Genomic DNA, 72,089 nt, shown 5'->3' with positions numbered 1-72,089 from the left:
CAGACAGCATCAACAAATTTAAAACATGAGCAAGCAGCAAAGACTTTTGAGTGTTAGCTTAGTTCAGGCTCAGAGCCCAATTACACATCAGAGTATTTGATGCCCTTAGATGAAGTGAGCTCTAGCAGGGTGAGGATGTTAATCTGGGGATATCTGGTTATCTCCCCGTCCCCTACAGAGAGAGAGGCACAGGGACTAGTCCTCCCTTGCAGTTACAAATCTCTTGGAGAAATGTGAGCTGGATAAGCACCGTGCCTTTCAGAGGGACAGGCTAAGCAGCACAAATGGCAGAGTGATGGCTCTAAGCAAGCACCTATCAATCAGTATCTCCCATAGTGGACTTTAAAGGGACCTTAAGGGTAAAGAAGAAATGTAGAGTTGCATACAGTGTTTTAACTGTCTTCTTTATTTACAATGGCTGAAAGAGGCTGCACATAGATGACAATTTTGCCTGAGCTGTAACAGAAATGGATTTAGAATCCCCCAGAAACAGCTTATAGGTAGTGCCTTTAGACACTATGGTGCTCCAAAATTTTCAGGCTACTCTCTGTGTGGCAGTACAACTTAATCCTAACCTCAACATGCATGATGGCCTTAGTCAAACTCACAGTAGTCCAGGAAACCTGTCTGCAGCTAGGCAGTGGCTGACAATCATGCCATAGACTCACTTCCCTCCACATTGGCATCCCCATGAAAATCACCAGGCAGACACACTCTTCCCCCTTCTCTCCTAAAGTGTTTCTGCAGAACAGGTCTGTGACTGATTGGAGGCTGGCAGATACCACAGCTCCACTGCCAACATTCTTCTGATGCTAAACCTCCAAGGATGCCCATCCACGGGGAGACTTTTGCACAGGTGGAAACTGCATCAGCAGCAAAAATGCCTTGAATCTTTTATTATACTGAAATAAAAGGCTTTGGGAATTCCTGCTTGAGTGAGTGGTAACAAGAACTGTACTGAGGCAGTGAAATACTTTCCCTTTTGGTCAGTACCACCAACACATCACACCACCTCTGGCCACAAAATGGGGCTTGTGACGTCCTCCCTGCACTGCTTTGCTTGTCCTGCCACCTCCCACACAAGAAGCAGGGCAGATAATGGAAGAAAGTGCACTGTGCACATCTGGAACTCAGCATTTACATGCTGTTTACATGCAAGAGCTACTTGCATGGAAACAACTGCATGCTCGCACTGTGTCCAAGGTTTCTTCATGTGCTGAGGAGGAGAGGATGGGACAGACAGCTCTGCCTTAACATAAGGAAAGCTAAAGCAGAAGCAATACAGACAACAAAGCGATTTAGGAGTATTCATCATGATGGCGCCTAGGACACTTTCTTCATAGTTCACCTTTAAAATGAGTGCACTGTGGATCCCAAGGGTGCTTCCAAGCTTCAGTGGTGCTGACTGCAAAAGCTTACTGTGAAAATTCAAGTCTCCTGCTCTGAGCTGCAGCAACCAATGTCTGTGTTCTAGGCTCAGGGGAGCTCCCAGAGCAGCTGTGTGAGCCATCCTGAACCAGCCAGGATTGTGGTTCACTGCTATGCATTGGAGATGTGCTCTGCCTGGTTCAAAGGTAACTGCCTTCCAGTGAGACAGGAGATGAGAGCAGACAAGTAAAGCACTGCTAACAAGTGAAGGAGAGGCAGGCAGAGGCAATTGCAAGGGAAGGACTAAAGGGAGGAAACTCAAAGGCAAAACATTATCTCCCCAGGTAAAGGAGACAGCAGATGCTCAGTACATGGCTCAAGGCATAGTACCCACAGTCAGTAACCAAACCATGGGAGTTAAAGGCCTGTGCACATCATCTGTCTGGCAAGGAAGGCGAGTCCCTCCCTCATTCCCTGAGCATTTTTACACATTTTAAGGACTCCATTCAATGCCAGCTCTGAGCACATCAGTAAATTTGGGGAAGTTTCTCTGCCCTACTACAAGAGAGGAAGTACAAAAGGATCTAAAAGCTGCTACAAGTTCAGCAACTATAAGTTACAGAAGGCAGGAGCTACATGCCAGGTGCCAATGCATGTAGCCTATGGAAGAGCCATCCTATGTCTTGTTAAAAAAGGCCTTTACAGAAATCATGGAGACAAACTGCCTGTGAGGGCTAACAACCATCTGCTAGTCCACCTGGTACTGAGCCCAGAGGCAAAAACATCAAGTCAAGCTACGAGTCCTCTCCCAGCTCTTCCAATGCCTAACAACTTGTAATGCCCAGCTCCAGCTGATTTACCTCCCAGGCACAGATGACCTAGAATGACAGATGAAGAAGTGACTGAGCACCCAAACATCTCACTTGCTGTTTGTGACACCAGCTCAACTGGTCCTCTGCAAATCAACCACCACATGAGATGCGCTTCTCTAACTGCACAGAGGAAAGAGAAGCACTGGCAAAAAGGAAACCCAAAGGATGGGGGATTGCGTGTCTATCTCATTTCCAGGTCAGTATTTTGTGCTATTAACTCCCAGACCTGTGCTTCTCAGGAAAGGCCATGCAAATACTTACTTTCTGTAGCATCAGGGGAATTAATCTGTTTGACCCACTCTGCTGTCCTATAAAATGGGCTGCCATGCCAGGGGGAACTATGGTAATGATGAATCTGCTTTTAATTGGCCTTCCAAAATGTATATCCCACTTCAGACCAGATTTGCAGGGCAATGCCAATTTTGGCTTCTCTGGACTACCTAAGTGCAGCAAAGGCCGTTTCAATAAAGGTGATGGGAGCTATAATCTCTTTTAACTTGGGTATGTATTATGATATGTTTCCCTGTTTGAAAAAAAACAAACAACATGGCCTGAGAGGACCCAGCATGACAGGCAGCTTAGCCTGGCAGCCTGGGAGGAGGTAAGGTATGAAAGCAATGGATTACAGGCATTTCATCTGCAAGCCTTAGTTCTTCCTTAGGTTTCAGTAGCAGGGAAGAATGCAGCTGCTCTGACTGCAGCAAACCCTGGCTGATAGCCAGCTAGCTGTTTGCTCTGTTTTGTACATTGAGAATTTACTAAACATTTCACAAAATAAGAAAAAAGTAGAAATCTTTTTATTTTCTATCCCCCACATTCAAGGTACACCATCACAAAAAAAGCTTCTGGTCAAGCAGAAACTTGAAATGGTGGATTTTAAAGAGATATGTGGATTTCAGGTCTAGTGCAATTCTTAGATCCCTGCTTTTTCTTCTCTGATGCTTTTTGTTTTGGGTATTAGGTACCATAACAAATAGGTTGCTCTGAAAAAAGAACCTAATGGTTTCACAGCTTCAGAAAGCAGCACACAGCAGTGCATGGCTGGAGGTACCTTGAGCTAGCTTGTGTCCTTGTACTAGTAGGTAAAGATTCTGTCACAGCTTCAGAAACCCCAGCAACAAACTCATTTAAAATGGCTCAATCTGTACAACTCCAGAAGAATCGGAATTGAATTAATTAGCTTGCTTTCACTTTGGGAGCTTACCTTTCCTTTGCAGATCTGCATCAGGCTGATCGCATTTGAAATTGTGTATCTTCTCATTGTGGAGTCTTTGATGGCAGGCGTGTAAAGAAGTTCAAAGTAAATGCCTCGATCTATTGCCTTCACATGAAAGCAAGTGATCAAAAATCAAAAGGGGAGAAGCACAACAATCTAACAACTGCTGTCTATTATTGATGTACTTTATTCTCAGTTTAACTGTGTCATATATTAAAAAAAACCCATAAGGTAGAATTGTTCCAGCAAGAGCATAGCACAACTTGAAAGAGACAAGGTGAAGGTTTCACTGTACACCAGATTTGTGTACTTGGATCTTGGGATGAGGTTTAATAAAGAAATACCAGCCACTTATTAGTTGTTAATTGGCTTTCCATTATTGTGGAGTTCAGGAGACAGGTAAACACTGCTGGTCAGAAACAAGTCTGGAAATTTTGAGGACTCTCCTTCTCTAGCCCTGGAACCTGCTGTAAGGAAGACCACTGCTTCCCACAGTGCCCACACCTTGCAGATGAGGAATCTGCACGAAAGCGGCAATGAGAACCCTTTTCTTCTGTCTCTCAGTATACTCTGGTATTTATGACAATGTTAAATAACAGTGAGTCACAGGAGAGGTTCCAAACAATCATACTGATTATATTTTGAGCTGCTTTTTAAATCCTTTGCTATCTGTCAAAGTGCCTCATCAAAAGCCCAGTGATTTCACAAACACACAGAAAAAGGTTAAGCGACTTGCTATAGGACACGAGTTAGTGATACAGATAAAGCCAGAATATCTTTGTTTCATGGCCTACACTATATTTTCCTGAAATGTTACTCTATGGTTTATATTCATATTGTTTAAAAACGCTGCAATGTTAATTCTTTGAGTCCAGTAACTGAAAAGAGATGGAATTACCCAAGCTCCCATCCGTGCGTGACCTCTGCACGCAAGTGCAACTGAAGTTATGTACACATCAAATGTATTACACAAAACTGGCATGACATCTGCATACATGAAAAGGTGCCTGAATTGGCCAGAACAGGTGATAGCAATACACCAACTTCCAGTCAAGCAGACTTTTAACCTAATCCCCACCACTTCAGTTGTCTGCCAATCTGTGTGTCTGGCATCACAACAACCAAAACTGAATGCTCCAGGATACACAAAACCAGTCCAACTGACAGACTGCCTTGAAGCTGGGAATTTGGCTGCTGAGAGGTAGCTTCAAAGGAAAATGTCTCCAAATGCAGGACTTCAAGAGCCACCCAGCTCCTCACTTGGGTCAACTGCTGGAGTTTTAGGCAGCTGGGGTACACAATTGTTATTCCAAGTAGAACGTTAAAGTTCTTAGTCTATAGTAAATTCCAAAGTAGTACTTTTGTTCTGTTACAGGTTTAATTCTAGTTAATTTTTATTCTAGGTCAAACTTTCTGTAGAAGAGGAAGTAGGATTTCTAGCCAGTTCCAAATTTAAATTTTTATGCACTGACTAGATCAGCCAGGAATGCCCATGTGGAGTGAACCCTGACATATACTCAGAGGAAAAAATAAGAGCATGTTCAGATTAAGCTTTCTGACAAATCACCAACAGCAGGAAGAACTGTATCAATAAAATATTTGATCCATGCTGATAGTCATCTTGTGTCCCACAGCAGATATTTAGCAATTCCACATTTGGTTCATTTGACAAGATATTCCTTTGTCTATGGATTCAACACAGTTGTCCCCCGAATAACTGGCACGACATCCTTCTCCCAAATTTACACTGTCATTCACATTCTCCTGTCTTTTAAATCACAGAGCTGTTTATCCGTTCTGACACAGCTGTACCACTTCTGGTTTGGGAAGCATCTTAGTCAGCAATCTTACCACATCTCACTGCTTAGTATTAGTAGTGGCCTTAGGCTCTGGTTCCATTTCTTGGGAACACCACTTGTTCCTGTCCTCCACTTAAGAAGGCAGAAGAAGAAAGGACATACATCACTGTGTATTAAATGCTGTGGTGGAGACCTTGAAGCAAAGGACATCTGAAGCAACACTATACATTGTGCAAGAAAAAAAAAGAACCACTTGGATGGGACTGGTAGGAGGGCAATGGCAGGGAATTAAACTCAAATTCAGTATTTAATGTCACTCTAACAGCAAGAAAACAATTTAAATGTAAATTTACCATATTCACAGGGGGCCTTCGGAAGTAGAATGGCAGCTTTTCTGTTACATTTATGCAGACCAGATCCACGTCTAGAGTTGTGCAAGCGATCTGCAGCAAACACATAGGAATAGATTATTAGACATGACAAAAAAATGCATAACCAACTTTAAGTGCACTAATATTCTCTTTTGCTTCTTAATACAACAAATACCTTTCCAGATTGAGTTTTGTTTTAAAATGAAGAGGTACTATGCCTGGTAGGTATGCCAATAAAACAGTATGGCAGTATTGACAGTAAAACCCAAGCCCTCCCTTACTCACAGAACTATGTTTCCAATGAAATAATGGCCAACTCAAAGGCAAGTCTTTTATATGGTTCTATATGTTTATTTGTTTTTAAATGACATAGAATATGCAGCAGCAGTGCTGTTTTTTGGCAAAAGAACTCTCGGTTAATGAAGGACAACTCCTGTTTACAAAGGGAATAGCCCAGGAACTGCCCCTGACTCCATCAGTCTAATTCCAGTGTAGTAATTCTTTGTTTTCAGGATTAATTATTTTTACCAGAAGCAATTGTGAAAAGACTGAAAGAAAAACAAGAGTTTTAGGCAGTGACTAGTAGCGTTTCATGCCCAGTGCTACAGGCCAATTCACAGGGCCTCACTTTCCTGGCTGGGTGAGGAATGTGCAGCCCTTCCCAAAAGCCAAGTATCCGGAGCAGTCTGAAGATTGCAACAAAGGTTACAGTTCAAAAGCAGAGCTTTGAACTTGCACCACAACTTGAAGTCTGTAGTAAAAGACAAAGAATGAACAAAAGGTAGAGAATTTATACACTGACATGCAGAGAGTGCAGACAAAAGACAGCTCTTCCTTTACATATAACATCATGTACACAAGATACGTAGGAATTATATATGCCTACCCCGTAAAGATGACTACATAGGGACAGATTAATGTCTGTAAGTAGCACTGGGAGATGAAATGGGCTGAAGAACCTGAAAAATAGTTGTCTCCATGTCGGGGAAGTCTCTGCATTCAGAAACCTGTCAGCAACTCCTCCAAACACACCTGGACCAGATACCAGTCACTCAGCCTTCCTCGTACCACACAGGAGCTGGAGGGGGATTTGGGAAGGCCCCGGGCTGGGCTGCTCTGTCAAGGCAGGACACTGCTTTGCAAACAAGTATCCCATCAGTTTGTTCACGTGACATTTGAATGGAGATGAGAGCAGAGGCCCAGGTTCGGGAATATTTCTTAGCTGATGAGAGCACTACCTCCTAGACAGGAGACCCACAGCACACATGCAGACAATTCAAAGATCCAGCAAACTACAAGGTTTTTGATGTTAAAATGTCTGTACCAGGCCATTCAGACTAAACTTTACCTTCATGCCCTACCTTTACCAACCCTGTTAGACAGGACACAGTTGGAATATACTGCATTGAATCGGACTTGCATGCGTAAGTTTAGGCCTACTACAGTCAGTTTTACTCCTTTTCTTACTTGGAGTACAAACTACCACCTGGACAGAAGTGATTGACAGGAACCTGCAGAGAGCAAACAGCTCTGAATCACATCCTAGAAAAGATGTCAGTGAGACCATAGGAAATTCAGGAAGAAAGAAAGCTGAAAATGAAGGAAAGCAAAAATACACATCAGAAACAGGCAAGTTGTCCTATGTGATGAGAAAACAAGCCTTTCTAATCAGCTCCAGAAACACTGGAAAACTCCTTTCCATTTTGCAAATTCAGTGCAGTGGGAAAAGGAGTGACCCAAATGCCAGGCTATCTACATGATTACAGTGACAAGAACAATTCAGAAAACACCACCAAGGAAAACACAAAATTAAGAAAATACTTCCCCATAAATAGGAATTCCTGCACTGCATGGAAAGTTGGAGAGGAGATTTCTCCAAATACTCCAATGTTCATCCAAGCTTTGGCTCCTGGACAAGTCACATATATAGGCAAGTTAAGGTCACCGTGCCCGCTGAAAGGATCTGAAGTGCAAAAACTTCAGACAGAAATGGCTCTGCAGCAGCTGGGAGCACAGCGCCCACACCGCAGCCAAGGGCCCCATCTGCTGGGGAACTCCAGACACACACAAACACATCCGATGCTGCTTGAATGGCCTGAAGAAAGCTCTGGCAAACATTTTAGGAATAAAAGCCGACATTTATATTTGCACTACATCCTCAGACTTAGATAAGCAAGACTTTTTAGATACTGGTGATCTGCTAACGGCTTACAAACAGTAGACAGAACCAATATCATTAAAACACTCAATATTAAAAAGCAAAAGTTTTGAAAAGCAACAGGCACAGACTTTATTACTGGCATGAAGCAGGCATTCCTGTTGCAGCCCAAAACAATCCTCTTTGGAGATTTAAAGAAGGAGCATGTTTTACAATTATCTTGGCAAACACGGCTTCTGAGGATATAAATTATCTGGAGAATTTGGGCACATCTTTCAGTACATATCAGTGTCATACCTCAGTCACAGAAAAGCTTCCTGGCTTATGACAAAAGGGCAGAAACTGTTTTTGAGATATGCTGAAATTGGAACACATCTATAATGGTCATGTATTTCTTTTACTAAAACATGAAACATCCTGGTCTATGGAGAATAATCCAAGTGCCACCTTATTGGTGAGAAGATGATGCTCTCAAATTAAGGCTGTTACCAGCCAATTTTAAAATATAAAGCTAATTTGTCATTCAAGCCTCACTCTAGAAGGCTTTATCCTTAACAGTGAAAAAGCCATGAGCCATTAAGAGACAGAGATATATGCTGAAACTCCATGATCAAAGTCACTTGCACCAGATTCCCTGTTGACACCTCTACAAAACTGACACAGCTCTCCACAGTGAGTTAGAAAACCTCAAATCTGTAAACAAAAACCAAACATACAAATCTTCCCTGAATATGAAGGGATGAAGTCTTTCACTTCATGAATTTTGCAAGAAACATGCTTGGACTCCCTCTCCAGCTCAAGGTGCTGCCAGCATGGAAGCAATGAAGACGGTCTCAGCAACAACCCTGCTTCCCTCCTAACACACTGACCATCACCTGCAAGAGTGTCAGCTGAAATGGGTGCTGTGTGCTTTGGCCTGCCCAGAGCACATCCATCTTCCCTGTGCCAGCACAACTACCCACCTGGATGAATGCTAAATTACAGCGGGAAAGTGGACCTGCCTGCAAAGTAACTTGGCAAAAGTTCAGGTTGCTTTTCAGCCAAAAGCCTGTTCCTTCAACCAAACTGCCATGCAGCTAAGCCAGCAGCCTCACCAGCAGAGCAGATAGGGACCTGCAGAAAAGAGTAGCTGTTTATGCCATGTTAAATGCTGTCACAGATGGATTTCCAACTGCAGCAGAACTTATGATACAGTTGAAAATAAACCACCCTTAAACGAGAGAGCCCTGTGCTGGTTTTGGCTGGGACAGAGAAAATTCTCTTCAGAGTAGCTAGTATGGGTTATTTTCTGGATTTGGCGTTCTGGTGTGTATTAAGAAGAGTGTGTCCAGCAAGTAGAGGGAGGGTCTCCTCCCCCTCTGCTCTGCCCTGGTGAGGCCTCATCTGGAGTCCTGTGTCCAGTTCTGGGCTCCCCAGCTCAAGAGGGACAGGGAACTGCTGGACAGAGTCCAGTGCAGGGCCACCAAGATGATCAAGGGACTGCAGCATCTTTTTTATGAGGAAAGGCTGCAGGAACTGGGGTTGTTATGCCTAGAAAAGAGAAGACTAACGGGGAATCTCATCAACACTTGTAAGTACCTAAAGGGTAGATGTCAGGAGGATTGGGTGACACCTTTTTCCCTAGTGTCCAGTGACAGGACAAGGGCTAACAGACATAAGCTCAAACACAAAAACTTCCACTTAAACACAAGGCAAAACTTCTTTCACCTGTGAGGCTGAGGGAGCCCTGGCACAGGCCGCCCAGGGTAGGTGTAGAATCTTCTTCTCCAAAGGTTTGCAAAACCCTCCTGGACATGTTCCTGTGCCCCCTGATCAAGGGAAATCTGCTTTAGCAGAGGGGTGGAAGAGATTATTTCTAGAGATCCCTTCCAACCCCTGCCATTCTGTGATCGTATGATGATTTGTGCTGGAAGCCACTGTTGACACAGGGATGTTTTTGGCACTGCTGAGTGGTGCTTAGAGTCAAGGGCTTTTCTGCCTCTCCCACCACCCCACCAGTGAGTGGGCTGGGGGTGCACAAGAAGTTGGGAGGGCACATAGCCAGGACAGCTGACCCCAACGATATCCCAGCCTATCTGGTGTCATGCTCAGCAAATACAGCTGGGGGGAAGAAGGAGGAAGGGGGACATTTGGAATGATGGCATTTGTCTTCCCATGTAACCATGCCATGTGCTGGAGTCCTGCTATCCTGGGGATGGCTGAACACCTGCCTGTCTGTTGGAAGTGAGGAATGAATTCCTCAGTTTGCTTTCCTGGTGTGCATGGCTTTTGCTTTACTTATTAAACCCATGAGTTTTCTCACTTTTCTCTTCTGATTTTCTCCTCCATCCCACTGTGGGGAGGAGTGAGCAAACAACTGTGTGGTGTTTAGTTGCTAGCTGGTGTTAAACCATGACCAGCCTTTTCCCTCAAAAAAACCCCAACATGCTTCTTTTACATGCATCTGTTGTAGTGGTGCAAGCAATATTCATTCAAAGATTTAGAGAGGCTAGGTAATGCACGTGCAGAGACATACACGGACAACATAGTACAACCAACAGAGTTGAATCAAAGCCAACCTTCCTTTGCTGGCTACTTCCTTATATGCTGCTTCTGCCCATGTGATCACCCAGGGCCCAATTGATTAACCTGCAGCACCTGTTTCTGATAATTGGCAGTAGCTTGCCAGCTGCATTAACTTGTCCCTACCATCTCTATTCAAGCTGGCTGGTCCAAACCACATTTGTGCCTACATGCATCAGCTGTTGTCAAGTATTTGAGAATAAATGAATTAAAAATGTTAGAGACAAAGAGAACACCTATCACCCAAGAAGCCACGCTGAGATCGTTCTGCCTTAGATGGTGTTCTAAAATTAGGAATTTTTCTGGTAGGAAAGGTCTATTCAAGCTGTAGCAGCTATTGATAAAAACTGAAAAACAATGATGCTTGGTGCTACTAATAACAGCTAACAAATTAGTGCACATGAAATAAATATCTTCTTTGGACAAACACCAGAAATGAACCAAACCAGTTCATGGCCAAAGGCACTTGCCACACCTTGTTTTTCTAAAAATGATTGAGGTAACAGAGTATTGGGGAGTTTGTTCAAAATATCTGCATTTCTCAGCAGACAAAGTAACATATCATGAAGTCACAGAAGTGAAGCTTCTCTCACTCAACTTGAGCACCCAAAGCACTGAAAAAAAAAGCAGAAACATCAGTCTGGCAATGGAGCAAGAGCTGTTACATTTAATCAGGCATGTTTACTTCTGAAAATTTTATTATATCTTTTTGTAAGATGCTATGACAACTGGAACTAGCTCTGTCTTGTAAGCTCTTGCTCCCCTTTTGATTTAAAAATAAAGAAATGAAAGGAAAAATTAAAGAGAGATCAGCTATTAATTCTGATGAAATTCCAAGAGAAGACCTATGACTGAAAGCAGTAAAGCAACTCTCAGAACTACATTAGTTCCACTTCAAAATCCTCCCACTATCTTTGGAATTTCCAAGATCAGGAACAGCTAGAGCTAACAGAAGGTAAAAAATGTGTCTTGGGGAAGTTGTCAGAGTTTGAGAAGTTAAAGTTCAAGACAGAAGATTTCTATATACTGATAGTGTCTCTTTCTCTCTCCTCCTCAGGAAAAAAAAAAAACCCACCCCCAAAAAAAAGGATGTTTTCTCTCCTCACTAGAGAGACTCACACTCGACAGAGTACAAGATCCACAAAGAAAACCACAGGATGGGGCATACCATGTCCATTCATCAGGTAGAGGTTTCAGATCTCACTCATCACCTCAAGGCCTTGCAGCCTCCCACAATCCCTCCCAATCTCCTCAGCCTATCAAGTGAGCAGGCAGCTTCTGTTGCTTAATTAGCCCCATGACATGCAGGGCTGTATGAAAGGACACAAAATCAAAACAAAACATGTACTCAAACTAGCCCAAGGCATTAAGCATTACTGAATGAGCATTACTGACCAGATTGTACTCACATGGAACAGTTTCTCAGTCTTTGGAAATACTGCTATGATGTCATACAACCTTATATTTGCAGATGTTGATCTCTACAAAAGGATGAAACAATCACGACCTTGAATTCTGACAGATTCCAAAGCTACACATGATTACAATCAAAATAATGAGAAGAAAATCCCCTTTTCACTTTCAAGTACTAAAACAAACCCAATAATAAGCAGTTACCTAGCAGATCTCTGCTGTTAGCCATACTGCGAAGTCATTCATTCTCCTTTTGAGGCCTGTCCCACCCACCTAGCAAGGCACTTACACCTTTTGCTTCGATCACATAGCACTAAAACATAATCAGATGCAGAGGTTGCTCACAGTCTTCTAGATTAATCGTAGAAGTCCAAAAATCAAACAAAAGAATCAAGCCACAGAACTGTTGTCTCACATTGACAAATGATCAACAGAAGCCATATACAGTCTAGTGAATCTGTATCTCTTAACGATCACATTATTTGCTAAAATCACAAACTGAGAAATCACTACCAAGTATAAAATCCACAAAGCTCTCCCCATATTATTTCCAAAATTTGACTCATTCATTGACAAAAGAAAACAAAAACTGGAAAATTAATACACTAAATATACTTACCAAGAGATTACAGTGGGAAGGATCAGAAACGACAAGAGTCAGCCGGGTTAAGACTTTAATTCTTTTAGATGTCCCCTACAAAAAGGAAATAATACAAGAGACTTTAAAAGGTCCAGAGCAAAAATTTGTTGTGACTTTCACTCTATCTGCAATAAAAAGAACACAACACTCGCTCATATTCATGCCTAGACTCGTCTTCTAAAGTCTGTAGTTAGACTTCTCTATTTTACGTTGATACATTTGATGTTACACCCACCCATTCAAGTCCTGGTGTTGCTCTGAGGAAGAATCAATAACAAAAATAAAGAAAAAAAATGTCAAGCCATGCAGAAAAACTGAGTAGGTTTTAACACTGCTGTGGTTCCCCAGGCAGGTCACAACTGCAAGCAAAAGCAATTCCTGAATTGACAAACGTCAGTGATTTGTAATACAGATTGGTTCATTATATCCAAATCTTGCTCCATTAAAACCAGGAAGTTACTTCCGAAACTTCATTTTCAAGAACTATACTGCAATTACTCAACATCAAGAAGGTTAAAAAAGAAAACTATCAGATGAAGCATTTCCTTTCACAATTTCTAGAATAATGAGTAGAGCAAGTGCTGGGGGCTTTAACAATGGACAAATTGCTCTTTTTTAATTAATGTGCAATACACAAAATCACAGATACAAATACATCAAGGTAAAATTGTAATAATATTACATAGAAGAAATTTAACTATACTTACTTGTACAATAGGTAGAGATGGAAACAACTCTGAAGGAGATACCGGCTTGATAATATCCTTAAAAGATAACAAAGCAAAGTTATTCAAAACGCCATGGGTTAAATCCACAGTGTAAACGAAACCTGTGTTCCCATTCTAAAATGGAATTTGCTGTGCTAACAAAACTATTTCCCAGGGACAATATAGGGATTATATTAAAAGTTAACTCCAGGGCAGTTATACTAAATTATAAAATGGGACATCTGACGCAAATGCAGACATTTGGATTTGCATCTAGATGTGGATTCTACAGATAAAGCTCTTTGGGAACATGTAATAAGGCATGTAGGTTTATAAGAAAAAACACAATAAGAACAAAGAACACCACCACAAATTACCTGTTTCTTTTCTTTAAAATCGATTACATGATTCAGAGCAACTACAGAATAGCCCACTGAAAAAAATGAACACACATTAAGAATACTTTGTGCTGTAAACTAATGGAAATGAATCTAAACAGAAATCTGTTAAGTCCTCACCACTTAAATGAAAATTAATAACTATATGTATAGTCACCTCTCACATTATTTTTTTCTGAAGATTAATTAATCTGAAACGTGGCTTACTTTTTTTTAAAGTCTACCTTTTAATACATCCCAGCCCTGACAAAGCTCTGACAACACTTCTCAATGGTAGAGCTTTATGAGCATGAACACTTGGGGTTGAAGTCTCCAAAGACTTTGCCCTGTTTTGCTCCCATTGATTACTTTAGGGAAAATATCTAAGGATACTCTGGATAGCTGTTAACATTGCAGACAATGCAGAGCTATGAGAAATATAGTTACAGGAGAATGCCAAGTGAGCATTCCAAATGATGCTGACAAAATTGATGAAAAGGTCTCGTTTGGAAGGGATCTGAGAAAGACGGTATGCTTGCCAAAAACAAAGCAGCCCTCAATGCCTGGGCAGGCAGCACTTAGCTGCAGTCATTCTGCACAAAAAATATTTAGGCCGTAAGAAACTGCAGGCAGAAAAACGTGTCCACGCTGGGAAAACGTTACACTAGGGCATCCAGGCACAGCCTCCATGGCACAGAGCTTTCCCTGCTACTCAGTACTGGAAAGGCCTCAATCCTGGTCACTGGCAGAAAAGCGCCCGTGCAGCCAGGAGAGCGGAGGGGAACAGGAGGGAACGCGACCCGCAGGGATGCTGCCGGGCAGGTTTAGCCTACGGAGCGAGCATACCCAGCCAGGAGACTCGGGTCACGCTGACACCAGCAGCTGCGCGCCTCCCGCTGCCCTCCCGGCCGGGCCCACCCGCCCCGCGGCCCGAGCCCCAGCCCCGCCGCTCTGCCCGCTCCCGCCGTGCCGGAGGGGCACGGACTCACGGTGCGCTGCAGCCTCCAGCAGGCTCTGCAGCCCCTTCCTGTCCGAGCCCTGCGGCACGTTCAGATCGGCGAAACCAGCCATGCTTTGGGCGGCTCGGCGCGGAGCGGGACGGGACACACCACCCAGCACCGCCCCTCCGGCCCGCGGCAGCCTGGGACTTGTAGTCCCCTCCGTGCCCGGGTGAGCAGGAGCTGGCGTCCGGCGGGACGCGAGTCCGCCCGGCGGGCCTCGCCGGCCGCATTTACAGACCCGCCTATGGGAACGGAGCGGCTCTTTCACATTGTGGGGGGTACTCTTCGGCCGGAGGTGCTCGTGCAAAGGGCTGCTGTGACCCAGGGTAAAGCCCGTGTGGTGAATTTCTTAGGGCTCCGGCGAGGCTCAGAGGAAGATCAAACCGGGCTCTGGGGAAGATCAGGCTGGGCTGCGGAGGAGAGTAGCCCTCGCTCTGGAGTAAGCCTGAGCGTTCGGTCCGCTGCCAGCCGAGGCGGCGGCGGCACGGCGCGGAGCGCTGCCCGGTACCCAGCAGGTGGAGCAGTCGCTCTGCTCTGCCCAACCATCACCGCTTGAACTGGTGGAGCTCCATGTGAACACGGCAATAAAAAATAACCCCAAAACTAGAAAACACGAGAATCCTTTCTAGTTATTGAAATGTCTTTTCTTTCCTGTGTTAGCTAAAAAAAACCCAACAAAACAACCAAAAAATTGCAATGAAGCCTCAAGCTGCCATGCCGAGAGATATCCCCTAACGTGTCAGTTGCAGAAACATACAAACGTGTACTAGTAACCAAACACACATTCACTGCCTAGCACTGTTACAAAAAGCACACATATCTTTCTACCATTGATAAATAGAACAGAATCTGTAAAATACATACTCTAAAATAACAGCTAGAGCCTGGGCGACCTGATTGAGGTGAAACTGCTTTAGCAGAGGGTTGGACTGGAGGGTCTGTAGAGGTCCATCCCAACCCGGACCGTTCTGTGATTCTGTAATTGCCACGAGGGTTTGGGTTTGTTTTTTGGTTTTGTCTGGGGACTTAACAGCAGCTGCTGAAGACAGCAAGCCTGTGATTCCCATTGAACTTCAGATGACACTCCGGGGCCTCAGCCAGACTTATTCTTCAAGGGAATGCTTATCTGCATCTGTAAGGTACTTGCCTATTATATTAGATCAGCCACTGCTGCTTCTCTGCCAGTTATTCAAACAAGCAGTGTAGCCTGAATAGTATTGTCAAGGCTTATATTTGACATGTGTGAAAATGGAAGAGCTTGAAGTATTATTCTAGAATAATACTCTGAGCATATGATGGAACTTGATTTAATTTGTCTTAATGACTTTAAGAAGCAATCCACAAACGTGTATCAATTATTTTTGAATGGCCTTACTGCAGCAGTGTTCAGAGCCATCAAATAGGACTAAGCAGATTTTGTGTTTGTCAATATTCAAGCAAAGCAAACCTTTCCTCGAGGCACTTACAATGGAGAACATTTAAACAGATCTTTGTGTGCAATATCTGCAGAACCCTATTTGCTGTAATGGTGTAAGAATCAGAGTAGGAAGCTCTTTCAGCAGCAGATATAATGAATTATGTACTCCGACCAGAGTATAACTTTGTTTCCTACATTAATTACTCAGCTCTTACTAGTTTTGTTTAACTTAAAACATCTTTGTGGCCCTTTGTTAAGACACAAGCTCCTAATGTGCTTTATTTCACCAATGTCTTGAAGTCCTCCTGGTGCAACCAAATCTCCCTCCAGCTGTTTTTTTTTCAGATCTAAAGGCAGTCATTCCAGCAAAGTATTATGCAGTAACCCTAACAATTCTTTTAACACATTTTCAATGGGCAGCTCATGGTAGCAAGTCTTAGACTTTTTTTGCTTTAGTTCTACATTTAGCACTTTCAAGGAGCTAAGTTATTATTTGGTACTATCTCAGCAACTCAGTAACATAAATGTCACACTTGCTTTTATCATAACCTCATAACCTCAATAACCTCCCTTCTAAAGGTGCAGATTGATTTTCAGGGATGGAAGCTCTATTTTTCTGAGCTATATAGAATTTTTAGCATAAATTTCACCTTAATGGTTTGTTTTCTTTTCAGATGACAGCTTGCTGTTGTTAGTGGTTGCTGGTTCCAAAAAAGGAAGACATCATTTCACATTTAAGTTGCACAGATGGGAGTATTTATTTTGACAATGATAAGAAATGCCAGAGATGAGAACGGTTACCTCTCTGTTTTACTGCCACAGAGTGGTGATGATTTTTTTTTACCAAGATGAGAAAAAGCAGAAAAGAAAACTGCAGCTGCAACATCTTTACTAGGAGTTGGACAAGAGTGTTATTTGCTAAACAGTGCATGCTGGGAATAAAAAATGCAGTTTCAGTAATATTTTTCCATAGAATTCTAATCAGTCCCAGATAAAATATTCTAAACATTTTGACAACATCTTTCCCCAAGGCAGAGGAAACATATGCATACACTTTATTTATTTTTTCAACAGCAGTCTTATATTGATGTTATATATTCCAATATATGTCTATAGTATATTCCAACAGTCTTATATTGGTTTCAAAGAAAAGGAGATAAAAACAGAAGAAAAGATAAAATGATCACAACAGACAAATGAAAACAAGTTTATGAAGATAGATTGGCTCAGTCAAGGAAGAACAAAAAAGCATCTGATTAGAACAGAAAAAGAGTAAGAATAATTTCTTCTCTACTTATTGCATCATATACTTGTGTTGTGTTACCTTTGTGCCGTGCATCCAAAATAGAATTTTTTAGAAGGAGAATGTGGAAGTGTCTTTAAGCTTTTTTGCTAAGATAAGCACGGCTCTTGTTTTCAAGAGGTGGCTGTGTGTGGGAAAGAGTTACCATGCCAGGCTGTCAACGCTTTCTCTTCCATTGGTAAGGTTCTTGTCTGTACTCCTTGACCTGTTTCAGTCAGGGTGCTCCAAGTTAGTAAAGACCTTCTGTGCTAACAGACTCTTCAAGTATTAAGTCCTCCAGAGAGAGATGAAGGATCCAGGATTTAGTGCAAATTCTTTCAACAGAAACACTTGGATAGAATCTGGCCTCACTAAATTGACACGTTCAAATTGTATTTCCTAAGCTAGCTCTGATAATGTGTATCTTACTGACACAGGTGCAAAGAATTCATATCAATAGCCACTGTTATATTATACGCTTGGTATGAATCATAAATGGAGAAAATGTTTTCTGAGTAATATTATTTCTAGAGGAAAGGAAGAGAATGTAATTGTCTTTGGAGAGGAAAAAAAAATCAAAGAAAAAGGTTCCTCCATCTTTTTTTTAATTTGGAACATTTCTATATAACAAAAAATGAAATATCAAAGATGAGATTTACAAATAAGGTACATTATCAGGTGTGAACAAAATAATTTAACTTCAATAAGTGCATGAGGAATGTGGGATGAGGCCCTTGGCACACTATACTGTGTACCTTGGTATATAGGAATATGAAGAGGCCTCTATTTGAAGAGAGCTTGAACTACTCAGCAAGAAAAGTGATTTGATGATATTTATTAAAGCCTAATGGCAGGTGAAACGGTAATATCTGGGAGTGGGGAGGAGAACAAATGTTGGCTTGTTATTCTTGACACTCAAACTGCCATTTGTTTCATTTCTGTATGCTGCCTGGAACAGCATGTTAGCATTTGTAAGCAGGCTCACTGAAGACAAAAGCAGGATGCTTGGAAGGATCAGCTCCTGCCTTCATGTATCATTATTTTAAATACATAGAATAGGTGTAGTCTTACGGAGTGATAGGTGCTCTCTGCTTGTCCAGAGACTGAGGATGTGAAAGCCTCTAAGGCCCTCAAAGAAGTCACATCAGCAGATTCAGCCCAACCCTGGAAACTGGAATGTTGTTCTAGGTGTGTCCCAGTGAAAAGCTTTCAAGAAAAAGATTTTTGAGAAGTATCAGTTGTTTCATCTTGCCAAGGTTTCATGTTTTCTCTGCAATAGTATGTTAACCCCTTTCTACAATGGTACATATATTGACTTAAATTGGTTAGTCTCTTCAAGATAAGATTGGGAGAATAAGCACGAAGAATGGTAACATATGACCTTGGAGAAGGAAAGAAATATGGTGATTCACTTCTAATGAATTGTATGTGAATCTAAGGTACAGAACAAAAGATGAGGCTAAAATCCTCCTTTCAGGTTGGAATGGGTAAGAGTAACATGCAAATGATCCTGTGTATCATCCGCTGAGTACGCTACAGTCACGTTCCACTAATGTATTGAAAAGCTGTCAAGAAAAATGACTGATTTAATGAACTGTGTCAACACATTTGCAGGAAGCACCGGATTATAATTTGCTCTGCCTTAGCGACATTTTAAGCAACTGAAAAATTGCTTTTACAGTGAGTATTAAACTGTACAATGTTATCAGCTTTTATTATATGAATCTATTTTGAACAAAATTTACCTACTTCCTATCAGACAGTATTTAAAAAAACTGTTTTCACACAATGAGGAAACAGTCTCCTTTTTCCGCATTTTGCTTTAATACTTTAACTTGTTTTGATGTGCCCTTATCATTTCTAAAGATCATTTTTCTTCTTAATATTTGCTCAGCTGGGAAGGAAGGACAAAGGACTTGCTTTATCAGCCCTGGAGGGTTAAGTCATCTGAAGCTCAAGGCTCATTAACACATTTTGGGTTCTTAAACAGGGAAAGCTGTTATTGTGTGGATACAGTGAGGCAAATAACAAAGAGTAGGAAAATATGTGACTGAATATCAGTTTGATTATGGCCAAAGAGCTGCCCAGTTAAATTCTTACCATGTGAAACTTGCTTATTTTATTAACCTAGCCAAATCAAGATGTGGAGGTGGAGGAGAATGCAAGCAACTGAATTCCCAAACCTTGTCACTGCCTGCTGCATTTCTGACTACAGAAGACTACCTGTGCTCAGATTGTGTCAGGCACATCTGATCCTAGCCCCTCAGTCCCTTGCATGCTCATGGGGGAGCTGGCCCAACGCAGAGTCACATATGATGGAAAGCCCACTTTCAAGAACAGATAATGCTGACAGAAAGGAAGATTTCCTTAGAAACAAGAAATTCTGTGAGCCTACGGAAGCCTCACTTGGTCTGGATTTGTGTTTCAGTAGTGCCTATGAGGCTTTTTTCCAATAGCTGTGTACATGTTAGGTCTTTCTTCAAAGCAGATTTGTATGGTGTTAGCTGATATTGCATCCTCTCTTGCTGCTGGGCCACACGTAGAGATCTTCCCTCTGTCTGGTGCATACTTAAATAAAGCTTGCTGTAGTATTGCTATCTGCAAGACCTCCCTTCATTCCAATATCACTGACATTGCTCAATGGTTACTGATCCATCTGGAGTCGATGATCATCCTTTAATTTCTTCTCTTTGCCCAGTTCATCTGGCTTCTGCCTTGTTGGAAATGCAAAGAGACATTGAGGAACAGGTGTTTCCTGGTTTTAATCCTTGCTGTCTAGCATGTTACTATACGAAGAGGTGTAATCTTCTGCTGGCATCCCAAGGGTAACTGGAAATCAAACATCTAGTTTGCCCCACTTGAAGGCAAGATGACTTAAAAGAATGGAGAAATCTAGTGGCTCCCAGAAATGGACTAGTATCCAAGAGTTGAAGGAATCTGCAGGAAAAGCAGGTAATTCAAAACAATGAGATTTTGTTGTTTTTAACTTCACTGAAAGGATTACATGTAGAACAGTGAATAAATTGAAAATAATACTATATAAATATTAATAAAAGAGGAAATATGGGATGCACATTCATTTAGTAAGAAGGAAAATCTGTAACATTGAAGGTATTTCATAGAGATGATCATGTTGTTGCAGGGAGATCTTCCAAGAGCAGCTTACAAGCAGCAGTCGGAGTCCCGCCGGGCCTGGATCTCTCATCACGCAGGTTTCGGTAGCGGAGACGCTTCTGAAGCAGCCCATCTCGGTGCCAGGCTGCATGGGAACAGGCACACCGAGAGGCTGTCACCCTGCCCCGACCGGAGCGGCTCAGCCTGCAGGCGCTTGTGCTCGAGGCGCGTCCATCAGCCCGCAACTTCTCGGGTGCGACCTATATATACATACATATATTTATAGATATCGGTAGGGGAATTCCCGAACCAGCCGCGGCTTGGGGCATCCGCGGAGCAGAACCCAGAGAAGAAACCAGCGTCCGCAGCGCAACTCGGTTGTGTTGGATGGAGCCAGAGGGAGGAGAGAGCGGGGAGGCGGAGCGGCTCCCACCCCGTCCCCGCCGCCGTCGGAGGGAAGTAGCCGCGGGCAGGAGCGGGCGGTGAAAGCGGGCGGTGGGGGCGGGTGGGCGGGGAGCGGCCAGCGGCCGCTGTCGCCTCCCCCGCCCGCCAGGCTGGCCCTCTGCCCGCGGGTGGGCTGGGGGCGATGGATCCGCGCCCACCTCTCGGCCGCCCGGGAAGCGCCGTGAGCAAGCCCGGCTGCTCCGGGAGAAGTTGAAGGCCGGGCCACGCGGCGGGGCCGCTCCGCCGGCTGCGAGGGGGCGGGCGGCGGCGAGTGGCCGAGGAGGAGCCCGAGCGTCCCGGGCGGCGAGGGGAGCCGGCGAGCGGGCGGCGGGCAGAGGGGCTTCATGGGCAGCTCACGCCGACATGGTCCTCGCCATCAACGGCAGTCACCTCTACGGTAATCTCCGGCCCTCGGTCCTGGAGGACCCGCGGGCGCTGAGCGGCGGCAGGATGATCGCCGGCTCCTGGCCCCCGCGCAGCCTGGCTAAGCTCGGCTCGTCGCCCCCCCCGTCGGCGCTGCCCACGGCGAGCCCCCTCCCCGCAAACGACTCGCAGTGCGGGGAGCAAATCCTCAGCTACGGCAACGTGGAGAAAGTTGTCATCGGGGCTGTCCTCTCCCTTATCACTCTGCTGACCATAGCCGGCAACTGCCTGGTGGTCATCTCCGTCTGCTTCGTCAAGAAGCTGCGGCAGCCTTCCAACTATCTCATCGTCTCTCTGGCCCTGGCCGACCTCTCCGTGGCTCTGGCCGTCATGCCCTTCGTCAGCGTGACCGACCTCATCGGCGGCGAGTGGATCTTCGGACGCCTCTTCTGCAACGTCTTCATCGCCATGGATGTGATGTGCTGCACGGCCTCCATCATGACTCTCTGCGTGATAAGTATCGACAGGTGAGACCCCCGGCGCCACGCGTCCCGTCCCGCCCTCCCGCAGCTCTCCGCACCGGGGGCGGCGGCAGCGGCGCCGGGTGCCTGCCGCGGGCGGCTCCACTGGAGCTCTCGTTTGCGTCCTCCGGTCCCTTGCAAATGAAGTGTAGACATGCTAGAGGCAAGGAGGGAGGCGAGAGGAGCCTTGCAGCCTGCCCTCATCGAAGGAGCCCACCAGAGCGGTGCTTGCTGCCTCTCGCTCCTTCAGCCCAGGTGTCTATTATCCCCCTGGGTAACTTCCCAGCTATCATTACAGAGTGGAAGTGTCAGAACAAAACTGAAGCTAAACTCTATACACTCACTGTGGCTCTGTACAAACACTGGGGCGTTTGCAGCTGTTTTAAAATTTGCAAGATATGTCTTTAAACTGCTTCATTCTACAAGTAGATTTGAGCCGATTCTTACAGAACTACTGCCAGTGTAACTTCAGTGAGTTCAGTGGAGTTTTAACAGATCAGAGAAGATGCAGGGATTACAGCTTATTAGGGTTTTATCATTATTCTAGGATGGTCCCAGCATAGCTCCATTTCAACTAACAGAATCATTTCTGACAAACGTTTTGTTTGAAGGAAAAAATGCTTTCAAATATTAGCTTCTTAAAAAATTTCTTCTGTCCTCTTAAAAAAACAAGCTATGCTCATTGCCATTTACCTCTTTCCAAAAGATACAGTCACTGGAGCAATAAGGAGGTGTATATAGACAACAGAAGAGGATCTTAGGCATTCATTTCTGGTGTCAGGTCTGTACCTAAGATTTCCCCTTTCCCGATGTCAAAGCTCTCCTCTGCAAGAACAAGGCTAACAGAATTCCTTTATTCTGTACTGGTCCCCACTTTGCTCTTCTACAGCCTAAATTCATGCCAAGAATTTTAGTATCTTGAGAGAGACTGTTTTCATTACAACACAACACAATTAGCAGAAATTGAAGAACTTCCTAACTAGACTAAAGAGATAATTTATCAAGTCCATCAGTATACAACAGTAGCCTTAACTGTCTACTTCAGAAAGTTTTTGGAAAGAACTCTGCATTAAATTTCTTCAAGGAAGCAGTCTTAAAAACTATTTCACTGTGAGGGAGCCCTGGTACAGGCTGCCCAGAGGGGTTGTGGAGTCTCCTTCCTTGGAGGTCTTCAAGACCCACCTGGACACTTTCCTGTATGACCTGATCTAGGTGGACCTGCTTCTGCAGGGGGGTTGTATCTTTAAAGGTCCCTTCCAACCCCTACTATTCTATGATTCTATGTGAAAAGAGTTTCCCACAATAACTGGAAGTTAACTTCGTTCCAAAGAGCTTTACAGTATATCTGTATAAGCGTCTCCTGCTCCAATGCACTTTTACTTCATAGCTTCTATGATGGCTTCAGTTATCTGAATACCACAAAGCACCTTGTAGCGATTAAATCAACATCCAGACTGAGTATCAAACAGTGGTTTTCTTGGCTTACCTTGAATTTGCTGTATTTTAACCTAATTCCAGTATTGTAAGAAAATAGGAATAGATTTATCTACCTTCCAATGTTATTCTCTGATTTTCTCTCCTGTGTGTTTTTAAGATAGGTGATTTCGTTTTTCCGCTCTCTCCATGTAAAATATTTCCATTCTTTGTTCTTTGATGTCTGCCTCTGAGCTTTCCATCTCTGTTCAGCTGAAGACAGGTTACCATAATTAAGCTTTCTTACCCAAGTAAGGATGTGTGACTGCCTCACTCTGTATTACTGAAGTAATTTAGTTTTACTCTTTATCATTTCCTAGCTTAACATTTGAGGTCACTGCTGTGTGCTGAGCAGGGGCTTTGACTGAACTGACCACAGTTATGTTTTCATTTCTTGCTTTTTTCAATGCTTCCTCCTAAAATACAAGCAAAAGATATACTATGTACTTAGAACAGAATATAACCTATTATCAATGACTGATTTTCATTAACAATTGCTGGTTTAAACCAGAATTATTCTCCTCTTGTCTTTAAATGTTTATTGAACATGATCTCTTCCTAATTCATTATATCTGTGTCTGCTCTCTACTTGAAACTGAAATACTGCAAATCATGATGCTTCAGCCTCTGTCACCCAAATCCATTATGTAGTTAGGGTAGGTGATATCATAAATAGAGAAAAGCCAGCAATTCATTAGCAAAATGCTTCTAACCATTGTTGATAAAGAATTAAGAAATCTCCATGCTTTCTAATCCTGTTTAAAAATAAATAATCTTCTGTTCTTGTAATGTTGCTCAGACAGCCCAATGATTAGCTTGCATTTTAACCAATTTTTTTAATATTTACAAAAATGCAAACCAAGGAGAAATGATGAAAATTGAGTGTGAATGATGGAATGTTACCTGTATAGCATTGATTTTAGTCATATTATCTCACCGGTAGTTGTTCTTACATTGAGGTAGCTACGAAAGCCTTGAGTGCTCAGTGGGGGAGATTTGTCTCTGAAAAAATAGTACCTTTGGATAAAGTGTATGTGTGGTACAGCAGCTTGCAAAGCACAATTTATACACAATATGCATTGGAGAGTCAAGACATTTTCACAAGGACTATTTTTCTGTGAGTTTGATGGAAATACTTGTATGTTTTGTATTATCTAGGAGAAGAAGATCTCTGATGATACAGCCCTTACTATCTCAGTGCAAAGAATACAAATACAAGATGAACCAGGAAATCCAGAAGAAGGGGAGGAGTGATTGAAATTCACCATTCTTCAACTTGGCCACTACCCTCAGTGCCATTTGGGTACACTTAAGCATTGTAGCACAGTTACACAGGAGACATTTGGTTAGGGAGAAGGTTTAAGATAGGGCAAAAAGGAACATTTTTGAAGAATAATTATGAATTGCACTGCCACCAGGATCTTTAGGACAGTTTAGGAAGCTTTTGTTATGATCTAGCAGAGTCTCTTCTGAAGAGAAAGATGAGGCTGTCACAGGCAGGGCAGAGATGGCAAATAAGTTGAAAGTTTTAAAATTTTCATTATTAAACCTCTGGATTCTTTGTGAAGCAGGTATGAGAATCAGTTGAAGATACATAGCTGAAAGAATGTTACTACTTCAGCAAAAAAAGGAGCGTGTTATAAACTATTAGGCAAAGTTTGTAATGAGGTAATATCTTTTATTAGACAAATATCCATGGTAAAAAAAGGGGCTTTGAGACCTTTCCAAACAGGATAAAATGAGTAAATTGAAGGGGCTTTTTGATTTGTTTCCCTTGCACAAATATGTACTACTCAGCTCATGCCACTGAGAGCCCTGAACAACTAGCAGCTGGCAGGCCTATTGCACAGAGATATTTTGCTGCACGGCCCTTAGTGGTGGATCTGTTTTTCAGCTGCATTTATTAGTTGAACGTTTCTGAAAGATGTGGATAAGCATAGAGTCTAAAAATGAGCTGGTTTCATTCTGTTGAAAAAAAAACCTGTCTTTTTTTTTCCTAGTCAGACACATCAAGCACTGCTGCTGCCTCCTAAGTTGCTTCTAATCTAAGTTAAGGCTGCAAAGTAGATGTTAGTATGCTTATTATGGGAATCTCTAACTTAGTATGGGGTGCAAAAGAAAGAAGCTAGTCTGAAAAGGTCATATTGTTATCCACAAATAACTAAATTTGTGGAGATAATAAAATATTTTCTGTAACAAAACCAAGATTTAGACTATTAGGCTTTTCTTCACATCATATCTTCCTTGTTATTTCACAGCATGATCTACAGATCTTTATCAGGGTGGCTTGAGACAAGCATGTTAGTTTTCAACTATATCCTATTTAAGTCTCTACTTTGGAAGAAGGCTATCTGCATACAGACAAGTCTGTCAGAACTAAAACAGATGCCATGGAGAGACAAGACTATTTCTCCCTTTTCAAATTTCATGAGGATTAAACAGGCAAGACAGCTTTGGACAATCAATATTACCTTTGCTTTACTTGCTATCCACGATACAAGGGATAGCTCTGGAGAAAGGTAGCAGTTACAGAGACTTTGGCAGGATAACTATGCCTCAGTGAATAGTTACCTCCTTTTACTATTTCTTATTAGTGTGTTTGTGGTTTTTTTTCTCTTCAGGCTCCAATTTTCTGGTTCTGAAATAAAGGAATTACACCACATTTAGATCCCTTTACACTTAGGAGGAAGTGAGCATTGGAAGTGAGTTATGAGGGATGGATGCAAACCACATCTTAGTGGGTGAAGGAACATATAAACGGAATTAATTGAATTTAAACTGGTGGTGTTTGCATGCTGATTCATCATATTCTTCTGACCCGAGATAGCTACAGAAATCCTGTTTTGGAGAGTATCCACTGGATAACAGCATAAGTGGCAAATTTTAATTCAATATAAAAATAGCTCTTTGGCTTGGAAAGTGATAAAGTAACATAACTACTCAGATACAGCTGACAAATCATAACGCTTTCCCCACACCCACACAAGTAATGAAACACTTTTTGGGGAACTTTTCCAGTCGGCATCTTCGCCAACATTTCATGAGTATTCCAGACTTCCATTAAATTGATGAGGATTTAGAATTTGTATGCAAATGATACCAAAGTGGGCCTTTTCTGTTGTTCCTGAGATTTGTATACACAATGGTCAGTTCTCTCTCTCTCCTAGTAGGAACGTGTACTTATACTTTACCTTAGTATATATCAGTCCCTAAAAGCTCACCTGTTTTCGTTGTCCTTGGTGCATGCCTGGGAACTGAGAAGGCCTCAAAGTGTCTCACAGGAAGAATTTGGGATTAAATTTAAATAGATTTAAGCACTTTCAATAGAATCCAGGTGTCTAAATTCTGCCTATACCTAAAACTGAAAATGTGACCTGAAACCCCTGTCAGTGGTTTTGTAAGCATAATAGCACCTAAGAGCTCTGTGTGGCTTCCCATTTGGTATGAAACTCTTCTTCCAACTGAAATGATTCCATGATTGTGCCTTCAGACCATGGGTGGAAAAGGCTGCGGTCTGTTGTGCCAGCCCTGCTCAGTTCCTTCAGAAAATACATGTACAATATGTATATAGAGACAGATATGGAAAAAGTCATGTATGTAATACATTTTGCATCTAGAAAAAATTTAGGCACCCACCAGTGGTGCCCCCCATGAGATTTTGTTCAGTATATGTATTCACACAGAAATAACCGAGGAATCAATAAAACCTAAAAGAAATGATAGGAGAAATGTGTGATGCAATTATTGCAATTATGGTCTATATTGCAGAAGAAAGAGTTGGGTTCAATATGGCAGCTAATTTCTAACCACCACGACCACACAAGACCGACTTGAGAGCTGGGCAGAGAGGAACCTCATGAGGTTCAGCAAGGACAAGTACAGAGTCCTGCATCTGGGAAGGAAGGCCTTATCTGGAGTACTGTGTCCAGTTGTGGACTTCTCAGCTCAAGAGGGACAGGGAACTGCTAGAGTCCAGCGCAGGGCCACTGAGATGATCGGGGGACTGGAACATCTTTCATACGAGGAAAGGCTGCGGGAACTGGGGCTGTTTAGTCTGGAGAAGAGGAGACTGAGGGGGGATCTTATTAACATTTATAAATATCTAAAGGGTGGGTGTCAGGAGGTTGGGACATCCCTTTTTTCTATAGTAGCTAGTAACAGGACAAGGGGTAATGGGATGAAGCTGGAACACAAAAAGTTCCACTTAAGTATAAGAAAAAACTATTTCGCTGTGAGGGTGAGGGAGCCCTGGCACAGGCTGCCCAGAGGGGTTGTGGAGTCTCCTTCCTTGGAGGTCTTCAAGACCCACCTGGACATGTTCCTATGTGACTTGATCTAGGTGAACCTGCTTCTGCGGGGAGGTTGCACTAGGTGATCTCTAAAGGTCCCTTCCAACCCCTACCATTCTATGATTCTATGATTATTTCTGTTGTTCTGCCCTATAGTCTTTCTGACTCTGTAAATAACTTGTCTTGCTCGTGAAAGATATAGACAGCATTGATACATTGAAGTGGAAAAAACCAGATTTGTTTTCATTCCTTTCCATGAGGTTTTTCTAGTTTAGACCACTTAAATAACATTCCTCAACTTATTGTAGTTTCGTTTTGCATAGAATTTCTTGCTGAACACTTCTGCAGTCTCTATTTTCTTATAATGTTGAATTAACAGGAACAGAAGTTGATCAAGGAATGTTCTTTGACTTTTCTCGTATAATTTTATTTGAAACTTATTTATAAAAGTCCCTGTAAATTATATAATGAGAGTAATTTATGTCTTTAAAAAATCTAGTATAATTTCTAATATTGTTGAGTTTGAAATGTTTTATTGGAAACATTTTTGGCAACTTTTGGCACAAAACATCCAATTTCATCTGCAATTCATATTGTATATGTCTTTCAGTGACAAACACACCTTTTTTCTTCTCAGCATATCACACAAAGATCTGGTTCTTCCTCTGTAGACTAAGAATTCTGAAGAAAGAGATGGCCATTGTAGGTCTTACATGAACATAAAAGAGCTTGAGAAACAGCTGAGGCGGGTAAGGTGTAGTTGATAGCTGAGTATACAAAGTATAAGTGAAGCAATACTCATTGCAGTTTTTTTCCTAATGATCACTGCTATTTGTAAGATGTAGATGATTTCTTTCAGCTGGAAAGATTACAAGTTTTAGTTTTTTATCTTGTAGTGGACAGCCAACTATTTCTAAAGGTTTGATTCATAGTATGTCTATTCCTATATATACTGAAGATTAAATTTTGTGAGCGACCTCTTGCTACAAAGGTTGTTTTCCTGTCCAAAGGACTATAGTGATTAAATATGTCATTGTGAAAATTTGTGTCTGTTCTGTTTGAACTTAACAAAATTAAGGACTGCGGTACCTTTGGTTTTCTTCTTGTACCTTGCTGTTTAATCTGAAGACTTGATATAGAATGTTTAGTTTATCTGATACATATGGATGGTTCTATTCATATTATCATTTGTGCAAATCAGATAGTGATTCACTTCTAAAAGTAAACAAGTTTTTTTTGACAATATAGACAAGAATGAAATTTCTAATAGAGACAGCTATTCTAATAACACACAGAACTATGATGTGCAGGGAGATCAGGTCAGTACTGTGTATATTTTTTCTGTATTTATCCTGCCCTCTACTGTCAAACAAGAGACCTCTGGGGGGGGTGTTTAACATCATTGTGGACAGCTATTTCACTGCAAAATGGTTGTGATTGTTTAAAAAAAATGAAAACCAAAATAAAAAACCAACGAGGAAGGTTACAAAAATAAGTAAGTAGAAACCAGGGTGAAGTCTATTCTTAGAGGTACATTGTGTCTTGATGAAAAAAAAAAGCTGGCAGCGAAGTTTTTTTCCTGAGATATTTCAAGGAAATAGGTGGGTTTTTGGTACTGACAAAAAATTGAAATCAAGTTTTTTAGCTTGTGTAAGTGTAAATTAAAAATATAATTGCAAGGAAAGTTTCCTGTCCAACTTTTTGTTTACATTTTTTAATGTTCCTTTAAGGAGATTGTGGGAAGTGGAGGTAGAGCTTTATGAAAGGTAACACTTTTCTCACATTGGGAGCTATTTCTCCTGCAGGGTATAGCAGGTTGAGGAGCAAGTAGTAGCTTGCCATTTATTAACAGTGGTGGAAAAATTGCTCAGGGACCAAGGGACACTGGGCAGAATTTGCTGTATCTCACACATTCACGGAGTTGGTAAAATCTTAACTAGGAGCAAAGACTTGCCTGCAAGGGCACTGTTTTCATAGGAGAATTATGTACAAAACTTTTTATTTTTAACTCACTATCTGATGAGTTTTTTGTATTTAAACAGATAAAAGGTCTAGTTTTCATGTAAACAAAATTACAGGTTTTTTTTTTTTCTTTTCAGTTAAAAACTCTCTAGTCTTTAGGGGAAAGCTTGTATTGGAGATCTAGGCAGAAACATCATGAGGTCTCTTCCCAATAACCTGGCATGCAGCTGTGCAACCTTCATTCTCACTGAAGAATACTGATCAGTAACCTTGCTGGCTTTGGAAACATCATTTCTCATCAGCTATACAAGTACTTGCAATCAGAAATACTGCTTATTGCTGCTGCAAATTAAATTGAGCCACAGATACAGAACTTTCTTTAGGTACATGATTTGTAAGTCTTTCACTTTTAATGAGAGATGTGTTAGAGATGAGGGACAATGTATTTCAAGTGTATGGTTTGCAGATCTCCAGAGAGAGACACAAAAGGTAACTGGAGAAAAACATAGTCTGTTGTCAGTAGTGTCTATTTACTAGAGGACTGGCCACATACTAGAAAATATAGGGATTTTGACTTAAAGAATAATGGCCTAGAAGATTTGCTCTGGTAAGATGTATTTAGAAATTGGCAATAAGCATAAAAATATGTGGAAATAAAAGGCAGGAACACAGATAACAGAATTATGTACTATTATATAAACTTACTGTAGAATTTGCAACATAACTGTCATCATGAATACAACCCATGAAAATATGTTGTGATTATCATGAAATATTACAGTTACACAGTACCATTTGCCATAATAATTTTCCTGTAAGCAGTTCTCCATGTGGGTTGTTAAATTTTGTTTATTTGCTGTAGAAGTTGACATTTAACAAATAGTTGAAATACTAGATTGCTGAACAGAATCAGAGTGTGTTGTCTGGCCATAAATTACTTGGAAATATTTATACCCATGACCCAAAGCAGCTGCTGACAAGATGCAAAGCTTTTCTTTAATAGTCTAAAAAGATGTTTTGATGCTAAAAATAGTATGGCTTTGACTCTAAAGACTTAATTTTTGCATTGTTATGTACTTGCAGTTTATCTTTTACCTTAAGAGCCTGTATTCAGAGACCCACTTCTTAGCACAAGCAGTTTTAGCAATGATACCAATTGTAGTCTCTCAAGAGTGCATTGTCCTGTATTAAGAAGCTATTTTTTGCTAAATGAATTTGGTTGTTGGCAGAACACAATCTATTTTTTTTTTCAAAAATAACTGAAATTGAAATAGTGTAGCAGACTATTTGCCTGTGAATTAAACAACACAAGAAGGAGCTTAACACTTCCAAAGCTTGTTACCTAATATGAAGCTTCTGCGCTGCTGCCAAAGTGTTGAAATGAAGGGAGCATCTTATAAAATATTCCAGACACCTGCAGTTTGCAATGAGCTCCCTGGGATGTCCACTGGCTATCTGTTGTGATTTATCCCAAAATTATGCCAAAGTTCTGCTCATAAATTCAAATCCATATTTGAAATTGTCAGCCTGGCAATGAGAACTAATATTATTGGCCGCTGTAGGCAGAGCAATAAACCTTAAGTACTTTAGTATTTATCCACACCAAGTTGATGCCACCACATCTCAGAAGAACTTTAGAGTTACCAGATTGCAGCTAGAAAAGCAAAGACATATTCACTGAGAGATAAGAAGAAGGGCTTCCTTCTGCTGATTCCACTTATTTCACTGCCTTTGTGTGATAACATCTTTAAAATGAACAGAGAAGAGAGGTCTGGGATCCTTGACAATCTCCAGATCCTTCTATCTTTAAAGATTTCACAGGAGAATATGGTCTATCATCATCTGTATCTACTTCTGTTTTAGCTTAAAGTGTAACTCTAAATCTTGAGGAACATGAAAAGGCTTTGTAAAAGAATTGTGACAACACACATACAAACTGAGCTAGAAAAATGATCATTTGTGGATAACTAGTCATTGAATTTGGTCTCAAATTTTGTCATTCTGTACAGAAAGCCCAAGAGAAGAGGGCCAGAAACTCTTTTCTTCACAGAAAACCAAAAGGTTTATTCTGTAGATTGGATGTAATATGTTTTCATACTTGTGAAGTTGGTGGTAGCTATGTGTTGAAATTTCTTCTATATTTAAAAAGTAATTAGTGTTGTAGATTTAATTTTTACATGATTTTAAAAGGGAGGAAAATTATGAAATATGTTACTGAAGGAAAAGAGTATAGGATAATGGAAACTTGCTGTGGGCAGGCCCGTATTCAACAAGACAAAGAGGATATGTTATCCTGGCTGTCTAGTGATCTCTAAGCTTAATTGGAGCTGCCCTTGCAAAAGTAGACCTGCTGATATCTGAAATGGGTGTATGGACTTCTGGATTTAGATTAAAGTTTACTGAAGCAGCAAACTAGAAAAAGCCAGCTATGTGAAACTACAGCCTGGTAGATCTGAGCAAGAGCCAGGAGGTTCCAAGTTCATTAGAGTGCAGTACTGGTTAGCTAGAAAAAAACCTAGTATCCTTTTGGTCATTCCTTTCTTCATTCTCAAACCTTCTGGTAGAAATTAATAACTATTATGACAAATAAGCTGTTAAATACTACAGTTGTGAAGGGCAGAACATAGAATTTCACCCACTGCAATTTTGATTTTTCTGCTGTTATTTTTCATCACTAGATGCTTCTCCCCTTCAAACTTCTTCAGTTAAAGGGCACCTGGAGCTATGTATTTGAGGATTCTGAGTGATCACAAGGGGAACAAATATTTGTAAAGTGATATTAAGTTCCTACAAATTTTCTATTTCCAGTTTATAGAAGGGAGCTTAATCTGACCAATTTATTTATTGAAATTCCAAAATATCACTGAATGAGACATTTTCTGAGGAAAATGACAGCAGGCAGGAGGATTAGATGTGAAGGAAGAACTTGGGATCTGGTGTATAAGCATGCTGTAAATAAATATGTTAGTTAAAATGTGTTCTAAGGAAATAAATAACATATGGTTGAGAGATGCGGTAGCTACATTAGACCTCAGATTCATTTACATGAAAGATGATGAGACATGATAACCTCATTCTGTACTACCTACTGAGCAGATATTATACTGTTAAAATATCAAGAAATGACAGATATATTGCTGTCTGTGTAAGTTATAGGGAAGGAATCATCCCATTATTTTCTATTAAGTCCTTGTTCCAGAAGGTTCTCCTGGTAAGGACAGTGAATAACAGGTTTCTATCAGGTTCATAAATTGCAGAGACACAATTTGATCTTACTTCCTGCCTTCCTTCCTTCATGCCTTCCCCCCATGCTGTGCTCTCTCCAACCCACTGCCTCCCCTTCCAAAACCTTATGAAAGAAATCTTATGATTTCTTTCTAGGACCTATTAATATTAGGAAGTGAGACATGCTTTTACTAGTGTAGAGGTCAAGCGACTCAAGAGTCTGCATCTTTAAAAATGGTATTGTAGAGTATCAGAATGGGACAATATATTACCAACATATTTTATGAAATTGAGATGATTTTGCTAGAATTTTTTTCTTAAGTAACACATGAACAAGTTATTTTCTTGTGGTATCCTCTTCTGTTATTTCATAACAAGCTGGTTCCATTTATTTGCTTTTGTGAAGAGCAGCTTTCAGTGAACCATTGTGTTTAGAAGCAGTCAATTTATGATTAAAAAAACCCTCTGAATTTTTCCTTCATAAAATTCAGAATGAAGGCCAATTTTAAACTTTCCTGAAACACAGCATGACTTTTTTCATTCTTCACACAGCGCTGCTAGATGCCTGTCAGTGTGTGACTTTGAGCAGAGGCAGCTTATTCTCCTAGTGCTTTGATTATAGTTGGACTTAGTTGCTCGTACTCTGGAAATTTATCACAAACTCCCTTCTTCCTGTTTTGAGTAGTTTGCTTGTTAGTTTGTTGGGGTTTTTTTAAATTGACTTAGCCCCACAAAAATTCTTTGCTTTGTTTGCTGATATTCTCAAGTAAAGTGTCATTGATCTAAGTCACAATATATTGGTGTTTGAGGAGACACTTTTTTTTCATCTCGGAATATTTTCTGAAACAAAATTTCTTAGATGTTTGTCTGCATCAATATATCAGTTACAATCCCAAAGTTACCATTTCTCACTTTTTTTTCTGTTAGTCGGTTTTCTTCTTGCTTCCAGACCTATTTGTATTGAGAATTCCCTTGTGAAAGGATTACATTATTGAAAAGTGGATTTTTTGCTGAACTACAGGGACAATGTGTTAAAAGTATTTTTCAGGAAAGAAGCGAAATTAAAACCCACGGTGCCCAGATTCTAGGAACAATTGGTACCTCTGACTGATGTTTTAACAGGTAATATTCTAGAGAAACCCAGACTCTGTATGGACTCTATATATTGTATAAATATGCTTTGCACATCCAAAGCTTTAGAAGTAGACCTCTAGTTAAACCCACTTTAGATTTCGGTTTTCCTGTGTATCTAACACAGTTTATTTATATACTGTTGTTTTCTTAGCTTGGGCAAGAGAACGAAACTTGAGGTGAACAGTTTCCATTTTTATGTACACAGTCCACTGGAATGTAGTGAAAACTTTGTCTTATTTTTGACAAATTCAGATCTACTTTCAGGCCAATACAACTATGGACAAAGCTAAAAATGTTCAGGTAGATTAGCTCTCTGTTGAGATTCACTCATAATGACTGTTTTCCTTAGGGCTCTTGCAAAATTACTGTCATGGAAAAGCAAAGGGGAGAATTTGGACCCGGTCCTTCCAGTATTTTTCCTGTCTCTTCAGAGAGAGGAAGAGAAAGAAGGAGGAGGAGGGAAGAAGTACTCTAGAGGGGGTTGTTCCTTGTGTGCTTTGTCTGGAGATGTTTAAATTGTTTGTATTCAAGGAAGGAAGAGAGGGGACATAAATATCAGCACATTGAAATAGCTATTCCCTGAAGATACCGTGTTTAATATAGTGGTATTATCAATTCAATGTGATTTTTCATTTCATTCATCACTTATACTGTGGAACTTTTTGAAATGCTTCATTTAATTGTACTAAAGACATCAGTCATGATTTTCCATTTAAAGTTGTAGGAGGCTTTCATTTTGAAACACCATTATAACTTTCAAAATAATTCCTTTTAAGCTGATGTTTAGTGTCAACCCAAGCATGACTCAGGTAGTGAAGTTGGAGAAAATCACCTTAGCCATTTTTACCTCATAGGAGTATGATGAGTGTTTTCTTTAAAAAAAAAAAGCTCTGAAGTCAAGTTCCCTCCCATTTTACTTGAGGGTATCTGTTAGCTTATCTCAAATGACACACACAAAAAAATGATTATGCAACTAGAGCACCATCCTTGGCTTGTAATGACCTAGTAATCAGAGTTGATAGACTTATTTTGCAGTTCTGGGCAGACCATGTAGGAGGCATTTAAAATGATAGCCTGGTATGCTCAGGGAAAACCCTGACATTCTGGTTCCTTGATCATCCAGAACAGAGCTCTCTGCAGCTACCTGTGTGTTTAGGCTTTCTCCTGAAAAAAACAAGGGGCAGATGAGGCCCATGTCTTATGGCAGTGTGATCCCAGGGAACAGCCAGACTGCACAGCTAGGTGCAGGCTTGGGAGTTTGGTGTTTTTACATTGCTGATCTGGACATTCCTGTACTGTTTTGGCAACTTTGTTCTCCTGAGAACCGTCTAAAGCTCTGGTGTCCCATCCCCAAATCTGAGTCTCCACCACATTCCAGGCTGCCTCAGACTCACTCACATAGGCACCATGCTTGTGCCTATGTCTGCAGGCACTTCAGTACTCTCTCTAAAGATCCTCCTAGAGTTTGCTTTGTCTTTAGTTTGTTTGTTACTTGTGAGTTTAAGAGCTAAAACCCTTTATGAAGGCAATAAGTGGGTTCAGAGGGGAGGCAGGGAATAATGTGTTAGAAATACTGCAAACTCTGACAAAACTCCGAAAACTTAATTGGATTTGACAGTATCTCTGGCATGAAGGATGAATGGGGTAAGAGGGGGGAACCCAAAAGAGGAAAATGGGTTTGTTTCCAGTTCCTAGTCTGCAAAACGTATTCTTTTCCATTCTGCTTTTTCCTTTCACTCAGGAGTTGCCCCTGTTTAACAGAATAGGGATTTAATCTCAGCTGCTGCTTCAAGAAACTACATCTTTGCTTAAACTCTCCCCCACAGGAAAGGAAAAGCAGCAAATGAACTTTTTCTCAGCAGCAAATATCAACTGTATGGAGTGCTTCTCCATACATAGAGATATGTCATTTCTCTACCAGTGCATTGCCAGCAACCAGTGGTCCAGTCTTCATCCAATCCATTCACTTGCTCTTTCAGATTCTCAAGACTGATAGGGCAAACATAAGTAACTCCTTTTAGATCTCTCTTTTTCTCTGAGTCCCACATAACACCATTAAGCAATATTTCAAAGCAAATGTCATCACTCCTTAGTAGCTTTTAAACCTCATACATTCACGCTCAAGGTCTCTTCTGCTGCTTCTGAAGCTCACTGCCATTGCTGCCTCCCTCCAGTCATGGCAAAGCATTTACTTTTCATCCACAGATTCATTTTCCCTGTTCAGATTTAACCAGTTCTCTTCCACTATACAAAAGACCATATGAGATGAACCATCTTTCCTAGCTTTCTTCTGACTTGAGTGTTTTTACTGCATACTCAGTCTCAAATGAAAATTGCAACATGACCAGACAGAAATGAGACTTGTCTTTAATTCTTTTCGAGAACAAAACTCTTCCTATCTTAGTCTTCTCAGATAGTAGCAGAAGGCTAAAATGTCTTATTTGCCTCCTAAAAAAGGGCCAGGCGTCTTGTAATAACTTAATAAAATGAGATACTTCATCATACATATAAAGGTGAAAAAGTAGTAATGTAAGATAGACATCAATTAACATATATTTGGATACTCAGGAACAACAGTTTACATCAAGCAGATGCACTGTATATATTTCTGTGAGTCTAAAATGTTTTGTAATAATAAAGAGGCTCTCAGTGTGCAATAAATGGAAATGTGTGAATTTTAAACAAAGTAATGTTTTTTGAAGTAATTTACATTATCCAATATAGCAACAGTCAGCCACTTTTGAAGATGTTTTGATCTTCCTTTTTCCTCATTGACTAATAAAATGACTGAATAGCTAGTGTAAGTTACACCATAGGGTATGAAGCTGTAACAATGTACAAGGGCTTGACCTTTTGTGCTGGTAAAGCAGTTTGTGTGTGTGATACGATGAATGAAAATTACATGAAGAATTTTCCAGTGAAGTTAGAAATTGCTTAAAAAGCCCCAGAAGCCCTTCTCTAGGGAATATTCCTGAAATGTTAGTAATATGTGTTGTGAATTGTACTTTCTCCTATGTTTTGATTAATACTTTTTTTTTCTACTTTTGAAAAGAAAGAAAAGAAAGAAAAGTGTAGCAAGAGTTTTCTCACTTCTTCCACAAAAAGATTAGATTGTTGTTAAATAAAGGGAACCTGCAATCCATGGAGGGGTAAAAGGGCAGAAACGAGTACTGTGTCCCCTGACACAGTCCTACATTTTCTTTTAGAAAATCATAGCATTATTTTTTCTTTTCCCTCAACCTTGCACATTGGTGAACTGTGTAAAGAAAAATGCATTCTTCCTATATAGCATTTGCCCAGATTTAGAGAGCTTTTGAACTTTTAAAGATTATCTATCAGGAAGTGGGGTGAGAAGTACTTTTGAGTTCTGTCTATGATCAATCCTATTGCACTCAGTAAGCAAAACACAGTTATATACAGAACACCAGAGGTGATGAAACCTACAAAGTTGGAGTTCAGACATTTTGAAAAATATTTAAAAATAGGAAGTCTTCCATTATAGCTTGCAACTTAATTCCAAATATTTTATTGCCGAAGCCTTTTCAGTTTTCAAGCGCATAGAGATTCTAGGAGGCTGGCGAAGGATGGAGTGAGCTGAAATCCATTTCCCTTCCTGTGCCTCCTACCTTTATGTCATTGGCAAAGATAGAAAACCAGGAAAATATGTATGTGCTGTTTTCTTCAAAGACAGTTAATAGAAGTGATTATAGTATAAAATAGTTACTTGGATAGCTGCTAAGTTGTTGTCTAGGAAATACTTATGATCCAACGTTCAGGCAGTGCTGCAAGATAAATATCAGTGACTATATGCTGTCATCTTTTCTCCCAAACAGCGTATTATTTGCAATGGAAGAACAAAGGCCACCAAACTGCTTCATCAGGAAGCTAAAAACAAGGTGGGGACTGGTTACAAATATTGGTCAGTCTTGCACAGGGAAAATGAAAGGCAAAGGGTGAGGACAGGTAAGAAAAAAAATTGCCAAAGTCTGAAATGAAAGAGGAATATGGTTTCAGAAATTACAACTAAGATAATAGAAGCTGAATGGAAAGACACTGCACATTTCTTTCTGGCAATACAGTTATATGTTTCTTAGAATGAGAGCAGAATACTGTCTAAGATGGATGCCTTAAATCACCAGGCAAAAATGAAGGGGGAAAAATAGAGTTAGGAGAGGAATAGAAATAAGGCAGGGAAAAAGAAAAGGAAGTAAAAATGGAATGAATGAAATGAAGGAATGATAAATGAGCTTAAATAAATAAGAACAAAAATGAAATAGTAAAGTTCTGCAATATGAGAGAAATAACATCCATGAAAGTACAGAGAAACTGGAAGACAAGTAAGCGAGGAGAACATAATCTTCTACTATGCTAATTACATTCCTTTAAAATGAACAGATATTTAATTTTGATTGATTTAATCCTCCTCCACTGCCAGGAAAGCCTACACTTTTTGAGTTCCATCAAAATTAAAACCCTACAATGATTTTTGAGAAAAAGAAAAAGCAAGTCAGAACATTTACTATGTACAATAAAAGTATGATACTTTATCCAATATATACCCATTCTAGCAGTGGGTAATAATGTCTTCCTCTTGTAAAGAAAATGTAATTAAATACATTTAATTGAGAGGAAGAAGAGGAAAAATGGAAAATGTTAATCTTGCTGAAAGCAAACCAAATATTTAATTCTCATTCTTCCATGTATCAAAAGTAAAGTATCACTATTTCAATAATAATAATGACATTGAAATTGTATGAAACGTGAAGCATAAGTGTCTAAAAAATAGATACCAAAACATGCATTTAAGGTCTCTCACATTACTGCATTCACCATCATCTTAGAAGGATGAAATAGAGCTTTAGTAATTTCCAGTAAATGCAGTTACGATGTGGAAGCTGTCCACTGTGCAAAGACCTTTTTATAAACTGTGTATTAATTTACTACATAGAAAAGATACAACATTTAACTAGATGAAGCACAGAGCAGTGGAACAGAGACCTTTTTTCTCCACTGACTAGTGGTTTTATTCTATTTGTTTTACCGTCTCACTCTAACGTTGCATAATATTTAATGTTCAGGTTTATAAGTGATCATATATTCTGAAAGCTATCATATATGCAATGAAATCAGCAACTTTGCTGACTTCTAGGAAGGACAGAAGTATTTTACTGCCTCTGAAGTATCCTCCTCTGACAATAAACTGGCAGTTAGAATGATGTGATTATGGGGCCGGTCTATTGAAGTAAAGCAGGTGTCAATACTGGCATACAATAATTAACAAGGTTAGTTTTCATACTGTAATGACAGACATGCATTGTAATGCACATGTCAGCACTGAAGTATTTTTAAGCTCCTCTCTCTTTTCTTCTATCTCAATTATGTGATAACAATAGTGTTTCCCTAATCAGTTTATCTACTTTATTCTATTTAAAAGCAGATGTATGGGACAGAAGATCTCTTGTTTAGTGTAAATGCAATATCTTTGTAAAGAGAGTCGTTTTGATTAGTTAGTTTTACATAGCCATTAAAGAAATATTGGATTTAATCATCTTGAGTTGGTCTTTTCTCTCCAGTAGTGAATGATAGGACAAGAGGAAATAGTCTCCAGCAATATCAGGGAAAGTTTAGATTGGAGATGAGGAAAAATTTACTCACCGAAAGGGTTGTCAAACATTGGAACAGTCTGCCCAGGGAGGTATTAAAAAGACATGTAAGTGAGGTGCTGAAGGATATGTTTTAGTGATGGGCTTGGCAGTGTGAGGTTAGTGGTTGGACTCAATGATCTTAAAGGTCTTTTCCAATCAAAATGACTCTATGAAATAGCTATAACACACTTCTATGTCATTTCCAGTACGCTATTTCTATTCTATTCCATAGTAATCCAATCTGCTTCATAAAAGCAAAGTCAGACAACGGAAGATGCTGATTCTGATTGTGGAATAATTGTTTGTTAGATGAGGTCAGTGAATTCTGAGAAACAAATGCAAATTAGAAAGGAATTCTATCTGACCCTAAAGTACATGGAGACCAGAGAAAAAGAAATTGCATATGTGTGCTTCAAAAGTGGCATAAGTGATGCTGATGTCATGGTGCATTCAATTTATTCTTGGGTTGGACAGGAGGCTTCAAAACAATGTTGATGCTTTTAGCTGTTAGGTTTTGTATAACTCTGTCACTGCTCACAGTGAGGAGCAAGTCTTTATTTTTTTTTCTTTATCTTTCAGCCATATAATAGAGGTAATAAAGAAAGATTTTGGACCCAGGATTCCAAATTGGACCATCCTATTACTATTTTCTTTCTATTGTTGAAGCTGTTGTAATTGTTAAATATCAATTTGCTTTCTGGATATTTCAAAAAGTGTGAGGACTAGACCCATTTCAAAGTTTCCAATGCATCTATGAACAATTTACCATTTTTTACAGTTTAAGTATTACAGCTATGTTTAGCTTCCTCAGGGGAAAAAAAAAAAAAAACAACAAGAAAACCACAAAGAAAAGGAAATGAACATTTTTTACTGCTGAAAAAAAAGATCAAATTCACATCACACACACACACACAAACACACATAAAAGAACGGCTATGCCTGATTAACCTGAACTACCACAATGCCTGGCACTGCTGGTTTTTTTCTTCTTGGAGCAAAAAATGATATCTCCTGCATCTATAGAAATACTAATCGATTCAGCTGCAAATGGAGTTTTATTCACATAAAGCTAATGAGAAAGATCTTCCTGAAAAATTCTTCTAGGGGGATGATAGGTAGGTGGCTATGTGAACTCACTCCATGCTAGTACAGATAAAGCAAACTACTTTTCACAATTTCCTAGGTTAGAGAATTAAATAAATACAAGAAACCCCTTCAAACCTTTCATAATTTTAAATATGGTAACACCTAGTGGGACACAGTGGCAATCCAGTTTCCAGTTCGATACTCACTGTACAAGCAGTAAGTATGACAGCGTCAGAACAAGCAAATAGCTAACACAAACATAAAATGAGAAGAGGGAATACAAAGAATGACAGAGAGAGAAAATGATGGGCTAGAAATACCTATGGATGCCTGGCCATCTGCTATGAACCGTTCTGCTTTCCATATACGTTACGCCTTAATGCTTGCTGTAACATTGAAGATATTAAGCACACTGTAATAAGGAATGCCTTTGTACAGTTCAAGTGACAAGGAGTCTTTTTTTTATCCAAGTGGGATAAAAAATATTCTATATGGTCGTTTTAATGCATCAGTATAAAAAAAGCAGAATGAAAAATCCCACAAACTGAATGATCTCAGGAACAGTGATCTCTGTTCAGTTATAATGGTTTTACATTAAATTGTCTATAACAATTGCCTGTCATTAAATGGTAAAAATTTAGAGGTATGGGGGAAAAATCACAGGGAAGCAGATTTTTATTAAGCAAAAGGAAAGAAAGGACCTATTGATTTACCTTTTCCATTGCTGGTTTTCTTTGGGTAAATGTGGCAAATGGCAAATCTGCTTGATAGTTGATGGCATCCTGTGAAGCAGGGGAATCTTTACCCCCTACCTGTGTTTGAACAGAGCTCCAAAAGGAGGATGGAAAGGGATAATTTTTGCTCCTTAGAGCTGGGTGCCCAATGTGCACCTCATACTTGCAAGGAACTGCAGCACGGAAAACTCCAACAGGGAAGAGACTGAAGAAATCATAAGAAACCAACCCAGAATGGGTTCATTTAAAAGAAATTTTCTGTCTCTCACCATTTGCCTTCTTTTTTTCTGCTCTTACTTTGAGCTCTTCAAGCAAGAGGCTGTTTTTCAGATTTCAATCATGTAGTACAAAAAAGTTTCCATCATCTTTTTGGTGTTGTTATATCCACTAGATACTAGTGCCACGTTCTCCCTCCTCATTTTTCACCACTCATCCAGCAGCTTTTTTTCTTGAAATGGCAGGAGGACCATGACTGGAGTATGTGTTGTGCTTATAGTATTGCCTGACAGTTGGTAGCTGTAGCATCCTACACTTTGATGCTCTGCATACAGCATCAGGATATGTTGAATGAGAAATTCCATGACCAGTTTGTAAGAAATAAGAACTGTACATCAACAATGATGTGCTTTTGGGGAGTAACTTAGATATGGTTCTCACTGTGCTGGCTGGAATAGGGATAAATGCCCTGTCTGGCAGAACCATATAGTCAAGAAACTCAGGGGAAGAATAAGAAATAGCATTGCCCTTCTTTTACAATTGAAAACTAAGGCACAATTTCTTCCCCACCAATATCAAAAAGGAATATCTGTGCCATGTGAAAGGAAAGAAATCTCAAAATAGTAAGTTTGAGACACTTCTTTCTTTTGGGGATAGATGAAATACAGGAAATGGGCTTTTTAGAGAATGTTACTTGATTCTTTACCAGAAGTAAGGTCTCAAGGTGTTACATACTTTTGAATGATGTGTTATGTGCAGCTGATTTACCATTAGTCTATTTTTTTTTGGAAGGTAGTAATTAAATATTAAGCATTACTAAGCATATTTTTGTAATGAACTTGACACAATACTTCTGAAGTTCATGAATCTATTAAGTCTTGGCTATTCTCTAGTGTATTAGACAACAGTGGTGATTTACATTATTTTGAAGTTGCAAGTAAGTTTTCAAGGGTAATGGATTTCATATATAGAGATTAAAAGATAACCTTCCTTCATTTATGCCTGCTGACTTCTTTTCCCTATCATACTACATTTAGCAAAATGGATAAGGCAGAAAGGATGCTGGTGTATTTTTATGATAATTAATGTATTTTAATTTCAAATAGCGTTCTTGAAGCTCAGATAACTTCAAAAAAAGTGGTGCCAGGGCAAAACTAATGAATTTTAATTCTTTTTAGTATACTTCTGCTTTCATGAATTCTTTTTGTTATATTCTGATGCATGAGAATGCTTCAGTAGGCATTCAGAGCATGCAGCCCACAGATCCCATTTTTACAGAAATCCAGTTAAAGTTTCTTAGCTATATAATAAAGCTCACCTCTTATGCATGTTATTTTTAATGACCAATTGGGTAATAGCTAGAAAAACACATTATTCAGGATGTTGAACCAACTTTTTAAAGCTTTGAGAGATTTTTTTTTTAAAACAACACATTATAAGTGACAAATAATCTTTCTGCATGAAAGATATATTTACCTGTTTTGTAGCTCAATTGTGCCACTTTCAGATAAATTTATGAGTGTGCCATTCTCACCCCAGAAGGGCTGCAGTTGCATTTCTTCAATCAATACAAATGTATCCCTTAGCTAGTTAAATTCTAAAACATTACTGCATTAATCCTGCTATTCTACATCTTGGAATGCCTTGGAAAACTCTAAGCTCCTTAGCAGTGTAACGGTTTTGTCTATGACGCTGTAAACCAGAAATCTCTGTGGACTCCACATTATGCTCACAGCCAGCAGAGCTGATCCAGTGCCTATATTCTAATAAGGGCCAAAAGAAACAGCATTTTTTTAATAGCATGGTTCATGTATTGCACTATTGCAATCCCAGACAATTTCAATAACTGTTCTCAGCTCACAGCCCTACCAGGCACAACTTAATTGACAAAATACTGACCTTTTGTCATTTACTTGTGCAAGCTGTTCAAAATGGGACACCATAAACCAGTTCAGTCCTTTGTGTAACATTTACATAGCAGTAATATAAAATCAATGACATTGTTAAAAGGGATTGTTGTTACTCATCAGAACAGATTAGGAAAACATGCTTCTTTTTACTTCCAGAACTGTAGCATACCTGAGTGCTTGTGTAAAGCAGCAGCACTGGCCATAATTTACTGCATTGCAGTAAAATCAACAATGCAGCATTCTGCAGAGCCAGACAAATACTCATAATTGATTTGCTAGGTGAACAGAGAGAGAAAAAATGCTCCCCCTAAAATATTTTTCATCGCCTTACTATGTTTCGTGTTGGTTACCCTCCCAAACCTTCAATGTGTAACTAAACACTTATACCTCTTGAAAACAAACTGTTCAGAAACCACTTCTTTTACAAGTAACAAAGTGAACCACACTGATTTTTCTCAACATTCATTCTTTGGTGGGGGTGGAAAAAAAGAACAATTGGAGACGTTACTGGTAACTCCTAGGTAAGTTCCAGTTGAGCAGAAACCAAAATTATAATTAGAAATGTCAGGTGTAAAAAAGAAAAAAAGGAATCTGGTTCCATCTAAGAGAAACTTCCTATACCTAGAGACATAAAGACATTTTCTGTAGTTGAGAGTAAACAAACACCAACTTAGGATATTACTGTAGTGATTGTTTTTTATTTAGAAAAAAATACATAGTTTAAGCTATAATACATAGTTTAAACTAACTAGGCTTAAATTTAAACTAAGTTTATAGCTTAGGAAATGTAGAAGTTGTCAACAGACTTAATTATTTTTCTATGAAAACTCGACACATTAAAGAGATTTTTCTTGCCTGTTTACAATTTACCATCCTAAACTTAGCTTCTGGTAAAACTGTTTTTTCCCCCAGCTGCTCTTGATCTGACACTGTGACAGGCTGTTACTTTGCTGAGTAAAAGTTTGAATATTGAATAAATATAATTTCTTCCTAATTAAATGATGATGAAAAGAATTATTGTAGTATTGAAATAATCAACTCTTGCCATAAGTTTGCAGTTTGTTATTCCCATCTGAAATGTAAAGGTAAGAAAGACAACCAATCATCTCAATTCAAGTGGCAGGGATCTTCATAACTCTTAATTGTGTAAGAATAATGAAGATTAATGCATGCTTGCTTTAACTTAACCATGTACTCGGTACAAAAAGTGAGAGGCTTTGTGGACTGACCATTCATCTATACTCCAAGATTTCACAAGTTAGCCCAATAAAATTTAGGTTTCAGAATTTTTTAAAAGCCAAAAAATTAGTTGTCTGCATGAAGGTTGTACAAACTTATTAAAATCACAGTGTTATGGCCAATGGGAAATTTTCTTCTAGAATAAAAGGCCTTTTATAGGGGAATATCAGCACTGTAAATTTTAACAGGAAAGACACGTGAATTCACAAGTTTGTAACACATACTGAAAAATGTGAACTAGAAACCTTAGCCAAAGGTGTTTTATTATAGGGTGGATTGTGCGAACTAACTTTTTATCAGTTAACAACTGCACCATATAGTAACTCTATATTATCATTCTAGGTACCTGGGAATAACGAGGCCCCTTACGTACCCTGTAAGGCAGAATGGGAAGTGTATGGCCAAAATGATCCTGTGTGTATGGCTCTTATCTGCCTCTATCAGTATACCCCCACTCTTCGGCTGGGCCCAAAATGTGAATGATGAAAAAGTTTGTTTGATCAGTCAAGACTTTGGCTACACTATTTACTCCACAGCAGTTGCATTTTATATTCCAATGTCAGTGATGCTTTTCATGTACTATCAGATTTACAAAGCTGCGAAGAAGAGTGCTGCTAAACACAAGTTTGCTGGCTTTCCCCGGATGGAAGAAATGGAAGGGATTTCTATGAATGGAGCTGTAAAACTGCACAAGGAATCTGAAGAATGTACGAATTTTTCACGACTCCTAAAGCATGACAAGAGAAATATTTCTATCTTTAAAAGAGAACAGAAAGCTGCCACTACGCTTGGGATTATTGTTGGGGCTTTCACTGTCTGCTGGCTGCCCTTCTTCCTCCTCTCAACTGCTCGGCCCTTCATCTGTGGTACAGCATGCAGCTGTATCCCACTGTGGGTTGAGAGAACATTTCTATGGTTGGGTTATGCAAATTCTCTCATTAACCCTTTTATATATGCCTTCTTCAATCGGGACCTGAGGACAACTTATCGCAACCTTCTACAATGCAGATATAGGAACATCAACCGGAAACTGTCAGCTGCAGGGATGCATGAAGCTCTGAAGCTTGCAGAAAAGCCAGAATTTGTTCTGTAAGATCACTCATCCTTTGCCATGATAAGTTATTCTTTTATCTCCACAGATTTGAAAGAAGAGTTATGGGAAGAGCCAGGCTTCTTGAGTGGTGTTAATACAGTCATCAAGAAACTGGAAGGTAGCAAAGTCAATGACCACCATCTAAAGACTTTGGGTTTAAGAGGAATACTGGAAAGGGGAATGGTAAAATGTTTGAGTTGCTAGTCAGGAAAGAGCAAAGTTGACCTAACCCATTTGTTTGGTCCTTTAGCTCCAAACAACTGAATGTTGGATGCATCTTGTATCCTAGAGATTTTTTGCTGTAATAAAGACCTGAGAATGATGGAAAGTTCAGTATAATTCATTGCTGTGCACTTTTTTGTTATGAAAATAAATAATTTAAGATCAAGCTGAATCAAAGAATTGATATTGCTTAGAAATACTCTTCATTAGTTAAAAACAGTATGGCCATTAAACGTTAGTTTACTGGATTTTGTGGAAATAAACTACTTTGTGAAATTTAATGTTGCCTTTACAAGTATGGCACTGAAAGAATACATTACATTTCTGATGCATGGACCAATATCTACTTCTGCATACAGTCATGCAGCACAGCTAGCTGCAGTGCTGTTAGGCCAGTTACACCAGTACAGATCTTGTCCTATATTTATAACATAACAAATACATCTGATTACAGTTTATTTCAGGAACTATCTGGTCCTTGTCCATTTTTTTTTTTTTTTAAGTCTCTTGGCTTTATCGGTTGAGCCCTTCTCTAATCTAGATAGAGAACCTGTCTGTGCTCAAGTTGTTTCTGTTGGTGTTATGGCTAGTCCTTGTTTCACTTCAGTAGGTAATTTATTGTCTATTTGAAAGCTCTTCTAACTTTTTGTGGTTTTTTAACTTTGTGAGGTCAGTAAAGAAAAATTAAATGTAAGACTTTATAATATTTGGAGACATCTGGGCTTTACAAACTGATTTTGGTCATAACTTCTGCTTAAAATGATTTAAAGCTTTGCCTTGTTTAAGAATGAAGATAATTTACTGTTTGTATTTCTGGCTTTTTACCCCACTGCTACAACTCATCCAAGTACATAATTCTACTTCTCCTGACTGGTAACAAAGCTCTTTCCTCAGTGAAGCAGAGTAAAATGTTATAAAAATATTTGTATTTAAAACTTAATAATAGATGCATTAATTATATTAGTATATTAGCAGTAATCTACTAATATAAAATGCACTGATTACACAATTTGTTATTAAAAATATCATAAAATAATAAGCTTGAAGTAACTCAAAAGAACAAAATGCTTTTTCTGGACCAAGTTTGCACTGGACACCACGTTTCAGATGAAGCACAGGGTATATTAGCAAACAAAGACTGTTTCAGAGCTCGATCTGCTTTTTCAGATATTGGAATATCAACGAGGAGACATTTTTGATATCAAATTTCCTCAGCAGCAAATCACACTTTAGGCTAACTTCTATGCCTACTTATTCAAGTATGAAACCAAGATGACTTAAATGAATTCAGTGATGTTAATTTGGACTAAAGGAAAAGTTTTTGCCAGTTCAAAGCATACAATAGATACACAAGACCTGGATAGATGTGCTGAGCTATGTGTACTGAAACAAGCTTAAGCTATGTTAGATGGATTTGTGTACTAGAATATGTACAGTAGGATGTGTATTTTGGCCTCACCTTTAGAGAAAGATCATAGTAATAGGTAAGCTATATCCCAGCTTCAAAATAGTTTTCTAAAGAAGTTTCAAGTTGATTTGGAACGATTTGATTTCTTTCAAGTATTGCAAAAGTACTTTCAAGTATTCCAAAGCAAAGAAGCACAAGAAGAGATTTTGACCCAGAATATCCACAAGCTCTATAGTATGGAGTAGAGCTTGTGTTAATTCAAGGATATTTTCCATATTCAACATGAAATTAACAATTTTTGTGACTTGGTTACCTATTAGAGTAGCATTTTTTGAGCGATGAGTTTTCATAGGTCTTCTGTAATTTTTTTTCCATATGTAAGGATATAAAGGAGAATATACAGATAAAGGCACCTGTGTCTCCAAGTGTGATTATAAAATGCTGAAGTTAATTTCAGGATTCTGGGGAGATGTTCCAGCCATTTTTGTTCTACAGGAAAATCCAAGAGGTTGTGTTTCTTTTTTTTTAAATGAAATATATATCTCATGGCTCAGAAATTAACATTTGCTCAACTGTCACTAAAGGCAATTGCTTTCCTCAGGGAAAACATTCTGCAGGACTCCACCTTTCCTCTACCATCTGTTTCAGGTAATGAGAGCTCAGGAAGAAAGAAGAGTTGTTCTGAGCTGTTTCTCAGTCCTTGAAATTTTTGGAGATAAACAGACACTTTTCATCTCTGGATATGTTTGGAAAGAAAAGAAAAACAAAAGTAAAAATGAAGTTTTTCTGTACAGCAAAAACAAAACAGAGCTATGTGGCAAGTAGAAGCTGTTGTTAGATGGAGATGAGGGAAAAAATAAAGAAGTTGAAAAGTTTAGAAGAATGTCCTGTTACCTTAGCACATGGGTAACACGGCACTGAGAATAGAAGAAAGCTTTCAGACAGAATTCTAACTGGAAGAGGCTTAGACAAGAAGCATAAGAAAACAGTTGCTTGGATTCAAGAACAGGATTTTTTATTTTCAATAAAATAAATCAAAATATCTGTCTCTAGCAGTAGGTTTCTTTTAATAGTTTGAAAATCCGCTATTCGTTTAACAAAGACGTAACATATGAATGGGTGAATGAGAAATCTACATCATCATGTGTTCAGCCTGGTATGTGCTAGTTCCAAAGCCTAGAAGAGATCGTACTCTTGGTCTATGGGTGTTTTCACACTTTTCTAGGTGAAAGCCTGGGGAGTAAATTGTAATGATGGGATTGTGAAAAAAAAAATGGCAATAAAATGCTCCTGGAACAACTCAGAGCATAGGGAAGCCAGCACAACATTAACTGAATGAAGACAGAGAAAGGCAAGATGGCAAGCAAGACATTAAAGCAGTTCCAAGTTTCAGACTTGTGATTGGATCATCACTTTTGGGAAAACATGCAAAAATGTGGAGGCAACAAGTCTACATATTCAGGATTTTTTAGGATAAATAGGCAAACATTTCTAGAATGTGATTGTACAATTGCAACGAAAAGACTGTTGCAAGGTCATTCCTGAAACGGGAGCTGGGGTCTGCAGGTCAGCACTGCTCTGGATTTAACAAAAGCCTATTTTTTTTTTTAGAAAAATTTAATAGCAGTATGAAGTGAATCTTGACTTTAGTTAAAACTTGTTGAGGTGGAAAAGCAATGAAATCTCACCCTTTTTTTTTTAAGAAATAGTGCATGTTGACTAAATCCACAAACTGTAGTCTCAAAAGGATGTGGACAACGATGACAGCTAACTCTGTAACCCTGCTACTGGGAGGTTGGGAAGATTTCAGCTATCTCATCCTTAAGTCACATTCTGAGATGTGAGAAATCCCATGTTAGCTACAGAGTGTGAAAAACTTGAAATGTTGCACAGTCTCAGTTTTTCTATGAAGGTAGCTGTCACTTCATGTAATGTTCAAGTGTTTGACAGTAAAGGATGGAGTTGTTCCTTAGGAGCACAGGGCAGCACAGTCTGGAAAACGAGAAAGCATCGAAAAACCTGTCCTAGACAATAGGATTGCCCATTAACTATAGTGCAGAACTGGCCTTAACCCAGCTGGATTTTGTGTCTCAGGAAAATTAGTGCAACACTTCCAATTAGAAAGCTTAGTCATATTACTATATATACTAGACTTACTACCAACCTATAGTTCTGAAATTGGTTTCTAGCCACTGTGTGATTTTTGTATGGTGATGGTGGCAGAAAAATGGGACCAAATTTCACTTTCATTTCTAGACTGTCAAGTGTTTTAAATAGTTGTGCTCAGTTCATGCACAAGTTGCACTTCCGTTAGCTTTCCAAGATCTCACAAGGCTGTTTAGCCTTTTTGCTTCCTCTGTAGCTCTGAAGTGGGAATTTATTCAGGGAGAGAAGGAGACACGACTCATTTTTAGGTTAGGGCTTTTTTTCCTTTTCTGGTTGGCATTTCTGGGGAAATGTAGCCAGGCATACTGGCTCAGGGGATGAGCACTCAGCTGTACCATTCCTAAACACTGGGGAAAAAAAAGGTGATACTGGGAAAGGCTCAGGCAGCAATTTCAAAGTGATTAACATAGCCTGTGCTAGGAGCTGAGGGAATCAGGAAGCAGCTGTGCAGCTGCTGACAGCAGCTAGACCACCTCTTAATCCAGCACAAGCAGCCACTCAGTCACAACTTTCAGCTGCAATCTGAGATCTTTCAATTGCTTCCAGAATACCTAGACATCAACACAGGGAGATGCCAATCAGACTTTCTTTACTTTATATGTCTCTTTTTTCACCTCTAAAGTTTATGTAAAGATTCTTGAGAGCAGCCACTGATTGAGGCAGTTGCCTAAAAGGAGTTTTTACCACAGCTGTGCCAGCGATCCTTCCCTGAGCCCACCAGACAATATCGCAAATACATTTTACAGAAGACAAACATATCTGTGGCAAAAATAAAACCCAAAGAGCGAAGCTCTGGAAGGGGCACAAAAAAAATCTCCCTCCTACATGGTAATACCCTATCTATGATTTATCCATAAAAGCAACACTAGCTTTCTGTGGATCTCAGGTGAGGGAGTCCTGGATAAGCTTCCTTTAATTAAAATAGTCTCTCTATAGCATGCCTCATGTCAATCATATAGCAGATAATGTCTAGGATGTACTTTGCCAGGAAGCCCCTTGCATCCTCGTCAGTTGCACCATATTTGTGTCATTTTTCCTCCACAAACAGAGCATAAGGCAGTTTACTGTAAGGGCTCTAGGTGAATAGACTTAGACTGAACAATTCTCCTCAGTGTAAGCCATACCTCTGGAGCAGAATCTGAGATAATGTTTTTGTGAAAAGCTTTGTTTGACTAGTTTTGCAGCATTCCCTGCCCACCTTGCACCCTCATATCTGTTTCTCTTGAGTTAATTATCCAGAGACAAATCATTAACTGTTTCTCAGTGGTTCTCAAGTGTCCCATATGACCGTATTTCTTCATAGCCATTCCTGATGACAACTGCCATTGTAAATATACTTGTAGCCTACTGTAAACCAGTTTCCCATTTTGCAGTAGCAGTTTATCTGCAGTAGAACCAGGCAATAACAACATATAGCAATGCCCAAGGTTTTGGTGTTGTATCAATACATTGTGAGAACTACTCCTCTTGCTCACTTAGTACTGCTTTCTTGAGGGAGATCTGCTTTGGTAGAAGCCTCATTCCTAACATTTTTCTCTCACTTCCCACAGTCTAACAGACTGTAAGTTTAATATTGTAGCACAATATTAGCCTTTACCAAACTCCTCTGTTTAGCAAGAATCTTACTGAGTAATAACAGAAATAGCAGAGTTGTAAAAAGTGAATTTATAAGAGTATGTCATTATTACGTCTGTTGCTTCACACTTTGGTTTCATGAGAAGCAGTGGTTTTCATGTGCCATTCATACTAACTAGCACCACCTGCAGAAAGATATGTCAGACAGTGTGAAATCTACTACAATGAGACATGAAGAAGGAATTATTTATGAAATTAATACTACAAATTATGGAGAGAGAATCTATTCACTCCCTCCCCCATGCTTTATAGCAGGAAAATGGATTTCCAGGCAGTCCCTACTTCAAACACTGGGGTCAGTGCAGCATCATTAGAAGAACATTATTGAGATTAGTTTTGGGATCATTGACCAGCGTGCTGTAGGTGCAGATCTGCAAGGTGAATTGAAGCAACAGCATTTGTTCTGTTGCTTTCACTAGCTATCAATTTACGCAAGAGTAGAGAAGGGACAATACTCAGAGACGTGAGGAGTAGCCTTAACATGCAAAATTATTAATATCATGGAAGAGATGACACTCACTCCTCACAAGGGGTGAGGAGTTAGGAATGGTGAGAACAGGATTTTTTTATTTTATTTTAAGAGGAAGGCTCATGCAAATAAATAAATAAAGAGCCAGAGAAAGGCTGCATGAGAAGGCCAATCTTTTCAACTTGCAAGAGCTACGAATTAATATCCCTCTTCACTGATTTTAATCTCTTAAGTAGTTATTGCCTCTAAAAAGTGGGTTCAACCTGAGTCTGAAGTGAATTAATACTTTCTGTACTCGCTTTCCAAGCATTTTGCCAAATATCCCACCATTCCTCACAGCTGCTGCTCTGGCACCCCTTTCAGCTGCCTGGCTGCGCTATCAAACCCCGTCTCATGCAGTAATAGTTCCAGTGGGGCAGAATAGCTTTTACTTACTAAAACCTGAAAGATGCTTATGATTCCTGGATTAACTTTTCTCTGCTGCAAGCAAAAAAACCCCACAGACCACTAAGATATTGTGTTTTCTTAAAGATATTAGTGTATGGTTACTGTGTGGAATAATATTTATATGATTTGTAATGGGACTTTACTGATTGAAATTGTTACTTGTCATGTGTGATCTTTCATGTAGAACTAGTTAAGTTCCTTTAGCAAAAAAAATGTATACAGATATGTCAAAGTTTCCAGAAGAGACCAATGCTCTTTTATAAACCAACATACCAGACTGAATAAATATTTTTATTTTAGTTTTCTATCTACTCAGACAAAACCAACAATATTTCATCAATTCGGTAGCTGTGTGGTCTTGTGAGTTCGAGAAAATAGTGTTTACGGTATACTTATTTTTACTTTCTGTGACACAAGAAAAAGCAAGCTACTACAGTACACTTAGTTCAGCCCTTCTGGAGAATCTGTGTTTTCAAGCATAGCAAAATATAGCAGAACACATTTGTATAAACTCACTAATATCTCAGAAAAATTTCCATCTTTGACTAATTACAGAATGACAGAATCGTAAGGGTTGGAAGGGACCTTGAAAGATCATCTAGTCCAACCCCCCTGCCTCAGCAGGATCCCCTAGAGTAGGTCACACAGGAACTCGTCCAGGTGGGTTTTGAACGTCCCCAGAGAAGCAGACTCAATAACCCACCTGAGCAGCCCGTTCTAGCGCTCCCTCACCTTCACAGTGAAGAAATGCTTCCTTGTGTTTCTTTGGAACCTCTTATGTTCCACCTTGTACCTGTTGCCCCTTGTCCTGTCATTGGACATTTAGAACAGCCTGGCTCCATCCTCCTGACACTCACCTTTTACACGTTTGTAAACATTAATGAGATCACCCCTCAATCTCCTCTCCAAGCTGAAGAGCCTCAGCTCCCTCAGGCTTTCATCATAAGGGAGATGCTCCAACCCTTTCATCAAATGTGTGGCCCTGCACTGAACTCTCTCCAGCAGCTCCCTGTCCTCGAATTGAGGGGCCCAGAACTGGATACAATGTTCCAGATGTGATCTCATAGGAGGTAGAGGTTTGGACAATAACATCATTTAGAGGAAAGTTAAAATCATGCTAAGGATCTTGCAATTACAAACAAAATTAAAAATCCGGTGTTCAGTTAGACAGATAAAATTCATGTGCTTTTTTTTTTAAGGTTTGTCTTCTTTTTCCAAAATAATCCCATCAGCCCAGAAAACAATCAAGATTATCAACACCAAAATGTTTTGGAATAACAAAGATTTGTAAAATAAACTTAAGCCATAAAAATGAAATAGCTCATTTCCTTTTGTCCATATATTTTCTTGGAAGTTGTTCCTCCAATGAAAGCAACAGAAGATATGAATAGAAAATAGTATTTCCTAAGGCAATCTTTATATATATGCTTTTTATTCTAATCTTAACAAATATCAATAGTTAGTTAAAATGTAACATTTAAAATTCCCTTATATCTGGTTTTGAACTTGGTTATAGTTACCTCGTCAGTTCTCAAAAGTTCTTACCTGTCTGATTTCCTGTAATTTGAATTGATTTTTGCCAAGATGTGTTTTCATGTATTAAAGTACATGAAATGAGTGAGAATACAGGTTTGTTCATAAAAATGCCTGTTCCTGATACATTTAGTGATGAAAATAATGAAATGATTTCAACAGGGGACCTGTAAGGATACAAAGGAGTATCTTGCTGCATGCTATATAGCCAGATAGAACTGGAGTTGAGATGCCCTGAAAACCTGTTTTGTAATCTCAGAGAGATTTCTGTTTCAACATTTCAGCCTGGTTACGGTAGAGGACTGGTTCCCTTCACCAAACTTGAGAAAAAATGGAAGAATTTGCCGTAAATATAATTAGAGTGACAGTGTTACAGGTAGGACAGTCAACAAAATATGACATCATTGTGGCTAAGATGTATATGCCATGCAAAGCTTTTTCAGTCATTATTTGTCTATGGTTGATTTTATGAAATTGAGGAAGAAATCTTCATTTTTGCTCTGTCTTCTTTCTCCCTCCCTCACACATGTGAGGTCTCCATGTGCAGCGACATATGTACACTTGTCCTGCCAGCAGATGCTGGATGACTGTGACAGATGTGGGGCTTTCAGTAATATCAGCTACATTTTCTGAAGTCATTTTGGGCTTAATTGTGTCAAATAAACTGGGAACTTATTCATTTCTCACAGCAACCAAAAATGCAATGGTTACAAAGGACTTGAAAATTGCCAGAATCCTCCACTTCCCCCCAGCTTCCTCCTTTGTACTCTGAGAATTCTCTCATTAGCCATGATCTAATTGCCTCTTAAGAAATGTTTCATTTATTTCAATGGTATCTGGATCAGATCAGGACTTGTAGTTGCTCCAGGATATTTCTCATCTAATTCATTCACTTTTTTAAAAACAGGAGAAGTTCTGATTTCTCCAGGGAAAAAGAGTCATGACGAAATGTGCATCAAAGCAGACAGAAAAAGTCAAGCCAGAGCTGGAAGAAGAAAAATGAAGAGTTGGCTTCCGAAGAACTGCATAGATTTATTAAATGTACTTCATCCTTAGCAATGTGCTAAAAATACCCCATAAGCTCAATATCTTATATTAGATAAATTTCTATTGGAAGTAGTCACATCTTGTATGTTATGGAGAAAATTGCTGCTATATACAAATGTAAATAGTTTTCTGCCCGAGAAAGACAAATCATTTCAGCAGCAAGAGTTTGGCATAGAGGCTGGGGAACAAAAAAATGCAACTAAAACTCAAAGATAAAGCACTGTACATTTTCCCACCATGTTAAATAATGTAGAAGAGTGTTCATTTATGATTACTATGATTGTGGATCGTAACATTGGCGTTAATATTCAGGGACTTCAGTGATACCGAATGTATTTTGTTGTATAACAAAAAGAGATTTTCAAGCAAATGATGGCTCTGTGGATGCTTTCAGGCTTGTGTTGAAGAGATGCTATGCACCTGGCACAGGATTGAGAAAGACAACTGTAAAAGTCTGAGTTTTGCAAAATCATTCTGTTGTACTAAGTAAATGTCTATTTACTTGTTAAAACACACATTTGATTTGTTCTCCCTAACCTTTTAAAAAAGCTACCTTCAGTTATGCTGTGACAAAAGTTAAGGGACAGAATTAGAATGCATGTGTGACATCACAGTTCATTTACAATTATGATTGCTTTGCTTTAATGTAATTTTCATGACCTACCAATTTTTAAAAAATCAATTCAATCTCATTTTATGTTAAATAACTATAAAAGACTGAAGAATTTCTGTAGATTTGTGTCTTACTGCCTAGCTAGATTAGCCTGAGAATTACAACATTTGTTATTTTTTAAAATGTGTTTAGGAAGTTTTAATGTAAGCAAAATAAACCCCTTTGACTTAACAAAAATTAGAGTAGGCAAGTGTTAATGAGCATTTGTCCCAGGGAGAATTGATTCAAGGGATCATTCCGTAAATATGCCTTTGAATATTTTTAAATTTACGTTCTCATGTTCATTTCCTCTCAGAGTTTCCAGACTATATGTGGTTACACAATCCACAGTGTAGTGGGGTATACAAGTCTTAAAGGCTGTCTTCTTTAAAGGTACATCTCAATCAGCACTTGCCTTATTTCCATAACCATATGATTTGAGATAAATTAGTCTCCTACTTGCAGTTTAACCAAAATGCTGCTGGTAAATCATCTACTGCCTACACATGCTGTTACAGCTTGGATTTCCTTTGTTTAAATTAATAGGGTTCACCATAGCTATCTAAATAAGGAGCCAGTCATACTAGCACAAGCAAATTAATGACTTATCAGCAAGAGATACATATGGAATGCAAATCAATCCATGTTAAGCGTCTGTAAAACCTAGGACAGAGAGCCTAACCCATCTGCTCGCTCTCCTGACACCCTAAGCCGACTTCTGCAGTTATACAAGAAAACACCAGAGTAGCACGTTTTCATTGTACTAGGTCATCAAGACTCTCTTCAGTATTTTGCTGATAAAACTAATCACTGTGAGCTCTGCATTTGAAACAAAATGAGTCTTAGAATTTGCTTTGTTTCCCAGAAGGAATGACACTGCAGTGTTTTTTACTAGGTTAGCCTTAAGTATCGAACAGGAAATCAGACGGTTAGTGTCAATGGCCAATGGAGTGATTCTGGTTGAGCTACACAAGAACACATTCAGAGAAACTCAGATGAAGTAAAAATTACACTGACAAATAATATTACAACAGGACTTAACTAGAAGTGGAGATTATAGATCCATAAATATAACAGTTGGGAAAAAAAAGAAAGTCTGATTTTTCTGTTAAAGAAAACAAACTTTAAATTAAAACACAATGGTCATATGCTGAAACTCATTTTTAAGCTTTATGGTCTCACTTGCATGACCGTTTCTCATCTTGCAGAAATTCTGAGACTATTTTAGATTAAATTGCAGCATCATGGACCTATAGCTACAGTTTTGCCTTTTTCATAAAGTTTTTTGTCCAGGATTTTTCAGACACATAAACAACACAAAGAACATTGGGAACTACAGAATACTGATATTTTGTCACATATGATTAAGCTCATTTTTTTCCTGCTGTAACTGTCAGGTCTATCACCTCTCTCAAACCAACGCACAAGCCCACTCAGAAACTTGAAGAGTCACTGAAGGCTAATTACATATTCAAGACTAGCAAATAATGCTTACAATATTTTAGAGGATTAGAGAAAAAGTAAAGAAGTCAAGAAATAACATAGCCTACTGGGATAAAGAGCTGAGCTGTCAATAGTTTCTGTAGCCAGTACTAGAAAAGCAGCACATGGACCTGCCTTACACTGCGACAATCCAAGTCCCCAGGCTGGAGATATGTGTGGCAGAGTGAATAATGCCAGAATCAAGGCTCAGACTCACAGTTCTGGTTCTACAGAAGATGCCTTTCTAGCCCTTTCACCAAACCTGTCATGGGATGTGACAGTGAGCAGTTTTCATTTTCACAGGGCTACCTTGTGGTAGTTATCACTGCATTTGTTAATTTTAATAAACAAAATTAATTTCCCCAAAGGTTTGCAAAATCCTTGACTTTTCATTATGTGTCCCAGCCTGTCTTGCTCTGTGTGAGTCTTATTGGGGTCAACAGAAAGCTGAGGTATTTGGTGGAGCAGTCTTCTACACCTTTATTATATCTCTTGTCCTTCCATCATCATCTGTTTTTTTGTCCAGGTTGATCTGTTCTTTACAAACTTAAAAGTCTTTTCCTAGCTGCCCACTTGATTCTAATGTTAAGTTCTTGCTAATTCTATGTATAACATGAAAACAGTCAGATATTCTTGATAATTTTAATAGATAAAAGTGAATTTTATAAATTATTTCAGTCAACTGGGACTTACATTATGCAGAAGTCACAAGAGGATTGAGCTGGAATTCTATATATTTTAAGTCACATACTTTCCCTCAATGAGATTTAACAAAAGATAAAGGTGGTTAAAATAGGAGACTATTTCCCACACATAGCTTACCAAGAAATACGGAAATAGGGAAATTAAGCCCTTCAAGTTATAAGTGGTCTGTGCTGAAATTATTGAGTGTCTTTGGTTGTAATATGAGTCCTATTTATTTAAAAAAAAAAAGCAAAAAAAAAGCTGCCACTTCTGTTGCAAATTATTCAAATTTATACAGCAGACTAATTTAGTAGAAAAAGGAAATAGAGTTCTTCTGTGTAGGTACTGAGTTATATCATTCTTTTAGAATATATAAGCCCGGAGGGATATTAAAATGTTAATTTGGATAGTATTTAAAAGGTAATTACTTTTATACAATAAAGTAAGAAGTCTACTGAATACTAATCCCTGTGTTATGTGCTCTCTTTGAATTAACGTTTCAGAAAATAGAGAAGCCATTTGTTTAAGTGATTTTAATTTAGATTCATGGAAGATGTTCTCTTCTACAGAAAAGTCTGGGTTTTTTCAACTTAACTTGTTTAAAATAGTTACTGTATCAAAATCAATGTTAATGAAAGGTACCTACAATTGTTGGATAGCACTGAACTGAAAGACTGAAAGACTGAAAACTTTAACAACACTTCTAATGAAGGGATGGCTTGTTCAGCACAATCACTGCTACAAGAAATACCAGCTCACGCCCTAATGAGCAGGTCAAGATTGATCACTTCTAAGCAAAATCTGATTTCGTCTATTCAAGCCTCTTAAGGGAAGGGCAAATGCTTAAAATTTTCTTTAAAAAAATCCAAAGGCCTTGACTAGTAGAGTCAAAAATATGCTAATTTATATACAAATAATGTAAAACATTTGTATCTTATTTTCATTCACATTATTTTGTGTGTTTCTTTGCAGTGTCACATATATGAGTGCTATATATTTCTGTTCTTTTCCTTCAAACATTTTTTCTCCATAATTTGCACTCAGCGTTCAGAGTTTTTGCTGACAGTGGTATTTCAAAGGCCACAGGCTAGGAAACACTGATCTACAACCTCTCAGAGCAGGGTGCGTGGACACAGAGAGAGACTGGGCATATGCCAACATACCTCCTGCTCCAGTCAGCTCTGGAGCACGCCATAAGGCACATCTGCCCCTCAAAGCACAAACTGATGAGGAGTGAGAGCTCAGTGAGGCCTACAGACCTACACCCAAAGTTAGGTCACAACAGGTCAACGTTAACCTTCTCTTCTTGGAGAAATGTCTCCTGTGAAAGGTCTCATTTAGCTCCCTCTGAGGAGGTAGTTGGTGGGAACAGAGCAGAGGCAAAAAGGTTTCTGGGTCCGATCTTTCTGAGTCTAGCCATCATTTCACTGAATGGTTTGTGCTATCCTAGTTCTTAATTTATTCTTGCCAAACTGGCCATCTATTAACCATTATGGAATCTTTAGCAAGAAAAAGAAGCCCTTCTCAAATGATTTTGATGAAGTGACAGCAAGGATAGATGAACTGTGTAAGCTTCTTTCATATGTTAAAATTTAGTTTGATCTATGCTTAAAATGAGAAATGCCCACTCTATATTCATTAGTTTGACATTTACTGCTCTTATTCTGTCACCAGAATATTGATTTGATTTTCACTCTTGCTATTATAGTATCACAGGTATAACAGCACCATGAATGGGGCACTAGGTTTACAGAATAAATAAAATATTGTTTCAGAGGAGCAGTTATTGATAGCAAACAAAATTTTACTAACAACTTACAACTGGAAAACAAATAGCTAAATAAAAATATTTTATTCATTAACATGATTTATAGATGAATCAGTGGAGAAACATGCACAGCTACAAGCTTGTCTTTCGTCTATAACGTTATGAAGATTAAGATAGGCCGAGTAATCAGTTTCTTAAAAAGGACAGCAAAGGTAGGAGAAAAGCAAAGAGAAAACCAGTGAAAAAACTGCTGCCTGTTTGAAATAACCAACACCTCTCACACTGGAAAATTGTGCGTTCAAAGTTGGATGTGGTTACAAAATGAAGCCAAGCTCTACAGGAACTAATTTTTGAACACGAGTATGGTATATTTAAAGTCAACTTACCTTAAAGAAAAGTTTTTTGGGATTTAATGCAATCTTTCTAGAATTGTGATCCAATAAACCCCCACGGAGCTGGCACTTCTCTAAACAGCCAATTTTCTAAAGTTCCTACAAGATACAGAGATCTCCTCTTGAGCCAGAGGACTGCAGAGCCAGAGCCAACCCATATGAACAGCAAGCAGATCCTCTGATCAAGTTGCCTATCCAACAAGTGCAAATTGAAAATGTGGACTGTGCATCCACCATAACCAGAGCTGTACATGTCACAGGATCTGATCATCTCCTTTTAGAGATGATTGTGACACTGGTAGTTATCTCTGTTTCTTATAAAGTGATCAGGACACTTACTCAGCACATGGAAAATCTGGCATCAAGGCTTACATAGAATCCACAATGTCCTTACTCTCAGAGTGCTCCAGCCAGCAAGCTGTTCAGAGTGACAGAAGAATTATCTGTTCTTCTGGTGAAGATCCTTTGGAGAAAGCAGTTTAATGTTGATTGGACCAAAACGGAAAGGAAAGGGTGCATGGCTCCATAGCCGAGTATTTCAGATGTTAATTTATATTCAAGGCATTTTTATCCAGGATCTGTATTGTAAAAATATAATCAAAGTTGTGGATAAAATTCTGAGAGCAGAAACTGGGACTCAAGTTTACTGTTTCTCAGATGAGGTTCATCATCCTATCCTGTAGAATCAAGTCTCTGAAGAATCTGTTTGGCCCACAGATCTCGAGTGTTTTTCACCGTAAAAGAACATTACCTCAGTAGCAGAAAGAGGAAACCATTCCACCACCAAGTCAAAAGGCCTTGACAATTTGGTGCTTTATCAAGAGGAGGATAAAGCGAAGGATCAGCTTTCTTATGGTTAGGATCATTGTCTGTGGCATGTGTTATAAACAGTAACCTTTTTTTCTATAAAATGCCTACAATATAACTTCTGTTTCAACAAAAATAAAGTGCTTCACTGAGATCTTTGAACGAAAAGAGCATAGATGTCCATGTCTAGGAATGAACCCAAACAACAGTAGATATATCCCAGTTTCAGAAAGTGATTTCAGGCATAACAGAGTATTATACTGACTAGTTGAAGGAAGCTTTATGTCACTCAGATCCCACCCTGAGGCTCCCAGCCCCTCTTCAGACATAACAGAAGAAACCTATATTACTAACATCAGCATTGGCATTTCATTTTGGGCATCAGGCACCTACGAAGTTAAAGTCCAATTTTTTTCTGAGTCTGCTGGCACAACCATGCAGATGAAGTCATGGATATTACAGTATTAACTTTAATTAACTAAAGGAAAACATATACTCTTCTCTCTAAGGATCAACTAAAATCTAATGAAAATAAAGACTGTAGAGCCACTGTGCAGCTAGCACAAGGATAAAAAAATGTTATTTTACGGTGAATGATTATATTAGTTAATATATCTTATTAGAGAGTGACTTAAAACTTCATTTGAAACTTTTCATTTTTGTGTAGTTGAAGACACGTTTCTATCAGCAACAGTAGTAATTCCTTTATTATGATGCATTTTGGAGTAATGTTAAATAAGAAAACTTCCCAGTGTTACTTGCAATTTGCATAGATAGTAAACTTCTGTAAGATGAAAATAAAAGTTAATCAATATGTAAATTTAAATCATTTATCTAAAGCCTTTCATTTTAGGTGCATCTTGTTGCCTGAATTACTAGCTCATATTTACTTTTCAAAGGTTTTAATGTTATATGTCCATTAACTTTTCCAATAAAATACTCACTGAATACAAAAGCTTTTATCCATTATGGATATTTTGATTTGTTATTGATTATTCATTTAAAAATGGAGAAAATTAGTTTATTCAAAGTTTTGCTGAAATTTGAAATTTTATTTCAAAGATGACCTTTGAAATTTTATTAATTTTTAATATTCAATTAATATGTAATTTATTTTAAAATAATAAACTATTTATTAAATCAGTTTTACCTCAGCAAGACTAGGATCTCCTAATCCTATATACTTCAACATCTTCATCAACAACCTGGCTGAGGAGACAGAGTGTTCCCTCAGCAAATTCGCTGATGACACCAAACTGGGAGGACTGGCTGATTCCCCAGAAGGCTGTGCTGACATTCAGTGGGATCTCAACTGGCTTGAGAGATGGGCAGAGAGGAACCTCATGAGGTTCAATAAGGACAAGTGCAGAGTCCTGCATCTGAGAAGGAACAACCCCCTGCACCAGTACAGGCTGGGGATTGACCTGCTGAAGAGCAGCTCTGCAGAGAGAGACCTGGGAGTCCTGGTTGATAATAAACTAACCATGAGCCAGCAATGTGCCCTCGTGGCCAAGAAGGCCAATGGCATCCTGGGATGCATCAATGCAAGTGTGGCCAGCAGGTCAAGGGAGGTTCTTCTCTCCCTCTACTCTGCCCTGGTGAGGCCTCATCTGGAGTCCTGTGTCCAGTTCTGGGCTCCCCAGCTCTAGAGGGACAGAGAACTTCTGGAGACAGTCCAGCACAGGGCCACCAAGATGATCAGGGGACTGGAATATCTTCCTTATGAGGAACTGGGTCTGTTTAGTCTGGATAAGAGGAGACTAAGGAGGGATCTCATTAATATTTACAAGTATATAAATGGTGGATGTCAGGACATTGGGGCATCCCTATTTTCTATTGTATCTGGCAACAGGAGAAGGGGTAATGGGAGAAAGCTGAAACACAAAAAGTTCCATTTAAACGTAAGGAAAAACTATTTCACTGTGAGGGTGAGGGAGCCCTGGCACAGGCTGCCCAGAGGGGTTGTGGAGTCTCCTTCTCTGGAGGTCTTCAAGACTTGTCTGGACACGTTCCTATGCGACCTGATCTAGGTGGACCTGCTTCTGCAAGGGAGTTAAACTAGATGATTTCTAAAGGTTCCTTCCAACCCTACCATTCTGTGATTCTGTGATTTTAAGAGAAAGTATTTGAATTTGCTGTAGGCAAGGTATGCAAGGAGCAAAGCAGGCTGGATAAACCCAAATAGGGAGCTCAGAGAGGAAGCTCTGTTTAGAGAGCACCTAGATATTATGGTTGTGCTTTGTTTGTTTGATACAGCATAAAATTACTCTGAATTTAAAATATTCTCTCAAAATGCAAGAGTGAAGTTTTCTCACACATAAGTGATAGTTGAAGTTTCACAAGTCTTTAATAAGAAAGCACTGATATTTTGCCCATTAAGGAAAAACTGAGCAGGAGCTATGTATATACATTAAGCATACCCTGAGAAATATAACTTACAGGGAGGGCTTTGGACCAGATTCATTTATTCAACCATTACAGTAATACTGATGTGGTATTACTTGCTTCAGTGAGGCCTTATGAAGAACCTTCTGCATTCTTAACACTGATCATTTGGAACTCATAACAGAAACTGAGCAAGCTCTGTTATTTAGGTTTGTCCTAGTGAATTTTTCCATGATTCCTAGCTATCTGCAAAACTTCATGTGGCAAAAATACTTTTACAGAGCATAACTGAACAAACTATCGGCTGCATATCATATACTAATATTTTACATAAGTATAAGCTTGGATTTAGCAGGGTAAACCTAGATGGCAGCTCTAAAAATGTAAAAATACAATATTGAAAACTTGTGAATTTTCAGTAACTTTTACAGTGTGTGGCCTCTTTTTCCTCTTCTGCAATGTGACTTTTCCAGGCAAAAGATCTTCACTTTTAAACAAATTTAAAAGTGTCATTAAAAATTATTCTATTGCCACAAAGGAGCACTATAGCCTTTAAAAATCTCCCTTTAGAACTGTCCCAGATAATTAACAGAGTGAAATAATGTTGTTTATCATCACATTGAAGAGGCTACAAATAGATCAAATTTTCTCAGTTTCCATGAATTATCCTACCTAATTAGCTGGGTAAACAGCACAGCTGGTTACAAAATGCATACCTAGAAGAAAATCAGAATAAGCTCGAAAAGTAGTATTTCTCTATCTCCTATATTTCCATAAACTGCAACTCAGAGATATACTTTTTTCCATTTAGACTTTAAACTCTTATCTGCAACTTACAGTCTGTGGAGCCTAAACTATGGTTTAGTGAGCAAAGCATTAGAAAAGACTGACTATTTCTGATAAAATACAGAGGAAGATTAAGCCTTTACTTGAGAGAATAGTCCTGAGATTACTTGGGATACAAACTTCCTTGGGTATCTCTGTCCTCCAGCTGACATTTGATAAATCATTCAATCTTTTTAATTTGCAGTGCAGAATTTTACTTCTTGGCCAGAAAAGATTTTGAAAGAAACTGAAACCCATCAGCCCTTTGTGGTTTATTGTGGAAACAAGTAGCTGTGTCTTTTGCTGGTGACACACAAATATGTTTGCTGATTGGATAATTTAAGTCCACAAGGACCCATGAAGTACGCTTACTCCAGTTGTATGTTAGAAGATGTAGGATTAGTTTTCCCCCTGTTATAGGAGAGATAATCAGAGGAAAATTTTTTTTTATTATGGACTTTTTTTCTTCACATCAAGATGATGGGCCTGTGATTCATAAAGTATACTAGGGGTTGCATAGTTGAGTCTAAGTGCGTCTCTCTGCATTGCTATATCCTGTATACCGTCTTAGCAGCCATCAGTAAGTTCCAGTTTATGCCAGCTATGAAAACTCACAAGGAACCAAACCACAGAAAAGTTTCTGCTTCCTTTGATCTGCCATGGTGGTGATTCAGCATAAAAAATCTATACCTTCAAAAGTTTGTCTTCTCCTTAAAATTATTTTAAAATCTGTCAGGCAAACCAATTTTTAGTGGTTGTGCAATACTGTTAAACTGAAATTCTAAAATCACCTTTTTAATTAAGATTTAAACCGTCAAGCAAAATATCTTGGATGAAAAGATCAGTTTTAGTCTTTGCATGGCACTTTTTCCTGTATTTCAAAAGCAGTAATTAAGTCTCATGAATTAGAAATTCTTCATATGTACAGATTTGCAGATAAATATAGCTTTTAACCTTGATACTTGCTTTTGCTGACCAAAAAGATGTTGTGTAGATGGTCCAGAGGAAACATAGTTTAACACCATGTATTTAGAATCTTAAAATTTAAATTTTCCAATAGGTAAATAGTATTTCTAATTGAAGATGAACAGATCTGAGGTACAGATTAAAGCTGTTTCAGCTGGTAGTTTATGTCAAACTCTTTTAGAATGGAAACTGAAATGTAATGAATTTGAAGAAAACCACCATTTTATGCAACACAAAGGAAAATGGATTACAAGTGTTTTGCACTTCAAAAATAGATTTACTAATCTATTGTAATAAGAACTGTATTTAATGAGCTGAATTAATGGATTCCTGGTCCCTCTGTCCTTTGTGATTTCAGAACTCACTGGTAACAGTTAATTGCACTGTTTATCCATTAATTCAAAGAGGAAAAGAAGTTTTCCTGGTTTTACAGTGAATTAAACTGAGAACTTTCAAAACAGAGCATCTTGTCTGAGATCATATTTACCAAAACCAGTCTGGCAGTTAAAAACATGGTGGTGTGAGATTTGTAGTTCAAAACTTCAGCTAACTCAATAACACGACTCTCTGCAAAGCAAATTGGCAGTAAACATTTACTGCGGGACTGTTGCTAATAAAGTCATAACTTCTTGAATTGTAATGTTCTTACCAGTGCATGCTCCTACATAACAGATTTCAGATAAAGAATTTACTCCATTGTAATTCTTTGGTTTCAAGCACTTGGTTTGAAGCATTTCAAGAATTTATAGGATATAAAGGTATCAGAACAAGTTCTTCAAGTTTGACCAACGTGATAGCCTTCTAAGAGGGTATAACTGACTGGCTAGATGAGGGGAGAGCAGAGGATGTCATCTACTTTGACTTCAGCAAAACTTTTGACACTGTCTCCCATAACATCCTCATCAGAAAGCTCAGACAATATGGGCTGGATGAGTGGACGATGAGGTGGATCGAGAACTGGCTGAATGACAGAGCCCAGAGGCTGGTGATCAGATACAGAATTGTTTTGGATGCCTGTGGCCAGTGGAGTTCCACAGGGATCGGTTCTGGGGCCAGTCTTGTTCAACATCTGCATCAATGACCCGGATGAGGGGACAGAGTGTACCCTCAGCAAGTTGGCTGATGTCACCAAACTGGGAGGACTGGCTGATTCCCCAGAAGGCTGTGCTGCCATTCAGCGGGATCTTGACAGGCTTGAGAGTTGGGCAGAGACGAACTTTATGAGGTTCAACAAGGACAAGTGCAGAGTCCTGCACCTGAGGAGGAAGAACAATATTTACAAATATCTAAATAGTGGATGTCAGGAGGTTGGGACATCACTTTTTTTCTTGTTGTATCCAGTGACAGGACAAGGGATAATGGAAAGAAACTGGAACACAAAAAGTTCCATGTTGTTGTTGTGAAGGCAATAATCACTCAAAGACGTAGAGAGTCTAAGTAATGCACGTGCAGAGACGTACAGGGGCAACACAGTACAACCACCAGAGTTGACTCGAAGCCACCCTTCCTTTGCTAGCTACCTCCTTATATGCTGCTTCTGCCCATGAGATCACCCAGGGCCCAATTGATTAACTTGCAGCACCTGTTTCTGAAGTAGCATGCCAGCTGCATTAACTTATCCCTACCATCTTTATTCAAGCTGGCTGGTCCAAGCTACGTCTGTGCCTACAATTCCCCCCTTTTTCTTTTTTGAACCAGCCAGCCTTTAGCAACACATTTCAGAATTAAAGGTACATGAAGAAAACAAATATTTTTACCCATGGCCATGAGTTTACAACAAAAGGTCAATAACAGCTACATCGCTGAACAATACAATACAGAAATCCATAAAGTCAAAATAAACAATCTGATATGTGTTGGTAGGAGGGACGCACACTGGCAGGAAGGGATGAGGTCTTGGTAGCTCCACTGATATTTCTTTTTCCTGATGTAGTTCTGGACTTTTCTTCAGATCCTTTAGCATGCTGATCTGTGAGCATTATCAATAAGATGGAAGTATCTCTTCATCTGTTGGTCATCTTAAGTTCTTTAATTCTTTTATAGCTGAAGGAATTTACAGCAGCCTAAGTGGTGCCACAGTTGCGAGGGTTTACATTTTAATAGAGTGATGGATTGAGGGTGGATCACTTGGTTCTTTCCTCAAGATTGTTTTTTCCATTGGTCTTACAGTTAAGTCCTTTCTGTTGATGTGGCTTGATCCATTTTGCCGGAATCCATCGGGGACCTTGATCTGTAATGACACAAGCATAGCCTCTTCCCCACGTTAACAGATCTGCAGGTCCTTGCCACTCTCCAGTAGTGGGATTCTTATACCAAACTTTAGGTTTGTCAGTAAAATCCAAATCCCGACTCATTTGGGCAAAGTGTGTTAATGCCGGTGGTTCATTCCGGTTTGCCACAATTCTGAGATGATTCATTGTATAAAGGGCTTTCATTAGTCTGTCTTGAGGACTCACCCCCTCTTCCCCCGTTTTTTGTTTTTCTAGAAGGCCTTTTAAGGTTTGATGTGTCCGTTCAATGATGGCTTGACCGGTAGAATTTCCTGGGATACCAGTAGTATGTTTAACACCCCATAAGTTTAGAAACTTACGTGTTTTACTGGCTATGTATCCCGAGCCATTATCAGTTTTTATCTCTCTTGGAACACCAAGGACAGCAAAGCAACTCCTCCAATGTCTTATGACGTCTCGAGAACTGTCACTGGTTAAGGCTGTGGCCCAAACCATGGCTGAATAAGTATCAATAGTAACATGTATACGTTTAAATCGCCCAAAAGGAGCATAGACAGTGATATCTGATTGCCATATACCTAATGGTGCCAGACCCCTGGGATTGACTCCTACTCCTAGGCCGATCTGATTCTGGCATGCAGGGCACGTGGAAACAATACCCTGAGCGTCCGATATGGTCAAGTCAAACTGCTTCGCCAGCATTTTCGCACTTTGATGAAAAAAATCGTGCGATCTTTGGGCTTGAGAAAATTTGTCAATTATTGGCCCCGTAGGTATCAATAAAGGAGCTGCCACTATCCTGTCAACAATTTCATTGCCAACTGATAGGCCATCTTTTAAGCCCGAATGGCTTCGAATATGTCCAATATAATAAGCAGTTTGCCGTTCATTTATCTGATGCCAGAGTCGCAGAAATAAGTTATACAGATTCTGATTAGAGATTTCTTTCAACAGCGCTCTCTCTAATCGAGTGACAGCATCGACCACATAGAGGGAATCGGAGATGATGTTTAATGGGACGTCTGACCATTTCTCAAAAGTTTTAACTACAGCCATCAGTTCCAGCAGTTGAACTGAACTGCCTGGGGAGTGGACAGTTAGATTTTGCCATTTTCCATTTTCCCACCAAACCACTCCTGCTTTGGCTTGGATCTTACTGGCGTCGGTAAAAACAGTCAGGCCTTTAACGGGTACTGCTGATCTCAACGGCCGGTCTTCCATTTGAAATTTAACAGAGAACAATTTATGGGCCGGATAATGATTATTTATAGTTCCTGGATATGACAATAAGGCCCACTGTAATTCATCAGATTGTTGCAGTGCCCAGTTCAAGAACTCATCTGTGAGAGGAACGAAAATGATGTCTGCCTCAATCCCTGCTATTTCCAGCAGACGTTTCCTGGCCTTAACTATTATTTTTGCAATTGCCTCAAGCCTCGTGGTAATTGTTTTTTGTAAATTATATGGCAAAAATATCCACTCCAAGATCCTCAATGGGTCTTTCGCTACTGAATCCCATTGCATCAAGATTGCCATTACATGCTGGTTTTGACTTATCACAGCAATGTTAATTGACAAGTCAGGATCATATCGGTGACTGTAGTTATTGACTATCTTGCTTCCTATTTTTTCTATTGCTTGGATTTGCTGCCGAGACAGTCTTCGCGCACTATCAGCCTCTACTGAGCCCTTTAACAAAGGCATTAGTGGCGCAAGATCCTCATTTGTGATACCACATATGGTTCGTACCCATTGGATATCACCTATCAGCTTTTGAATGTCTGTTAAGTTAGCAATATCTGTTTTAATTGCCACCTTCTGAGGATAAATGCGCGCATCAGTGATAATATTACCTAAATATTTCCAAGAGGCGTGCATTTGTACCTTCTCTGGCGCGATCACCAACCCGGAGTTGCTTAACTGTCGGTTCACTTCTTGTAGAATGCGATGCTGGTCCAGGTCTTTTCCTGCAATCAAGATATCATCCATATAATGGTAAAATAAGACACGAGGGTATTTTTTGCGCAGAGGTGCCAGCGCCCAGGCAACATAAGTTTGACAAATAGTTGGTGAGTTCTTCATTCCCTGAGGTAAAACAGTCCATTGATATCGTTTTGCTGGCTCTTGTTTGTTAATCGATGGTACTGTAAAGGCAAACTTCTCACTGTCATCCTCATGTAAGGGAATTGTGAAAAAACAGTCCTTTAAGTCAATCACCAACAGGGGCCACTCTTTTGGAAGCATTGCAGGAGAGGGTAATCCTGGCTGTAAAGCACCCATGTCCTGCATCACTGCATTAACAGCTCTTAAATCATGTAACAGCCTCCACTTCCCTGATTTTTTAGGGATAGTAAAAATTGGTGTATTCCATGGACTGGTGGATGGCTTAATATGACCCTTCTCTAGTTGTTCATTTACTAATTCATGAATGTGGGCGAGCTTTTCTTTGCTTAGCGGCCATTGATCAATCCAAACTGGTTTATCTGTTAGCCAGGTTAACTTCAGGATTGGTCGCCCATCAATGGCCGCCATTAAAAATTTTCATTTGACAAACGAAAGCCCATTTGGCTTAAGGCGTCTCTACCCAAAAGCCAAACTGAAGTATTCATTACATAGGGCCTAATTTGCACACATCTGTTCTCTTCGCCCTGTATACATACCGAAATCAGGTCTGTGCTAATTTTTGTCATCTGTATTCCTCCTACTCCAACAACAGGGGTGTCTAAGTTCTCTAAAGGCCAGCTTTTTGGCCAATAGGATAATGGCACAATAGTAACATCTGCTCCCGTATCCAGTAATGTGTTGTACCCAACCATGTGTTCACCATTTGGATGTTGGAATACAACCGTCTGAGTGGGCTTTCCCTGTGAAAGCGGCACCGCCAGTCTTACCTCAGGTACTCCAGTGGATCCAAAACCACCGTCTCGACGCTTACGACTTCCTGCGAAAGGAACTTTAGCTCTGAAAGGAACTAATTGCGCTATTTTAGTTCCTTTAGGTATATGAACTGGTGGCTGCCAAACTTTAACCATTATTCCAATATTTCCTTCATAGTCTGCATCAATTACACCGGGGAGCACAAAAATACCCTGTCGAGAGGCCGATGACCGTCCTAAAAGCAAAGCGCTTAATCCATAGCCAAGGGGTCCATTAACGTTAGAGGAGATAATTGTTACCTCTGTGTTGTGGATGGTTACATCTACTGCTGTTTCCACATCCACTCCTGCGCTTCCTGCAGTGGCTGATCTGAGGCCATCCAGGCAGCTCTTGGTGTTGAAGGGCGTTTTTGTGTCATCGCGCTCGCCCTTTTTGCGCTCGTCAACCCGTTTCCCTTATGCATTGTTTGTCTGGCCACTCGAGAGCGGCACTCAGTGGCTCTATGGCCAAACTTGCCACATCTGTAACAATTACCGTGAAATCTGCCATTGGACCCAGATGGCCTGGCGGAGCTGTTTGTCCATACCAATGGTCTGGACCGACATTGATTTTTCACGTGTCCTATTTTTCCACAGTTAAAGCACTTTGGCCTCCGATCTCCTTTGTGGGCTTGAACTAAAGGTTTCAATGCTGTTGCCATTGCCTCAGCTAAATGTGCTGACGATCCTACCCTAGAGCAGGCTTCTATCATGTCGACCAAAGTTGCTGTCCGCGGGAGAGCCTGCAGGATCTTTTTGCAGTCATGATTAGCGTTAGCAACTGCTAAGTGTAATCCTATTTCCGCCTTTACTTCAGCCGACATGTTTGGTATACGATCCAGAGCTGCTCTTAGGCGGTCTAAGAAGGTCATGAAAGGCTCATTAGGTTTTTGAATAATAGTTGTATATGAGGGAACTGGCACCCCCATATCAGGAACAATCTTAAATGCTTGACGTGCCAGTGTCTGTGTTTGCTGCAAGATAGCTTCATGCAGCCGGGCTTGTACCTGAGGATCAGCGAATGCTCCTTTACCCAGCATCATGTCTGCTGTGACGACTCGCCGCGGATCTCCCTGTTGTAAGTCCATGTTTTCCACCACCGTCAGATCAACTCTTTTTTCCCATTCAGACTCCCATAATAATACCTGAGTGGGCTTCAGGAAAGTTTCTGCAAGCTTCCGGCAGTCAAATGGAGTCATTAACCCACTGGCAAAAATATGATCTAGTAATGTCTGAACGTATGGGTTGGACAAGCCATATTGCATTACTGCTTTCTGGCCTTCTCTTACCAATTTCCAATCTAAAGGTGCCCATTGTCGTTTTCTTTGTGCTGTTATTACTGGAAAGGCTTGCGGAATAAATTCGCCTTCGATTACCGCATCACGTATGAGGCCTCTCCATTTCTTAGCCGGATCATAATCATCTGGACGAGGATCTCTGAGTACCTGTGGGGATGAAACTTTAATCTTTGTTTTGGTTAATTCATTAATTCGTTCCAACAGTTGATTAGCTGTTGCTTTTGGTTTTTCTATCAGTTCCTCCAGCTGGGCCAAAGTGTGTTTCATATCTTCTCCGTGTTGTATTAACTCTTCCTTTAATAATTGTCTTTGTTGATCTTCACTAGAAGTTGGGGGTGATGATGGCAGAGGGATACACTCAGGGATTGATGAGCTCAGGGGCAACGGCATATCATTTGTAAAACGTACCTTCCGTTCTCTGTTAGGTACTCCTTCAGGTATAGCAGAAGGGTGGGATGGGGCAGGATGGTGAAGGGTGGGTGGGAGGGGAGGAGAAGCAATGTGTGTATTCAGCTCCTGGAACGGTGCTCTAGGGGGTTCTGGGGGAGGTGGGCTCACATCCATGCTCTCCTCTTCCAGAGGTGGAGCCGAGGGTATTACAACATTATCCCCTCCGAAGAATCTCTGAGTATTTTCTTCTAGAGGTGGAGCCGATGGCACTATAAAGTCACCACCTCCAAAGAATCTTTTAGCATCCACTGGGAACGCAGATGGTGCAGCAGCTTCTGCTTTCATGGCAGCAGCGGCAGCACGCTCAGCTTCTAGCTGGTGTATAATGGATGATACCAATTTACACAAGCCAATAGCATTATTCAACATGTCTCCTAGCTTTTCCCAGTGTCCTTTTTCATATACTTCTTGGGGGGAAGCAAAGAGACCTACTTCCTGTCCCCATCTTACAAGCCTTAGCAAAGGCTCTCTTTCATAATTGAATCCTTTTTCCGCAAGGATATGCTGGAGGGTGTCAATAGGACTTTCCTCTTTGCTTAGCATTTTTCCCATTATATCAGTTTGCTCAGATTACTTGCCTTTTCCAGCAGAAATCCAAGTGCTTTTCTGCCGAGGGTTCTTGATCCAACCAATTCAGCGAATCACGTCGGGGTCACCAAATGTTGTTGTTGTGAAG

The 72,089-nt window shown here is 39.6% G+C and overlaps 2 protein-coding genes across 5 annotated transcripts in view; one reads left to right on the top strand and one right to left on the bottom strand.

The window, feature by feature from the left end:
- Positions 1-14,554, bottom strand: part of RPP30 (ribonuclease P/MRP subunit p30) — an 18,831-nt gene extending 4,277 nt beyond the window's left edge. The window contains exons 1-7 of one of the 4 annotated variants that reach the window (XM_062001416.1): positions 14,473-14,554; positions 13,484-13,539; positions 13,107-13,163; positions 12,379-12,453; positions 11,756-11,827; positions 5,609-5,698; positions 3,445-3,561 (exon numbers count right to left, since the gene is read on the bottom strand). In XM_062001416.1, the coding sequence (XP_061857400.1) occupies positions 3,445-3,561; positions 5,609-5,698; positions 11,756-11,827; positions 12,379-12,453; positions 13,107-13,163; positions 13,484-13,539; positions 14,473-14,554 (549 nt within the window). Of the gene's footprint in view, positions 1-3,444; positions 3,562-5,608; positions 5,699-11,755; positions 11,828-12,378; positions 12,454-13,106; positions 13,164-13,483; positions 13,540-14,468 lie in introns of all 4 variants that reach the window. The other 3 variants (XM_062001417.1, XM_062001418.1, XM_062001419.1) reach the window with 3 other exon arrangements.
- A 6,475-nt stretch (positions 14,555-21,029) lies between these two features.
- HTR7 (5-hydroxytryptamine receptor 7) lies at positions 21,030-45,937 on the top strand. The gene is made up of 2 exons (XM_062001432.1): positions 21,030-21,631; positions 44,881-45,937. Exons 1-2 carry the CDS (start codon positions 21,105-21,107, stop codon positions 45,629-45,631), a joined length of 1,278 nt encoding a protein of 425 aa, XP_061857416.1. The 5' UTR covers positions 21,030-21,104; the 3' UTR covers positions 45,632-45,937.
- The last annotated feature ends 26,152 nt before the right edge of the window (positions 45,938-72,089 follow it).

Source organism: Colius striatus, chromosome 8, assembly GCF_028858725.1.
Source record: "Colius striatus isolate bColStr4 chromosome 8, bColStr4.1.hap1, whole genome shotgun sequence".
NCBI lineage: Eukaryota > Metazoa > Chordata > Aves > Coliiformes > Coliidae > Colius > Colius striatus.
Note: the sequence above shows the minus strand (reverse complement) of the source record. Positions and strands in the feature narration are given on the sequence as shown.

Bases quoted from the DNA above. Each gene is read 5' to 3' on its own strand.
- HTR7 (XM_062001432.1), top strand. From the start codon at position 21,105: ATGGTCCTCGCCATCAACGGCAGTCACCTCTACGGTAATCTCCGGCCC. The intron at 21,632-44,880 runs GTGAGACCCCCG...TTATCATTCTAG, and splicing joins TGCGTGATAAGTATCGACAG to GTACCTGGGAATAACGAGGC.